We start from the raw sequence: 72,089 nt of genomic DNA on the forward strand, positions 1-72,089 counted from the left end.
GAATTAAAATCTAGATCGAGCAGATCTTTCATAGGTATGAAAACAAAAATCAAACAAGACAAATACAATAAGAGACTGAACACAGAATAGAATCAAATATGTGCTTATGATTCAATAAATTCACGCCTCAGCAAAGCTCGATGAAGAACTTCCATTGTATAGGCGAGCTAGGGTTTACAAAACCCAAAGAGAAAAATTATGAAAAGCATTAACTACAAAGACTGCATGCATGCAACTTATATACTAAACCCTAGAACAAAATATGCATAGTTGGACAGGCCCAATACCAGCAATCAAAACTGGGCCAAGGACCGAGCCCATGACGTAATCTAATAATCCCAACACGAAAGCATACACATAAACCTTCCTCGGGCCCTGACCACATCGGACCGAAATCTGAAAACATACAAACATTCCTCGGGCTTTCCCCATCATCAGAACGAAGTCCGAAATCATATAAAAATAAGCATATGCAAGAATCACGTAGACATCAAGCATACAAACATTCCTCGGGTATCGCCCGACAACGGACCTTAGCCCGGAACATACAACATACATAATTGGGACGGCATTGGTGCCTTCGACCCGTTCTTACAGAAGAAAACTCACCTCACAAGCTGACTGCAGAATCCCTCTGATAAACCACTAGCTGCTAGCTGGCAGATCCCCAAACTGCTGATTTCTTGACTTCCTGAGCTACTGATCATCATACAAATTATATAAGTTTGGGATTCTCATGACCTAACCATAAGTCCTCACTGGGTGTAACGCCCAATTCTGGTATGTTATTTAAATGCTTATCTTTTCGAGCTTTCAAGAGGGACTTGATGAGTAAGTAGCCCGACTCGTCGAGTAGGGACGGGTTCTCAAGCACCTGTAACTAGGCGACTCGACAAGTCCATACTCGGGACTCGGCGAGTCCGCCAGTCTGGAAGAAACCCTAGATCCACGGGTTTTGCACCCTATTTAAACCATGTTATGAGCCCTAAACTCGCCTCCTTCACCTTCAGAGCGTCATTTAACAAACCCTAACCATTCCTTGAGCATTGTGAGCATTTCTTGTATGAATCTTGAAGTTTTGAAGAGAAGAAGAAAGCTAGATCCAAAGGAGTAGAAGGAGATCCAAGATCTTGCACCCACTATAGCATTCATTGAGGTACTAATCGGATTCCTTCTGTTTCTATGATTGATTCTCCATTAGAAATCACACTTAGGCCATTTTATCCATTTCTTAGCTTGATTATAGTAGAGAGATCGCATTGGGTTGAATAGCCTTCGGATCTAGCCATGTTTCAGTTCCAAAAACTCATATCTAACACCTTTATGGAGCCATTTTGCATGAAAGCCCTAGATCTACTTCTTTAAGTGCCTTTAGAGCCTTTAAACCTTTATGGATGTCTATACACAAGTAAAGATAGAATCTTTACGTGTTAATCAAGCCTTAGGAACCCAGATCTATAAGTTGTATGCATTGGTTTTGAGCAGGATCAACTGTATAGAGGTTGCATGCAACCAACTCGGCGAGTCGTTCTTCAGACTCAACGAGTTGAGTCGCGAGTCCCTAATATTCTCCTTCATGAGTCATGCCGAATGGAACCAGTGAGTTATGGGTAGACACAGTAAGTCGGAGATCAGACTCATTCATGGAGAGACTTGGCGAGTCAGTGCCCTGACTCCGCGAGTCCAAGGCAATCTTTGTATCTCAAAAATAGACTCGGCGAGTTGTTCATAAAACTCGGCGAGTCACAGTCAGAGTTTTCATATGTTGAAGGAGAACCCGACGAGTTGTTAATACAACTCAGCGAGTCGGATGCAGATTCACTAAGTGTTAGTATCAAAGAGGAACGCGTCGAGTGTATGCCAAACTCGACGAGTAGTAGCGAGTAGAAATGAGAAATGAGTCTAGGAACTCGACGAGTTGGTCGCCCAACTCGACGAGTCAGGTCAACTGTATGTTGACTTTGACCAAGAGGTTGACTTTGACTAGGGGTAAAATAGTCATTTTACCCTCAGTATAGTTATCAGTATTTGATTGAGTGTACTTATGGAAATTGTAGCCGGTGAGATACCAGAGCAGCAGTAGACAATTTCCAGAGTAGTTCATTCAGCAACCAGACTACGAGGTGATTTTTCACTTCCAGTAGGAACGGGTCTACGGCCACAATGGCGGCCCGTTTATTTAGCATTCAGTTCCAGACTTCAGTCCGATGCAGTAGTTCAGGGTGCTTGACGTCTTTGTGACTCAAGCATGTTTATGTGTTATGTGTTTCGGACTTCATTCCGATGCAGTATGCAGTATATGTGTTATGCTAGTTGATTTATGTTTATTCTATGCTATGCTCAGTCAATTTCGGGCTTCGGTCCGATGCAGTCAGTTTCGGAATTCGGTCCAATGCAGTTAGTTTTGCACTTCGGTCTGATGCAGGGGACAAGGTCCCAATCAGTTCCGGACTATGGTCCGATGCAGTTCTGGACTTAGGTCCGATGTATTGGGCAAGGCCCTGGTCAGTTTCTCGACTACGGTCCGATGCAGTTTCCGAACTTCGGTCTGATGCAGTGGGCAAGGCCCAGTATGTGATTTATATGTTATTATATGGCATGTGGTAGTTTGTGGGAGATCACTAAGCTTTGTGCTTACAGTTTCAGTTTTGGTTTCAGGTACTTCCACAAGTAAAGGGAAGAGCTCGGGATGATGGCATCGCATACACCACTGCTTTAGTTTTTGTCCTGGGAGTCGATTCAACTTTTTGTAGATGTGATTTGACACAGTCTTGATACAGTTTTCTCATGATACTTTATTATGGTTTTGAGATATTGACGTATGGGTTTTTATTTTATGATATTGATATAATGATTTAGTCATGATTAAACAAAAAAAATTTGGGTCGTATTTTGGGATGTTACAAGTTGGTATCAGAGCCTTGGTTTGAGGGATTCGGGCACATTTACGGGTGTGACTTAACTCAAACTAAGAAAAATAGTAAAAATATTTTTGAAAGAAAAATGTTTTCAAAAGAACTTTTGAGGAAAAGACTCAAAAAGAAAAGAGTTTTGAAAACGAGAAAACGGTGTTGTGCATGCGATCATCCGAGCTCAAGTAAGTACTCCCAAATTACCCATACAAGATTATCTTATGATTATCTGTTTCAGTTTCAGTCGATCAGCATGCTAGAATAAGACTAAGGTTCTAGGAAGACGCCTTATATGCCTGCTATATGTGTTCAAGCTTTATGATAATTGCATGCAAGTATTGAGTAGACAGCAGTAGGATAGCCAGTTATGTTATGCCTGATAGTATGAGCTTAGCATTGTATGCTAGTGCAGTTTCTCGTTATGAGGATAGAATTGCTTGAGTAGTTTATTGTGTCTGAATGTTGCTTGCTTTGTGCTTTGTGGGACTCCGAATAATGGGAGTTAGCCATTAGGTGAATACGTTACACCACATGTGATCAAGGTTGAATAATCTCAAAGTGCTGCATTTGGCCCTACTATGCAGCTCTTGTTTGAGTCTAACCACTGTAGGGACGAGTCTTTTTCTCGAAGGATTATCCGAGCCTCGTCACATGTGATGGTATTCAGGTGACGACTAATTGGCATTACAAGGAGGCCTTCAGCAGCTTAGGACAGGTTTTGGTTGAGTCATAGATTTCCCTAGGGCAAGCCTAGAATGAGAGTAGCAGAGAACAATAATAGTGGTAGTGGCTTGGTGGAGTCGAGGCGGTCCTTGAGTAAGGTACGGATAGATGTGGAAGGTAGTAGGGGCCCATACTACTAGAAGCAGAGGATGCGTACTTGAATCGAGAAAGGATGAGACAAGACCGGAAAGCCTATAGTAGTAGTGATCCCTCGAGATATATCATTGTTTCTGACGTTTATCGTAATTTGTTTCAGAATGGTGGTTTTACGCCCTAGACCAGCAGGCAGCAGTTCAAGTACCGAGTAGGGATCAGGATCAGGCTCCGGGGCCGAATAGTTGGATGAGTAGACTAGAGAGTTCTTCACTTCAGAGGTTACTCGTATCATTCTTGAGCAGACTCCAGTGATCTTTGGTTCGATCAAGGAGGGTATACTAGATTTGATGGAGGAAAAGCTAGGCACATTTCGTGCTGAGATGGAGGTCATGATGGGATTGTGCACGCTTACTTTCAGGGAGTTACGGGCATGTGGAGCTCCAGATTATCACGGGGCACAGGACCCCATAATGAGTACGAGATGGTTGGCGCATGTGGTCAATGCATTCCGCACTAGCAGGTGTCCCGAGGGGGACAAGGTCAGATTACCGTCATGTCTCCTGAAGGACAGGGAATGAGATTGGTGGGAGGAGGTTGGACATGTCATTGGAGATGAAACATCTTTGGATGCTATAACCTGGGCTGACTTTACTGCCAGGTTCAAAGCTGAGTTCGCACCGGTTATTGAGGTGCAGCAGTTAGCCAGGGAGTTTTAGGACCTCACCCAGACTACAGATTTAGTGACGGAGATTACCGCCAAGTTCAGGGAAGGGGCGCTTCTCGTTCCTCAGTATGCAACTAATGAGGAAATGAAAAAAGCCCGTTATCATGAGATCCAACAGGGTGAAATCCGCTAGTTTCTGAGCCAGTCTAGCTGTAAAACGTTGGATGACATGATTGCTATGGCTCGGGAAAGATAGATTAACCTTGAGATGGAGAGAAAGAGGAAGCCGGAGGCGACTTCGGGTTCAGGGTGTTCGGATAAAAAGCCCAAGGTTTCAGATCACAGATCCAGGATTCAGCAGTGCCACGGTCGGTGTGGCAAGTGTGGGAGATTGCACGATGGGGCGTGCAAGGCAGGGAGTGTCGGCTGCTATAAGTGCGGTCGGACTGGGCACATGAGCAGAGATTGTACAGCTACTACTACCGCCACTGCAGCATCCGATTTGATTGGCTTCCATTGCAATCAGAGGGGACATAAGAAGTCCCAGTGTCCGAGTTTAGCTGCAGCAGGGAAGCTGTCAGCACCTACCCCTGCTACCTTAAGGATTACAGACGGCCGCCAGGGCCGAGCTGAGACGCCAGTGGCGAAGAGTAGGGTGTTTCAGCTGACAACAGAGGAGGCGCGAACGACTCCTGATGTGGTGAGCGGTATGTCTTTTTCCTTATCTTTTCATTTATTATTGATTGTTTCTTATGATTATACGTTTTGTATAGGCTCGTTCCTAGTGAACGGCATTTCAGCCACAGTATTGTTTGATTCGGGGGCTACCCGATCATTCATTTCACTTGCGATTAGCAAGATGTTTAGCAGATCTCCAGTGGAGCTGGATTGTCCACATGAGGTCGAGATCGCAGATGATATGACTGTTAGGGTTGCGAGAGTGCACAGAGAATGTTCCCTTCAATTATTCGAAGAGCAGTTTTCAGTGGACTTGGTCCCTATTCCCCTACGATGGAATAAGGTCATAGTAGGCATGGATTGGCTGAGCCCCAATGGGGCAATGATTGATTGTAAGCTACAGTTAGTGAGGGTTCGCACACCCAGTGGGGGAGAGTTAGTGATTCAGGGCGAGAGGCCAAAGTGCGGAGCCGTTCATTGTTTAGCAGCGAGAGCGAGGAGCTAATTCCAGCAGGGTTGCATCGGCTACAATTCCTATGTTCTAGATGCTCGGTAGAAGGGCAAGATGACAGTTGACGATGTTCCGGTAGTGCGAGACTAGCCGGATATATTTCCAGAGGATTTGTCGGGAGTACCCCCGGAGAGGCAGGTTGAGTTCAGGATTGACTTGATTCCTGGTGTGGCTCCAATAGCCAAGCCACTATATCGGTTAGCTCCCCCAGAGATGTAGGAGTTGTCTATGCAGCTGCAAGAACTGCTGGAAAAGGGTTTTATCAGGGCGAGCAGTTCGCCCTGCAGAGCATTGATTTTTTTCGTAAAGAAGAAGGACGGGTCGCACCGTATGTGTATAGATTACTGGGAGTTAAATAAGGTAACGATGAAGAACTGTTACCCACTCCTGAGGATAGATGACTTGTTTGATCAGCTTCAGGGAGCATCTTGGTTCTCCAAGGTTGATTTGCGCTTCGGGTATCATCAGATGCGGGTTATGGATGAGTATGTGCAGAAGACGGCTTTCAGGACCTGCTATGGTCATTATGAGTTTGTGGTGATGTCGTTTGGGCTCACCAACACTCCAGCCGCATTCATGGACCTCATGAACCGCGTGTGCAAGCCGATGTGGGATCGGTCTGTGATAGTATTCATAGACAACATCTTGTTTTATTCCAAGACGCATGAGCAGCATGAGGAGCACCTGAGGGAGGTGCTGGAGACCTTGAGGAAGGAGAGGCTTTTGGCAAAGTTCTCCAAGTGCGAGTTCTAGTTACGCAAGGTGCAATTCTTAGGAATCTCGTCAACCAGAATGGTATACTGGTAGATCGGGCTAAGATAGAGGTCGTGATGCAGTGGGAGGTCCCGAAGTCTCCATCTAAGATTCGAAGCTTCCTAAGTTTGGCAGGGTACTACAGGAGATTCATCCAGGATTTCTCCAAGATAGTTGTACCGCTCACCAGACTGACTAAGAAGTCGGTGGTGTTTTGCTTGGGGGCTGAGCAGCAGGCAGCATTCAAGACCCTCAGGAAAAGATTATGCGAGGCACCGATTCTTACCCTGCCAGAGGGAGTAGAGGATTTCGTAGTCTACTATGATGCTTTGATCACAGGTATGGGAGCAGTGTTGATACAGTGAGGTCGTGTGATACCTTACGCCTCTAGATAGTTGAAGCCTCACGAGACTAACTATCCTACACATGATTTAGAGCTGGAGGAAGTGGTGTTTGCTCTCAAGATTTGGAGGCATTACCTTTATGTGGTCCATTGTACCAAATACACGGATCATAAGAGTCTGAGGTACCTCATGGATCAGCCGAATCCTAACATGAGGAAGCGACGGTGGTTAGATGTGGTAAAGTATTATGACTGTGAGATACTTTATCATCCAGGGAAGGCCAACGTGGTGGCCGATGCCCTGAGATGCAAGGCGGTAGCAGCTTCGATAAGGGATATATGTCTGAGGATCACAGTGATTACTCCATTGTTGGAGCAGATCGGAGAGACATAGGTCGAGGGCCTCAAGTAGAAGAGGTAGAAGTGTGAGAGGATCGTGGGCCGCGTAGCTTCCTTTGACTATGACAGCCAAGGTCTATTCACCCTTCATGGGAGAGTTTGGGTACCATACTGGGGCGGTGTGCAGCAAGTATTGATGGAAGAGGCCGATAAGTCTCAATTTTCCATCCGTCCAGGGGCGATGAAGATGTATAGATATCTTCGGCCCTATTATTAGTGGCCCTACATGAAGAGGGATGTTGTATGGTATGTGGAGAGGTGCCTGACCTGAAGGAAGGTCAAGGCAGAGCACCAGAGGCCTCACGGTAAGATGCAGCTGTTAGACATTCCAGTGTGGAAATGGGAGGACATCACCATGGATTTCATCATTAAGCTTCCTAGGACCGCACATGGAGTGGATTCGATTTGGGTTATTGTGGATTGGATGATGAAGAGTGCTCATTTTATACCAATCTAGGAGAGTATATCGGCTGAGAAACTCGCTGCTATTTATGTGCAAGAGGTTGTGGCATGGCATGGAGTGCCTATTTCAGTGGTGTCAGACCGAGACGTCAGTTTTACTTCCAGATTGTGGAAGCAGTTTCACAACGAGATGGGTACTCGTCTCCATTTCAGCACCGCTTTCCACCCTCATACGGACGGGGCAGAACGAAAGGATGATTCAGACTCTCGAGGACATGCTTCGAGCATGTGTTCTAGACTTCGGTGGCAGTTGGAATACGTACCTTCAATTAGCGGATTTTTCGTGTGACAACAGTTACCATACAAGTAATGACCGCCCTCCTTTCGAGATGCTCTATGAGAGGAAATGCAGGACCCATATTTGTTGGGGCGCGGTCGGTCAGTGAGCCATCGGGAGCACCGAAGTGGTGCTCAAGACCACGGAGTTGATCCAGCAGGTTCTTAGTAGACTGCAGACTGCGCAAAGTCGACAGAAGAGTTACACCGATAGGAGACTTTCAAACTTGGAGTTTCAGGTAGGCGATATGGTCCTCCTGAAGGTGTCACCCTGGAAGGGTGTTATCAAGTTCTGTAAGAGGGGCAAGCTGGTCCTTAGGTTCATCGGTCCTTTTAGGGTTTTGGCCCGGGTGGGTTGGGTCGCTTATCGGTTGGATCTTCCAGCAGAGCTTGGCCAGATCCACAACACTTTCCATGTTTCCTAGTTGAGGAAGTGTTTGGTGGATGAGTCAGCAGTTGTACCCTTGAAGGATATTCAAGTTGACAACAGCCTGAATTATATTGAGAGACAGGTTGCGATCTTAGATCGAAAGACGAAGACCTTGAGGAAAAAGGTTGTTCAGTTGGTAAAGGTGCAGTGGCAGAACTGGAAGGGTTCTGAGTGGACGTGGGAGGCAGAGGAGGAGATGAGGGAGCACTACCCAGAGTTGTTTCCAGATGCAACAGCAACAAACTTCGAGGACGAAGTCTGAGAAAAGTGAGAAAGATTTGTAACGCCCAATTCTGGTATGTTATTTAAATGTTTATCTTTTCGAGTTTTCAAGAGGGACTCGACACGTCAGTATCCCGACTCCTCGAGTAAAGATGGGTTTTTGAGCACGTGTAAGTAGGCGACTCGACGAGTCCATACTCGGGACTCGGCGAGTCCGCCAGTCTTGAAGAAACCCTAGATCCACGGGTTTTGCACCGTATTTAAACCATGTTATGAGCCCCAAACTCGCCTCCTTCACCCTCAGAGCGTCATTTAGCAAACCTTAACCATTCCTTGAGCATTTTGAGCATTTCTTGTGTGAATCTTGATGTTTTGAAGAGAAGAAGAAAGCTAGATCCAAGGGAGTAGAAGGAGATCCAAGATCTTGCACCCACTACAGAGTTCATTAAGGTACTAATCGGATTCATTATGTTTCTATGATTGATTCTCCATTAGAAATCACATTTAGGCCATTTTATCCATTTCTTAGCTTGATTATAGTAGAGAGAGAGAGAGAGAGATCGCATTAGTTTGAATAGCCTTTGGATCTAGCCATGTTTCAGTTCAAAAAACTTACATCTAACACCTTTATGGAGCCATTTTGAATCAAATCCCTAGATCTACTCTTTGAAGTGCCTTTTGAGCCTTTAAACCTTTATGGATGTCTATGTACACATAAAGATAGAATCTTTACGTGCTAATCAAGACTTAGGAACCCAGATCTATAAGTTGTATGCATTGGTTTTGAGCCAAATCAACTGTATAAAAGTTGCATGCAACCGACTCGGCGAATCGTTCTTCGGACTCGGCGAGTCGAGTCGCGAGTCCCTAATATTCCCCTTCATGAGTCATGCTGAATGGAACCAGTGAGTTATGGGGGGACTCAGTGAGTCGGAGATCAGACTCATTCATGGATGGAATCGGCGAGTTATTGCCCTAACTCAGCGAGTCCAAGGAAATCTTCATATCTCAAGAACAGACTCGGCGAGTTGTACATACAACTCGGCGAGTCATAGTCAGAGTGTTCATATGTTGAAGGAGAACTCGACGAGTTGTTCATACAACTCGGCGAAGTGTTAGTATCAAAGAGAAACTCGTCGACTCTATGCCAAACTCGATGAGTAGTAGCGAGAAGAAATGAGAAATGAGAGTAGGGACTCGAAGAGTTGGTGGCCACACTCGAGGAGTCAGGTCAACTGTATGTTGACTTTGACCAAGAGGTTGACTTTGACTAGGGGTAAAATAGTCATTCTACCCTCAGTATAGTTATCAGTATTTGATTGAGTGTACTTATGCAAATTGTAGCCGGGGAGATACCGGAGCAGCAGTAGACAATTTCCAGAGTAGTTCATTCAGTAGCCAGACTACGAGGTGATTTTTCCCTTCCAGTAGGAACAGGTCTACGACCACAATGGCGGCCCGTTTAATTAGCAGTCATTTCCGGACTTCAGTTCGATGCAGTAGTTCAGGGTGGTTGACGTCTTTGTGATTCAAGCATGTTTATGTGTTATGTGTTCCGGACTTCAGTCCGACGCAGTATGCAGTATATGTGTTATGCTAGTTGATTTGTGTTTATGCTATGCTATGCTCAGTCAGTTCCGGGCTTCGATCCGATGCAGTCAGTTCCGAACTTCGGTCTGATGCAGTTAGTTCCAGACTTCGGTCCGATACAGGGGACAAGGTCCCAGTCAGTTCTGGACTATGGTCCAAGGCAGTTCCGGACTTTGGTCCGATGCAGTGGGCAAGGCCCCAGTCAGTTTCCAGACTCTGGTCTGATGCAGTTTTTGGACTTTGGTTCGATGCAGTGGACAAGGCCCAGTATATGCTTTACATGTTATTATATGGTATGTGGTAGGTATGTGGTAGTTTGGGGGAGCTCACTAAGCTTCGTGCTGACAGTTTCAGTTTTGGTTTCAGGTACTTCCACAAGTAAACGGAAAAGCTCGGGATGATGGCATCGCATACACCACCGCTTCAATTTTTGTCCTGGGAGTCGATTCAGCTTTTCGTAGATATGATTTGATACAGTCGTGATACAGTTTTCTCATGATACTTTGTTATGGTTTTCAGATATTGACGTATGGGTTTTTATTTTATGATATTGATATAATGATTTAGTCATAATTAAACAAAAAATTTTGGGTTGTATTTTAGGATGTTACACTAGGAGTAAAAGACCATTCTACCCCTTTCATACTCTTGTCCAAAATTGAACTCTACCCTAACCATGGCCCTAAAGATCAACACTTTCACAAGGCCTAATATGTGGCCCAATCCCTGCACATGGGCCTGAACCTAAGTCCCAAAAACATAATATAAAAGGCCCAATAATAAGTAGACTTCCCAAGCCCACTAGTGGCCCACTAATGGCCCAATATGCTAAATTGGGCCCAACCCCTCTAATGGGCCTTACCCTAAAGCCCAAACATATCCTAAGCCAATAATATCTACCTTTTGATGGCCCACTAAGGCCCAAAGAAACAAAGTCCAATGTGTGGCCCAATCCGAGGCCCAAAACACGTAAAGCCCACTTCTGTTGAGTACGCAGGGCGTACTCCTTTGTACGCTTAGCGTACAGCTGTATGGCTTGTACACTGCGCATACATGCATGTACACCTAACGTACTTCTTTGTAAAGCCACGTTTCCCATTAAGCACTTAATACTCTATTCCAAAGGCTATAATCACAGATCCAAGTCCTCTTTAACGTCTTAATCCATAAAGTCACTGACTTGGTGACTTTACATGACCCAAATAAGCCCAAACTCCAAAAACAGTATTCCATTTCCATGAAAGTGATCTTAACTCATGCATGAACCCATTAAGACATCTAAGATGGCAGCTTTCTGCCTTAGGGACTCATTTAGCACTGAGAGTGGCAACTCTAAGCCTAGGAATCAGATTTAAACCATAAAGCTCCATTCTTAGGACCAAAAAGGTCCAAAAACTCAACATAATAGATATAAGCATTCAAGAGGCAAGTTCAAGACTTTATACCTCAAGATGATCTGAAATGAAGCAACAATCTCAGATCTACAGCTTCTCCTTTGAAACACCACCTTGCTTTGCTCTTGACTTGCTTGGAAAATAGATCCACAACACCAAAATGCTCTCTAATGGCCTTCTAAGCTCCAAGAAAACTAAAAAAAAAGGATTAGGGTTTTGTGGTGGCGGTCTAATGGTGAGAGGGAGGCTGACATCTAGGGCATTATGTTCTATGTATATTGCTTAGCCCCAAAATTAGTGTTTAGGAACTTTGAGCGTACGTTGGGCGTACTTCGCGTACGTTCTAGGTCCATTTCTGACGAACTTTGTTTCCACGAAAAGGTGGCGGGAAGACCTACTCCCCTAGCCACACCCCCAAGCCTAAAACCTTCCGAATAAGACCCAAGACCCATAAAATATACAATCATCAAATTATGCCTATTCCCTTGGCCTCTAAGGCCACAACCAAGTACTTTCAAAACTGGGTGTTACGTTACATCACATATTCTTTTGAAGGAGCACTACCCAGAGTTTTTTCCAAATGCAGCAGCAACAGACTTCGAGGACGAAGTCTGAGACAAGTGGGGGAGAGTTGTAACGCCCAATTCGGGTACGTTATTTAAATTTTTATCTTTTCGAGTTTTCAAGAGGGACTCAACGAGTCAGTAGCCCGACTCATCGAGTAAGGATGGGTTTTCGAGCACGTGTAAGTAGGCAACTTAACAAGTCCATATTCTGGACTTGGCGAGTCCGCCAGTCTGGAAGAAACCCTAGATCCACGGGTTTTACACCCTATTTAAACCATGTTATGAGCCCAAACTCGCCTACTTCACCCTCATAGCGTCATTTTGCAAACCCTAACCCTTCCTTTAGCATTTTGAACATTTCTTGTGTGAATCTTGAAGTTTTGAAGAGAAGAAGAAAGCTAGATCCAAAGGAGTAGAAGAAGATCCAAGATCTTACACCCACTACAGAGTTCATTGATTTACTAATCAGATTCCTTCTGTTTCTATGATTGATTCTCCATTAGAAATCACATTTAGGCCATTTTATCCATTTCTTAGCTTGATTATAGTAGAGAGATCGCATTGGGTTGAATAGCCTTCGGATCTAGCCATGTTTCAATTCCAAAAACTTAGATCTAACACCTTTATGGAGCCATTTTGCATGAAATCCCTAGATCTACTCTTTTAAGTGCCTTTTGAGCCATTAAACCTTTATGGATGTCTATGCACACGTAAAGATAGAATCTTTACGTGTTAATCGAGACTTAGGAACCCAAATCTATAAGTTGTATGCATTGGTTTTGAGTAGAATCAACTGTATAGAAGTTGCATGCAACTGACTCGGCGAGTCGTTCTTCAGACTCGACGAGTTGAGTCGGTAGTCCCTAATATTCCCCTTCATGAGTCATGCCGAATGGAACCAGTGAGTTATGGGTAGACTCAGTGAGTCGGAGATCAGACTCATTCATGGAGGGACTCGGCCAGTCAGTACCCTGAGTCCGCGAGTCCAAGGCAATCTTCATATCTCAAAAATAGACTTGGCGAGTTGTTCAAACAACTCGGCGAGTCACAGTCTGAGTTTTCATATGTTGAAGGAGAACTCGACGAGTTGTTCATACAACTCGACGAGTCGGATGCAGATTGACTAAGTGTTAGTATCAAAGAGGAACTCATCGAGTGTATGCCAAACTCGACGAGTAGTAGTGAGCGGAAATGAGAAATGAGTGTAGGGACTCGACGATTTGGTGGCCCAACTCGACGAGTCAGGTCAACTGTATGTTGAATTTTTCCGAGAGGTTGACTTTGACCATGGGTAAAATAGTCATTTTACCCTCAGTATAGTTATCGATATTTGATTGTGTACTTATGGAAATCGTAGCCGAGGAGATACTGGAGTAGCAGTAGACAATTTCCAGAGCAGTTCATTCAACAGCCAGACTACGAGGTGGTTTTTCCCTTCCAGTAGGAACGGGTCTACAGCCATAACGGCGGCCGATTTAATTAGCAGTCAGTTCCGGACTTCAGTCCGATGCAGTAGTTCAGGGTGCTTGACGTCTTTGTGACTCAAGCATGTTTATGTGTTATGTGTTCCCGACTTCAGTCCGATGCAGTATGCAGTATATGTGTTATGCTAGTTGATTTTTGTTTATGTTATGCTATGCTCAGTCAGTTTTGGGCTTCGGTCTGATGCAGTCAGTTCCGGACTTCGGTCCAATGCAGTTATTTCCGGAATTCGGTCCGATGCAGGGGACAAGGTCTCAATCAGTTCTGTACTACGGTCCGATGCAGTTCTGGACTTTGCTCCGATGTAGTGGGCAAGGCCCTGGTCAGTTTCCGGACTCCGGTCCGATGCAGTTTCCGGACTTCGGTCCGATGCAGTGGGCAAGGCCCAGTATGTGCTTTATATGTTATCATATGGTATGTGTTATTTTGGGGGAGCTCACTAAGCTTCGTGCTTACATTTTTAGTTTTGGTTTTAGGTACTTCCACAAGTAAAGGGAAGAGCTCGGGATGATGGCATCGTATACACCACCGCTTCAATTTTTGTCATGGGAGTGGATTCAGCTTTTTGTAGATATGATTTGATACAGTCTTGATACAGTTTTCTCATGATACTTTATTATGGTTTTGAGATATTGACGTATGATTTTTTATTTTATGATATTGATATAATGATTTAGTCATGATTAAACAAAAATTTTTGGGTCGTATTTTGGGATGTTATGGTTTTGAGATATTGACGTATGATTTTTTATTTTATGATATTGATATAATGATTTAGTCATGATTAAACAAAAATTTTTGGGTCGTATTTTGGGTGACTGAACTCAAACTATGGGAAATAGTAAAAAGATTTTGAAAGAAAAATGTTTTCAAAAGAACTTTTGAGGAAAAGACTTAAAAAGAAAAGAGTTTTGAAAACGAGAAAAGGGTGTGGTGCATGCGACCAGTCGAGCTCAAGTAAGTACTCCCAAATTACCCATACAAGATTACGTTATGATTATCTGTTTCAATTTCAGTAGAACAGCATGCTTAAATAGGACTAAGGATCTAGGAAGACGCCTTATGTGCCTGATATATGTCTTCCAGCTTTATGAGAATTGAATGCTAGTATTGAGTAGACAACAGTAGGATAGCATGTTATGTTATGCCTGATAGTATGAGCTTAGCATTGTATGTTAGTATACTTTCTCGTTATGAGGATAGAATTGTTTGAGTAGTTTCCTGTGTCCGAATGCTGCTTGCTTTGTGCTTTGTGGGACTACGAATAATGGAAGTTAGCCATTAGGTGAATACGTCACATCGCATGTGATTAGGGTTGAATAATCTCAAAGTGCTAGATTTTGACCTACTGCGTAACTCTTGTTTGAGTCTAACTGTTGTAGGGACGATTCTTTTACTCGAAGGATTATCCGAGCCTCGTCACATGTGATGGTATTCAGGTGATGACTAATTGGCATTACAAGGAGGCCTTCAGCAGCTTAGGACAGGTATTGGTTGAGTCAGAGATTTCCCTAGGGCAAGCCTAGAATTAGAGTAGATGAGAACTGTAGCAGTGGTAGTGGCTTGGTGTAGTCGAGGTGGTCCTTGAGTATGGTACAGATAGATGTGAAAGGTAGTAAGGGCCCATACTACTAAAAGCATAGGATCTGTACTTGAATCGTGGAATGCTGAGACATGACCGAAAAGCCTGTAGTAGTAGTGATCCCTAGAGATATATCAGTGTTTCTGACGTTTATCGTAATGTGCTTCAGAATGGTGATTTTACGCCGTAGAGCAGCAGGCGGCAGTTCAGGTGTCGGGGAGGGATCAGGATCAGGCTCGGGGGCCGAACAGTGGGATGAGTATACTAGAGAGTTCTTCACTTCAGAGGTTACTCGTATCATTCTTGAGCAGACTCTAGTGATCTTTGGTTCGATCGAGGAGGGTATACTAGATTTGATGGAGGAAAAGCTAGGCACATTTCGTGCTGAGATGGCGGTCATGATGGGGTTGCGCATGCTTACTTTCAGGGAGTTCCGGGCATGTGGAGCTCCAGATTATCACGGGGTACAGGACCCCATAATGAGTACCAGATGGTTGGCGCATGTGGTCAATGAATTTCGCACTAGCAGGTGTCTCGAGTGGGAGAAGGTCAGATTAGCGCCATGTCTCCTGAAGGACAGGGAATGAGATTGGTGGGAGGAGGTTAGACATGTCATTGGACATGAAACAACTTTGGATGCTATGACCTGGGCTAACTTTACTGCCAGGTTCAAAGCTGAGTTCGTACTGGTTATTGAGGTGCAGCGGTTAGCCAGGGAGTTTCTGGATCTCACCCAGAATACAGAGACAGTGACGGAGATTATCGCCAAGTTCAGGGAGAGGGTGCTTCTCGTTCCTCAGTAGGCAGTTGATGAGGAAATGAAGAAGGCCCGATATCATGAGATGCAACAGAGTGACAACCACCAGTTTGTGAGCCAGTCCAGCTGTAAAACGCTGGATGACATGATTGCTAGGGCTCGGGAAAGAGAGATTAACCTTGAGATGGAGAGAAAGAGGAAGTCGGAGGCGACTTCGGGTTCAGGGTGTTCGGATAAAAAGCCCAAGGTTTCAGATCACAGATCCAGGAGTCAGTAGTGCCACGGTCGGTGTGGCAAGTGTGGGAGATTGCACGATGGGGCGTGCAAGGCAGGGAGTGCCGGCTGCTATAAGTGCGGTCGGATTGGGCACATGAGCAGAGATTGTACAGCTACTACTACCGCCACTGCAGCATCCGATCTGATTGGCTTCCATTGCAATCAGAGGGGACATAAGAAGTCCCAGTGTCTGAGTTTAGCTGCAGCAGGGAAGCTGTCAGCACTTGCCCCTGCTACCTTGAGGATTACAGACGGCCGCCAGGGCCGAGCTGAGACGCCAGTAGCGAAGAGTAGGGCGTTTGAGCTGACAGCAAAGGAGGCGCGAGCGACTCCTGATGTGGTGAGTGGTATGTCTTTTTCCTTATCTTTGCATTTATTATTGTTTATTTCTTATGATTATACGTTTTGTATAGGCTCGTTCCTAGTGAACGACATTTCAGCCACAATATTATTTGATTCCGGAGCTACGAGATCATTCATTTCACTTGCGCTTAGCAAGAGGTTTAGCAGAGCTCCAGTGGAGCTGGATTGTCCACTTCAGGTCGAAATCACAGATGATAGGACCATTAGGGTTGCGAGAGTGCACAGAGGAAATTCATTTCATTTATTCGAGGAGCATTTCTCGGTGGACTTGGTCCCTATTCCCCTGCGAGGGAATAAGGTCATAGTAGGCATGGATTGGTTGACCCCCAATGGGGCGATGATTGATTATGAGCTACAGTTAGTGAGGGTTCGCACACACAGTGGGGGAGAGTTAGTGATTCAGGGCACGAGATCACAGTGCAAAGTAGTTCTTTGTTTAGCAGCGAGAGCGAGGAGCTACTTCCAGCAGGGTTGCGTCGGCTACAATGCCTATGTTCTAGATGCTCGGTAGAAGGGCAAGATGACAGTTGACGATGTTCCGGTAGTTCGAGACTACCTGGATATATTTCCAGAGGATTTTCCGGGAGTACCTCCAAAGAGGCAGGTTGAGTTCAGGATTGACTTGATTCCTGGTGCGGCTCCAATAGTCAAGCCACTATATTGGTTAGCTCCCCCAGAGATGCAGGAGTTGTCTATGCAGCTGCAATAGCTGTTAGACAAGGGTTTTATCAGGGCGAGCAGTTCGCCCTGCGGAGCACCAATTTTTTTCATATAGAAGAAGGACGGGTCGCACCGTATGTGTATAGATTACTGGGAGTTAAATAAGGTAACTGTGAAGAACTGTTACCCACTCCCGAGGATAGATGACTTGTTTGATCAGATTCAGGGAGCATCTTGGTTCTCCAAGGTTGATTTGCACTCCGGGTATCATCGGATGCGGTTTAGGGATGAGGATGTGCAGAAGACGGCTTTCATGACCTGCTATGGTCATTATGAGTTTGTGGTGATGTCGCTTGGGCTCACCAACACTCCAGCCGCGTTCATGGACCCTATGAACCGCGTGTGCAGGCCGATGTGGGATCGGTCTGTGATAGTATTCATAGACAGCATCTTGGTTTATTCCAAGATGCAGGAGAAACATGAGGAGCACCTGAGGGAGGTGCTGGAGACCTTGAGGAAGGAGAGGCTTTTGGAAAAGTTCTCCAAGTGCAAGTTCTAGTTACGCAAGGTGCAATTTCTTAGGCATCTCGTCAACCAGAATGGTATACTGGTAGATCGGGCTAAGATAGAGGTTATGATGCAGTGGGAGGTCCCAAAGTCTCCATCTGAGATTCGGAGCTTCCTAGGTTTGGCAGGGTACTACAGGAGATTCATCCAGGATTTCTCCAAGATAGTTGTACCGCTCACCCGACTGACTAAGAAGTCGGTGGTGTTTCGTTGGGGGGCTAAGCAGCAGGCAGCATTCGAGACCCTTAGGCAGAGATTGTGCGAGGCACCGATTCTTACCCTGCCAGAGGGAGTAGAGGATTTTGTAGTCTACTGTGATGCTTCGATCACAGGTATGGGAGCAGTGTTGATGCAGCGAGGCCATGTGATAGCTTACACTTGTAGATAGTTGAAGCCTTATAAGGCTAACTATCCTACGCATGATTTAGAGTTGGGGGCAGTGGTGTTTGCTCTCAAGATTTGGAGGCATTATCTTTATGGGGTCTGTTGTACCATCTACACGGATCATAAGAGTCTGAGGTACTTCAAGGATCAACCAAATCTTAAAATGAGGAAGCGGTGGTGGTTAGATGTGGTAAAGGAATATGACTGTGAGATCCTTTATTATCCAGGGAAGGCCAACATGGTGGATGACGCCCTGAGCCGCAAGGCGGAAGCAGCTCCGATCAAGGATATATGTCTAAGTATGACAGTGATTACTACATTGCTGGAGCATATCAGAGAGGCATGGGTCGAGGGCCTCAAGGAGGGGAGGCAGAAGTGTGGCACGGAATGGAGTGCTTGTTTCAGTGGTGTCAGATCGAGACGTCCGTTTTACTTCTAGATTCTGGAAGCGGTTTCACGACGAGATGGGTACTCGTCTCCATTTCAGCACCGCTTTCCACCCTCAGATGGATGGGGCAGAGTGAAAGGATGATTCAGACTCTCGAGGACATGCTTCGATCATGTGTTCTAGAATTCGGTGGCAGTTGGGATACGTACCTTCCATTAGCAGAGTTTTCATATAACAACAGTTACAATACGAGTATTGACCGCCCTCCTTTCGAGATGCTCTATGGGAGGAAGTGTAGGACCCATATTTGTTGGGACGAGGTCGGTCAGCGATCCATCGGGAGCACCGAAGTGGTGCTCAATACCATGGAGTTGATCCAGCAGGTTCTTAGTAGACTGCAGACTACGCAAAGTCGACAGAAGAGTTACGCCGATAGGAGGCTTTCATACTTGGAGTTTCAGACTTTGAGTTTTAGGTAGGCTTTCAGACTGGAAGGGTGTTATCAGGTTTCGTAAGATGGGCAAGCTGTTCCCCATGTTCATCGGTCCTTTTAGGGTTTTGGCCCAGGTGGGTCGGGTCGCTTATCGGTTGGATCTTCCAGCAAAGCTTAGCCAGATCCACAACACTTTCCATGTTTCCCAGTTGAGGAAGTGTTTGGTGGACGAGTTAGCAGTTGTACCCTTGGAGGATATTCAGGTTGACAACAGCCTGAATTATATTGAGAGACAGGTTGCGATCTTAGATCGAAAGACGAAGACCATGAGGACAAAGGTGGTTCAGTTGGTAAAGGTGTAGTAGCAGCACCGGAAGGGGTCTGAGTGGACGTGGGTGGTAGAGGAGGAGATGAGGGAGCACTACCGAGAGTTGTTTCTAGATGCAATAGCAACAGACTTCAAGGAAGAAGTCTGAGAAAAGTAGGGGAGAGTTGTAACGCCCAATTCTAGTATGTTATTTAAATGTTTATCTTTTCGAGTTTTCAAGAGGGACTCGACAAGTCAGCATCCCGGCTCGTCAAGTAGGGATGGGTTTTCGAGCACGTGTAAGTAGGCGATTCGACGATTCCATACTTGCGACTCGATGAGTCCGCCAATCTTGAAGAAACCTTGGATCCATGGGTTTTGCACCCTATTTAAACCATGTTATGATCCCCAAACTCGCCTCCTTCACCCTCAGAGCGTCATTTAGCAAACCTTAACCATTCCTTGAGCATTTTGAGCATTTCTTGTGTGAATCTTGAAGTTTTGAAGAGAAGAAGAAAGCTAGATCCAAAGGAGTAGAAGGAGATCCAAGATCCTGCACTCATTACAGAGTTCATTGAGGTACTAATCGGATTCCTTCTGTTTCTATGATTGATTCTCCATTAGAAATCACATTTAGGCCATTTTATCCATGTCTTAGCTTGATTATAGTAGAGAGAGATCGCATTGGGTTGAATAGCCTTTGGATCTAGCCATGTTTCAGTTCAAAAAACTTAGATCTAACACCTTTATGGAGCCATTTTGCATCAAATCCCAAGATCTTCTCTTTGAAGTGACTTTTGAGCCTTTAAACCTTTATGGATGTCTATGTACACGTAAAGATAGAATCTTTACGTGTTAATCAAGACTTAGGAACCCAGATCTATAAGTTGTATGTATTTGTTTTGAGCAGAATCAACTGTATAGAAGTTGCATGCAACCGACTCGGCGAATCGTTCTTCGGACTCGGCGAGTCGAGTCGCGAGTCCCTAATATTCCCCTTCATGAGTCATGCCGAATGGAACCAGTGAGTTATGGGTGGACTCAGTGAGTCGGAGATCAGACTCATTCATGGAGGGACTCGGCCAGTCAGTACCCTAACTCGGCGAGTCCAAGGCAATCTTCATATCTCGAGAACAGACTCGGAGAGTTGTACATACAACTCGGCGAGTCATAGTCAGAGTGTTCATATGTTAAAGGAGAACTCAACGAGTTGTTCATACAACTCGGCGAGTCGGATGCAGATTGACTAAGTGTTAGTATCAAAGAGAAACTTGTCGAGTCTATGCCACACTCGCGAGTAGTAGCGAGCAGAAATGAGAAATGAGAGTAGGGACTCGAAGAGTTGGTGGCCCAACTCGACGAGTCAGGTCAACTGTATGTTGACTTTGACCAAGGGGTTCACTTTGACCCGGGGTAAAATAGTCATTTTACCCTAAGTACAGTTATCAGTATTTGATTGAGTGTACTTATGGAAATTGTAGCCGGGGAGATACCGGAGCAGCAGTAGACAATTTCCAGAGCAGTTCATTCAGCAGCCAGACTACGAGGTGATTTTGCCCTTCCAGTAGGAACGAGTCTACGGCCACAATGGAGACCCATTTAATTAGCAGTCATTTCCGGATTTCAGTTCGATGCAGTAGTTCAGGGTGCTTGACGTCTTTGTGATTCAAGCATGTTTATGTGTTATGTGTTCCGGACTTCAGTCCGATGCAGTATGCAGTATATGTGTTATGCTAGTTGATTTGTGTTTATGCTATGCTATGCTCAGTCACTTCCGGGCTTCATTCCGATGCAGTCAGTTCCGGACATCAGTCTGATGCAGTTAGTTCCGGACTTCGGTCCGATACAGGGGACAAGGTCCCAGTCAGTTCCGGACTATGGTCCGAGGAAGTTCCAGACTTTGGTCCGATGCAGTGGGCAAGGCCCTGGTCAGTTTCCGGACTCTGGTCTGATGCAGTTTGTGGACTTTGGTTCGATGTAGTGGGCAAGGCCCATTATATGCTTTATATGTTATTATATGGTATGTGGTAGGTATGTGGTAGTTTTGGGGAGCTCACTAAGCTTCGTGCTTACAGTTTCAATTTTGGTTTCAGGTACTTCCACAAGTAAAGGGAAAAGCTCGAGATGATGGCATCGCATACACCACCGCTTCAGTTTTTGTCCTGGGAGTCGATTCAGCTTTTCGTAGATATGATTTGATACAATCTTGATACAGTTTTCTCATGATGCTTTATTATGGTTTTGAGATATCAACGTATGGGTTTTTATTTTATGATATTGATATAATGATTTAGTCATGATTAAACAAAAATTTTTGGGTCGTATTTTGGGATGTTACACTGGGAGTAAAAGACCATTCTACCCCTTTCATACTCTTATCCCAAATTGAACTCTACCCTAACCTTGGCCCAAAAGATCAACACTTTCACAAGGCCTCATATGTGGCCCAATCCCTTCACATGGGCCTCAACCTAAGTCCAAAAAACATAATATGAAAGGCCCAATAATAAGTAGACTTCCTAAGCCCACTAGTGGCCCACTAATGGCCCAATTTGCTAAATTGGGCCCAACCCCTCTAATGGGCCTTACCCTAAAGCCCAAACATATCCTAAGTCAAGAATATCTACCTTTTGATGGCCCACTAAGGTCCAAAGAAACAAAGTCCAATGTGTGGCCCAATCCGAGGCCCAAAACACGTAAAGCCCACTTATGTTGAGTACGCGGGGCGTAGTCCTTTGTACGCTAAGCGTACAGCTGTATGGCTTGTACACTACGCATACATGCATGTACACCTAACGTACTTCTTTGTAAAGCCACTTTTCCCATTAAGCACTTAATACTCTATTCCAAAGGCTATAATCACAGATCCAAGTCCTCTTTAACATCTTAATCCATAAAGTCACTGACTTGGTGACTTTACATGACCTAAATAATCCCAAACTCCAAAAACAGTATTCCATTTCCATGAAAGTGATCTTAACTCATCCATGAACCCATTAAGACATCTAAGATGGCAGCTTTCTGCCTTAGGGACTCATTTAGCACTGAGAGTGGGAACTCTAAGCCTAGGTATCGGATTTGAACCATAAAGCTCCATTCTTAGGACCAAAAAGGTCCAAAAACTCAACATAATAGATCTAAGAATTCAAGAGGCAAGTTCAAGACTTTATACCTCAAGATGATCTGAAATGAAGCAACAATCTCAGATCTACAGCTTCTCCTTTGAAACACCACCTTGCTTTGCTCTTGACTTGCTTGGAAAATAGATCCACAACACCAAAATACTCTCTAATGGTCTTCTAAGCTCCAAGAAAACTCAAAAAAAGGATTAGGGTTTCGTGGTGGCGATCTAAGGGTGAGAGGGAGGCTTATATCTAGGGCATTATGTTCTATATATATTGCTTAGCCTCAAAATTAGTGTTTAGGAACTTTGAGCCTACGTTGGGCATACTTAGCGTACGTTCTACGTCCATTTCTAATGAACTTTATATCCACGAAAATGTGGTGGGAAGACCTACTCCCCTAGCCACACCGTAAGCCTAAAACCTTCTAAATAAGACCCAAGACCCATAAAATATAGAATCATCAAATTACGCCTATTCCCTTGGCCTCGAAGGCCACAACCAAGAACTTTCAAAATCGGGTGTTTCGTTACATCACCTATTCTTTTGCATGGATTCTTTACAAGGTTTTTTTTTTTTGAAACGAGAGTTTTTCATCAAGTCCATTTTGAAGGGTTCTACGGTAGTTTCCATGAATATCTTGGGGATACTTAGATCTTCCCTGCCAAACATGTTCATGAAGTCTCTGGGAGATTCCTTAGGATCTTAAACCACCCGATAGAGATCACTAGTGATCTTCACGAATGTTTTTCTATAAGAGAATTTGTTAATAAATATTTTAACTAAATTGCATCTGCTCTTCATACTATGTTGGATTTTCAATTGTAATCTTTGAGTTACATATTCATTCTTTATTGGAGACTCCTTCTTCTTCTTAGCAGACAAAATACATAAAATAAACAGTCACCTACCTTCTAAATAATAGACATTTAGCCTAATCAGCATCCACAAACCCCATTAAATTAAAAATAGTTAGATTTAACAACAAAGATTCCTCTACCTAGACTACCCTTAAGATATATAATTAGTCTAAATGCAATATTTAAATGAGATTTATGTGGTTTGTGCATAAATTGAGACAAAATCTAAACAAAGTATGAAATATCATGTCTAGTTATTGTAAGATAAATCAATTTTCCAACTAATTTCGAAAATTTAATAATATTTTCTGGACAAGGATCTTTATCATCATTAGATTCTCTACTAAGAACAATAGTAGCTTCTAAAAGAGTTAAAGAAGGCTTGCAACCAAGCATTCCAAACTCATGAAGAAGTTCAAAACAATACTTCCTTTGATTTAGACAAACACCTTTATCAATACTAAGAACCTCAATTCCCAAAAAATAACTATGTTTTCCTAAACTTTTATTAAAAACTTTGTATTAAGAGACAACTTAACATTTTAAAGTTCTTCTTCATTATCTCCAGCAAGGACTATATCATCTACATAAACAAGCAAAACAACAATTGAATTATTTCTATTTCTAACAAAAAAAAATGAGTAATCATTTACACTTTGACAGAAACCATAACTAAAAAGAGCAGTACACAATTTTTGTTCCATTTTCTAGGAGCCTATAAACTATATAATGACTTTACTAATTTCCAAAATCTAATATCAACTTTAGTGTGGTACCCTTAAGGAAGATACATATACATCCTTAAACATATCACTATATAAAAATGAATTATTGATATCAAGTTGATACAAAAGGCCAAGAATTATTAATAGACTAGGAAATAAAAATTCGAACTGTAACAAATTTTGAAACTAGAGAAAATGTTTCCTGATAGTTAACACCCTCTCTCTGACTATTCCCTTTAGCAGCAAGGCGAGACTAGTATCTCTCAACTTCCCCATTAGGTTTATGATAAAGGGCTTCCATTTCCTCATTCATTGCATTTACCCAGTTAGGATCATAAAAGGCTCCATCAAATATTTTGGGTTCAACAGTTTTATTTAAATTTGAAACAAAACACTTATTTTCGTTACTATGAAAAAAAAACTAATTCACACTTCTTTTAATACCATATTTATGTTTTCCTTCTACAATATAATCAGTAAATTTAATAGCCATTTGTGATTCACGTCTAGACCTAGAGGATCCAAGAGATTGATTAAAAGTAGGTAAGGTATTATTTTGACTATTTTCCTCAGAAAAAGTTTGACCAAATGAAGCTGGCATAGGTCTACCAGTTAGGGAAACATTTTCCTCACCAATCTGGTTGCTAACCCGACTAGTATGAATCTCATCCAGGTTTTGTATTGCACTAGTTTCATCTAACTGATGACTAACACTCAAGCTATCTAAATCAATAGTATCATATATATATATATATATATATATATATATATATATATATATATATATATATGTATGTATGTTCAATGTTATTTGTATCATCATATGAAAAAAGGTCCTAGAAATCAAAAGTAGATGAAGATTTATCAACATAAATGCATTTCATCTTATAAGGTAACATAGATTCATAAAACTTCACATCCTTGGAAATAAAAATAAGTTTTGAATCAAGACTTAGCAATTTATAAATTGTTGTTTAGAAGAATAACCAAGTAAAACACACTTTTCATCTATTTCTGGAAACTTATCAGTATTATTAAGTGTAGTGGCAAAGCAAAGACTTCGAAATACTGTTAAAAATCAATTTTAGGAATATTTGTAAACAGAATTTCATAGGGAGATTGACCATTTAAAATGGATGTAGGCATTCAATTTCTCAAAAATACAGAAGTAAGAACGGCTTCTCCGAGTACTTAACAACTTAACAAGGATACCATATTAAAACAACAAAGATCTTGATACATTTAGAATATGTGTGTGTTTATACTCCACAACATTTATATATATATATATATATATATATATATATATATATATATATATATATATATATATATATATATATAAAGCACAAGAGCTTATGGAAACATAATTTTTCTTTAGCTTTAGACTTTGGCCACACATGTTTTAAAGGTTGGCAATTTTGGTCGCTCCCAGCACACGTGTTTTCCACGACCGCCTACTACATCCAATCAAATGCATCCATCGATTATATTTATTATTGATCGGCTTCAAAGGTTTTCTATTAGTTTCCTTCTTCCAAACCGCCTTCCAGTTCCATCCACCACCACCTTTTTCCTCTAAATCGTCATCCACCGATTATATTTTGTTTTAATATAGAAGATTGTGCTTTGTAATTCTATGAAACACATCTCATTTTAACTTTACCCCATTTCAAACCATATAATATGACCACTAGGTGTGAGACCCATATATTACATGAGTTTAATTAAAAAAAAAAAACGAATATAAAATTTTAACAATTTGAAAAGTTTGAATTTATAAGAAAAATGAAAAAAAAAATGAATTATTAAAAGTAATGAGACTTTAATGTATTGAATACATTACATATATAAACTCTTTCTAATAAATATTTTACATATATATTATCTTACACATTAAATGTGGAATTTTAATTTAATAAAATAAAAAATACAATAAAATAATAAGTGGGAAAAAAAATTTTAAAATTCTAGAAATGTTATGTGTCCAAATGAATAAGAAAAAGACATGTGAAAAAAAAAAAAAAAAAAAAAAAGCTTCATTTATTATAGGAGATGTATTACTTTCATGTATGTGCTGCAAGAATCCTATTCCCTTTGTAGTGGTTTTCTTTTCGCACTTGATGCCCTTTATTTTAGGTATTTATCTATCTTCCTTATCCCTTTTACATTTCTCCGATTTTGCTTTTTCAGGGCTTTGCCACCAAGTATTTGTATATATGTTTACAATTAATGGTTCCTCTAATTCTAGAGTTCTGGATCATCATGTTTTATTGATAATCACAACATAACCTTTGTTGTAAATTTTCAGTAAACAGTTGGTCTATTAAACTGATTTTTAAATATGTAGTAAACATGAGGTTTTTCTGATCATATCATATGTGATAAAGTGTTGAAGAAGGGAGAGGAAGAAAGAAAAGTCAGGAAGGTAGTGGTGATCATGTGATTGACGGGAAGTATAAGCCTAGGAGGAAAATTGGTAATGGATCTTTTTGACAACTTTATATGAGTACATTATTTATTTTCTCATATCGTAGCACATTTGTTGTTCTTATGTTATACTTTTTTGTTGCATTCTTCAATGGTTTCCTTTTCATCCAATGAGTAATTGTTCAAAGAGGAGAAGTTACAGTGAAAATGGTAGGTATGTATATGGGGTTTTACATTTATATATAGTAGAATACACAATAGTTGGTGTTCCCCACCTTAAATGGATTGGAGTTGAAGAAGAATACAATGCTATTATTGTTATCAGTGACTTTTATATAATTCCATTTTATATTCTAATTATTGTTCCTACATTTTTATGTCAACAAACCCACTATACAACCTTATTCATGTTTCACAGCCGGTGTTCCGCACCTTAAATGGATCGGAGTAATGAGGTCCATGTTGCTATTAAATCAATATGACAATGAAGTTTTGCATGCTCGAATGGTACCAATATATATATATATATATATATATATATATATATATATATATATATATATATATATATATATATATATATATTGACTTTTTTACCCTTTGTAGAATGGAATTCTATCTTGCTTGATTGGTGATATTTATATTTGAAGCAAAACCATGTTAATTTTATTATAGATTGTTTTCTCTTGTGATATTGACAATTTATATGTCATTAAACAAACTAATACAACAAAAAAAATCCTTAAAATATCTATTATAACACAACCCCAAAAAGTTAAAAGAAAAAAAAAAGAAAAGAAAAAGAATACCGGGTCATAGGACTTTTTTATTGTTTTTATCAAAATACCGAAATCAAGGATAATATCAACAAATGTAATTTGATATAATCCTCAATTTTTAGCATTACAAGATAAATAACAAAATTTACCAAAATAGATTCTCAAAAACAAACTAATTTCTTTATTTGGTATTGCAAAATTGAAGGCTATACCGAAATATTAGTGAATGAGAATTAAAATAAGAGAAATTAAATTGGATCAAAATCTAAAGATAAAGAACCTTAACTACTGGATATAATAGTTAATTAGGAAATTGGTGGCTTTTTGTGATATTACATATACAATTTGGTTATATTATTATTATATAAGGAATTGTTATTTATTTATTTATAAATAATAGCTGTATCCTCGGCAGTGGCAAATGAAATTGTGGCCTTCTGAATAAGGTCCCCAGCACATCATGCTGCTCCTCTCAACCTTGTGTTTTACTTGCCCCAAAAATACGTGGTTGTTGTTTCACTTTCAATGATTATTTTTATTCAAATTGGATGATAAAATATCTCCTAAACAAGATAACAAGACAAAATGAAATCTTTTTTGGCTCAAAGTAGAAGAAAAGAGTTGTTCTTATCGTATCTTCTTTTAAAATAATTGCCACTAGGCTCACAGTAAATTGACAATTGATGTGATCATCAATTACTGTTTTAAAAATAATTCATACCTTTCTTTATTAGTTAAATGGACGTCTTAATTTAAACTAAACTGTAAATTTGGTCCTTGTGTTTGGAAAAAATTAGGGATATTGTCCCGAAATCTTTTCAATTTGTATTATTAGTCCAAAAGCTAATTTTTTTTAATTGTAAACTGTTTTTCCTTTTCAATTTCTTTTTTACATTATTTAAGTATTTTCTTAATATTCCGTTTGTAATTTCATTTTTACATTATTTAAGTATTTTCTTAATATTCCTTCTTTCTAATGTGTATTTGGTCTGTGTTTCAGTCCAAGATTACATCCCATAAAAACTTTAATCAAAATCACTCCATTCTAGATTACAAATCGAGCAAGATCAAACATAAAATAATCAAGCAAGATCAAGATCAAAATAATCAAGCAAGATGAAGACTAGAAACCTTCAATGAGATCCATTACTGTCATCCATGTCGATGTTTCTAGCCTTAAAATCAACACTTGTCACCTCTAAAATCAACATCTTCCAGGACGAACAAAACCTAAAAATCAATTCGCATTGTTATGATTCTTAAACTTATGTTCTTAATCCATTCAATTTTGGGTTCGCGTTCTGAAATTTGTGTTATTAATTCGTGTTCAAAATATTATCAATTGAATAGCTATATAAATGATCTCAACCTGTTTCAAAATAAAGGTGTAAACTTGTTTCAAAAGAAAAAAAAAAGACTCAAACACCTTGTTTTCGTTACACCAAGTTCAAAAATCATTACAATAATCACATGAGAGATGGCATGTGTTTTAATTCTTGTTCAATGGTCAATTTTGGATAAATTTTTTACAAATTACCGTTCATGATTTAAATAATTAAATGATTTAGAGCAAGTCGCTTGTTTTGGTGTTCCATTTTGGGGAAATGAAACCCTATGTTGTTCTAATAGTGGGGTGGGCCCATGCCTTATAGTTTTAATTATTAAAGTACTAAAGTGATATAGAAAAGGAACTAAAAGAGCAAAACAAACATTTTAAGTTTTTGAGGGGTAAATTCCAAAAAAAAAAAAATGATTGTCTAAGTTAAAAAGATTTTAGAACATATTCATAGTTTATTGCAAACTATATGACCCAATTTTTACATTCTAGAAAAAAAAATTAAAAAATTACTTAAGTATTTACTGAATATTAAAAATATAAATCAATAGTAATAATATTTATACATGATAATATATATATATATATATATATATATATATATATATATATATATATATATATATTAATATAGCTTACTGAAAAATATCATAGGTCAACAATTTCAATATTTCAATATAAATGGTATTTTGGTCAAAATACCTCATTTAAACGATTGACAATTGTCATGATAAACGATTTAACATACAATGGCCGATAATAATAGGCTACTATATTCATATTGATTTTTTTTTACATGAAAACCACGGTAACCGAACATACATACATATGGAACATAGTTATTGACCCGTATAAATTGTAACCCTATATTTGTAGCTAAGAAAAACCTTTTCAAATCATGAGAAGCTAGGTATGTATTGGAGTACATTGCCAAAAAGAGAATACTTTATTATAACGGAAATCGATTTTAAGAAAATAATAATAACTAAGTGAGAAAATACTTCGCAAAACCTTTGTGGGTGCTCCGAGTATGGCCCAAGTCTTTTAAAAAATTGATTTTATAATCTTTTATAACTGTAATTTTATAATAAATCTTTTAAAATATAACTTTATTTATTAATGATAAGAAACGACCCTACCTCTAAATATCTCTTGTCCTAAAGTCATGTTTGATGGATGATTTTGCTGCCAATCACATAGAATACGGGGTCAAGGAGAGATGATATGCATAATAGTGCTGATTCGTCATTATTTATTGGTTTCTAGTCATCCGTCTTCTTTTACAGTAAGGTTGCGTTTAGTTACGGAAAAATAGTTTTTATTTTTCGTTTTTTGTTGTTCCTTTTCGATTTTCGTTCTTCGTTTTCATTTTTCATTGAAAAATTTAGAAAACGTGTTTAGTTAAACTTATTCATTTTTCATTTTCAGTTTTAGAAAATTAGAAAACGTGTTTAGATGTGTATTTTTCTATCGGTTTTCATTTTTAAAAAACGGTAGCGGTGGTAAGGTGTGGGTGGGGGCGGTGACGGTAGTAGGTCGGCGGCGGTGGTGGTGATGACAGACGGCAACGGTGGTGGTGGTGCTAGTGACGGGTTAGTGGTGGTGGTGGTGATGGTAGGTCGGTGATTGTCGTGATGGTGTTGAGTGGTTGGGGTGCGAGTGTGTGTTTGTGTGTGTTTGTGGGGGTATGTATGTATGTGTGTGTGTTTGTTGGTGGGTATGTATGTGTGTGTGGGTTGGTGTGTGTGTGTGTATGGGTGGGTATGTATGTGTGTGTGTTTATGGGTTGGTATGTGTGTGTGTGCAGGTGGGTGTGTGTGGGTGTGTGTGTGTGTGTTTGTGGGTGGGTGTGGGGATGGGTATGTATGTGTATGTGTGTGTGTTTGTGGGTGGGTGTGTGTGTGTGGAAGGGGGGGGAGGTTGGTGTGTGTGTGTGTGTGTGCGGGTGGGTGGGTCTGTGTATGTGTTTGTGGGTAGGTGTGTGTGTGTGGGGGGGTGGGTATGTATGTGTATGTGTGTGGGTTGGTGTGTGTGTGTGTGTGTGCGAGTGTGTGTGTGTGTGTGCGGGTTAGGGTGTGTGTGTGTGGGTATGTATGTATGTGTGTGTGTTTGTGTGGTTGGGTATGTATGTGTGTGTGTGGGTTGGTGTGTGTATGTGTGAGTGGGTATGTATGTGTTTGTGTGTGTTTGCGGGTTAGTGTGTGTGTGTGTGTGGATGGGTGTGTGTGTGTGTGTGTAGGGGGGGTAGGTAGAGGTGGATGGGGTAGAGTGGGTGTGTGTTTATAGAAAATTTTTGGAATTAGAAAAATGTGAAAAACAATGATTATCAGTTTTCCAAAATTTTTCAACTTCTTTATAATTTTAGAAAACGGAAAATTTTCATTTTCCGAGAAAAAATTTAGAAAAATAGACGAACTAAACGCGTTTTCAAAATTCTTATTTTTCTTGGAAAAATTTTCCGGAAAACGGCTCATTTTTCCACAACTAAATGCACCCTAAGGTTTTCCGATTTTGTTTTCTCCTAAAAAAACATTTAAAGGAAAAACAATATTTTAAAAACTAATTTTCTGGCTTGAATCGGTAATCTTTTTGACCGTAAGGTTAACTGATTTCTATAATTTTCTTCTTTTGTTATTCTTCTCTCTCTCTCTCTCTCTCTCTCTCTCTTTATATATATATATATATATATATATATATATATATATATATATATATATATATATATATATATATATATATATATATATATATTGTAACACCTCAATTTTCATATATAGATTATATAACAAAATAATCGTTCTAACGTCACCCAAGATCAATTTTAAATTTACTTATAGACTAAACTACAACGGAAAGAAGATAAAATAAAATAAAGTCTTCAATTAAACAACTTCGGGTGTTATGTCTTTACGAAATTACTTTGTTGCCTTCTTAATTTATCATCCTCCTTATCCTTTTGTTTGCCACTAGCTAAACAGTTTCTTGGGTTACGCACATTTAAAGTTTCTAAATGGATAAACCTAAGGCCTAGTGATTATACATGTTTATCACTTAAAAAACATATAGTTTTATTATATATCTTCAATAAATCATATAACAAAACACACACACACACACACACACACACACACACACACACACACACACATATATATATATATATATATATATATATATATATATATATATATATGGGAAAAGTGAATATACCCTTAAGGGTATATAAACTTAGGTACCAAACTCATCATACTACATCCTTTGTATCATATATATAAACTGTAATTGTCTAATATTGTTATAATTCAACTTCTAACTTGATTTAGTTCCAATATTTTTATAAATTTCATATTTATCTTTCTATTACATAATTTCATTTTGAACTATAATATATATAGCCTATAAGGTGTTCGGCAAAAAAATGTGATTTAAAAGGAATATAATAGTGAAATTTTAAAAATCTTGAAAGTAAATCAAGTTAGGGATTAATGTTTAAGAAAAATATAATGAATATATCAAACAAAACGATGTATTATGGTGAGTTTGGGTACCTAAGCTTATATACCCTTAAGGGTATATTCACTTTTCCCTATATATATATATATATATATATATATATATATATATATATATATATATATATATATATATATATATATATATATATATATATATATATATATATATGTAACACCGAAAATTTCAAACCAATTTTTTTAATTTTTATAAAAACATAATTCCATTAATATTCATAAAAAACAACCATCATAATTGTTCAACAAAACAGTACAAAATCCCAAGATCAAAATGTCAAGCTCCAAACGTGTGTGTGTACGGATCAAGCCGGCGCCTTCCCGCGGTCGTCACTAGTACCTAAAATAAACAACATCAACACTATAAGCACAAGGCTTAGTGAGTTCCCCAAAATACCACATATATCACATATTAGCCACTCTAGGCTATAACTTTGTGGGTCCGTGCACCCAAACTCTGTGAACCCTCAGGTTCTAACTCTGATAAGCATGCACCACATAAATCACATAGAAATCATGCAGTACAACACATAACATACATAGCATACAAATACTCTATCACATAGCTCTGGTTACCAACTCAAGGTAAAGTATAGTGAGAAAACTCACCTCGCGTGTCTCGGTAAATCGCAAACCTGAAATCGCTAATCACTCGATCTGCCGAGCTGTAGTCCCCCTATAGCACAATACATCTCTAATTAACACTTCCCCAACTAGGGTTGACCACACTATAGCAAGTCAATCTAGGTCAACGCTGGTCAACGGTCAACGGTCAACTTTGACCGGACTCGGCGAGTGCACTATAGCGACTCGGCGAGTCTGAGCGCATGCACCAATTTCCCTGGAACCCTCCCCTGACACGTCGAGCATCTCCCTCAACTCGACGAGTTCCACCCGGCACGAGTTGTGGGGCCACCACGACTCAACTCGCCGAGTCTCAAGAACAACTCGGTGAGTCCAGTTTGACTCGGTCCACCTGTCCATCCTGTCTCCCCCCCTTGACTCACTGAGTTCACCCTTCCCAACTCGGCGAGGCCACTCGCTGTGTGGTCGGGCAACATTCATGCTACTCGTCGAGTCTGTTCTTCGGACTCGGCGAGTCCGTGCCATGCACTGACTCAATCTTGCTCTAAAGGTCAGATCCAGTCCATTAATCCATAGATCCAGTCCCTCCAAGCTCATTTAGCACGTAAAGTCAGAATCTTGATGCACATACAACCTCTATATGACCATATATGATGTTTTTGACTCAAATACTACAACACAAGGTCAAAGACTCCATTATCACCCATAAAGCTTGATGAGTGAGGCCCTCTGGACCTCTATGGATCCAGATCCATGCTCTCAACTCAAAGAGGGAACCAATGGGCACCAAATCACCCCATAAATGACCACATTAAGCCCTAAATTGCATCAAGTTTCACTAAACAGAAAATGGTCTGAAATAATACCTCTAGAGTGATGATCTAAGCTCCAAATCCACGAAATAGCAACCTCCTTTGCTTCCTTTTGCCTAGGGTCTCCTTCTTCTTGCTAAACAACACACACAAGATCAAGAATGGCTCTCTTCTCTTCACAAATCGCTCAAGAACTCTAGGGACACTCACTGAGGGTTGGGTGAGCACAAATGACGGCCATAAGGCCCTTTAAATAGGCCTCAAACCCGGAGATTTAGGGTTTCATTACACAGCGCAGACTCGCCGAGTCCAGGCGCGCACCAATGTTCAATCCCGCGTCCCTAGTCGGCGAGTCTGAGCTCCAACTCGCCGAGTCCCTCTCACAATATAACAAATTTTAGATTACAAGATACCTGGTAAAAATCCGGATGTTACAATATATATACTAGTAGGATACCCGCGCAATGTGGCGTGCGGGATAATTTCTTTCGACGATAAATGTTTTTCCCAGCTTGCTGTTTCAGAATAAAAAAACATGGGATGAAAATACAAGAGCCGGTGATTAGATTCTTTTCAACATCCAACGAATAATTTATTTTAACAAGTGGCAAATAATTTCTATTCGACAACTAATTTACTTTATAAAAATGTTTGTCAGTCAACTAAAATCTCTCTAATTGTGGTCATATTTGTTATGATTGTGGTCATTTTTGTTATTAACTTGAATGGCTAAATACAAGCCCAACGTTTTTATTGAAATTTTAATAATTAGCATTACAATAAATATGTATGTTGGGTGTTTTGTTTTGTTAATGTTCCATATGACCTCATATTCAAAAAAAAAAAAAAAAATAATGCATAATTCACATTATTATTGTTTCAGTTTTGCCTTTGTTGGATGTCTTTATAGAATCGACATCATATTTTCCCTAAATAAAAATTAACAATATAAATCACTTTTTTTATTTATTACAAATATAGTTTATTGATCGTGATTTGTCCTTTTGGCATCTAGTTTCAATTTTAGTTTGTTCGATGACATGTAGAAATAAGTTCGTTTTCATTTTAATATCAAACTAGAAAGGTGACCCCCGCTACGCGGGGGTCAGAAGGAGTCGATGTTGTTTTCAAAATGATGTGTATACAAAATTTATTTGTTTAAGTTTATGTTGTTATGTTTTTTCAGCAGATAAATATATGAAGAGAGGAGTTAACATGACATTAGATTACAAAATGGTAAGAACTTATGGTTACATGCCATTGGATTACAAAAAAATACTGGTCATTACATGGCATTCGATTACAAAATAGTAGGAGTGATATTGGATGCTGGCTATGGCATATGATTTTCGTAGATCATGGTGTTGGGTGGGAAAACTGCAATTTTTCCAAATAAACACAACATAAATCTTTATCAATACACCACCCGAGACTTGGCAACTTTCGTGAAGATGAAACGTCCATGCGCATTATCATTGTTGGAGTGTTTTCAGATGAAGAAGATTCATCTTGTGTGCCCCCTAAAGGTTGTGGAAGTTTCAGAGTTTTGGCCCATGTAGTTCTCCCAGGAGAAGACAACTTTGATGGTGAATCTTGTGCATAATCATTTGTAGGTTCGACTGCTAAGCAAAAGTATGAATTCTTTCTTTTGCAATTTTGAATAATTATTCTATTGTTCTATAACTAACCCGTCGATTTCCCCTAATACCCTCCATGGTAAATGTCTTTCCTGTCTCTGTTTCACCATAGTATCCATCGAAAAGTAAAGCCACTAATGGTGAAGCATTGTCTGTCTGATGATGAATCAAAACTATAAAAAAAAATAGTATTTATAGAAAGTTAGAAGCTTTATATGTTTGTTTAAAAAAAGAAAAAGAAAAAGAAAAAGTTTGCACACCTTTTATATCCCCGAATTGATTATGAAGCTTTCTTCCCTTGAGTTGTTCTTTGTTGTATTTGACTTTAAGATGCTCACACTGTGCAACTAAAAGTAATGATAGAAAATGTTAAAACTTACAATATGGTGAAAATTTAACCATGGATTTACTAATTTACCCACCCATTGCTTGAACTACAGAAACCATGTTATTGAGATCAAGAAGGAACTGACTCAGCACAATGATGTGCTTGAAGAGAGAGCTGAGAGTGGTATGGTTTCAATACCTACTTCCTTGACCGCAACCACCCAAACTTTCTTGTCATGTTCATATCTACCGGATATGCCCCTCAATTCTTCAGATTGTTTCTCCATTTTTTGGTCTAAAAATAAACATAATTAAGAATTTGTAACATCTTTAACAAAATTAATATTTGCAAACAGGATAACAAAACAATAACACTAATTTCATAAGGAAAAAAGTCACAAACATGCATACACAAAAACTCATTTAAAACTATAGCGTTTTTTTGTTTGCATTAAGTAGAAAAAACAATAATAATAGAGAGACTAACCTGGAGTTGGTGCTCACATCTTTTAAGTTTGTCACTATATTCTCACATATTAAGAAAATATTTATGAAGCTGCAAGAAAAAAAAAGAAATTTTACAACATGAATACAAAAAAAGAAAAATAAATTAATGGAAGTACCTTGATCAATTGTTCCTTTCGATTTGAAGTGAGCTTTTTAGCAATTGCAAGTGCATCCTTCAATGAAAAACTTATGAAGGGTAGGATTGTAATTTGGTGTAAAAGAAGAGATTGATCATACAATTCACCAAGTACAAACACAATCTTGACCAGATTTTTCGTTGAGGATTCTTGTCAAGTAGATGGTGTTAAAAACTTAAAAAGAACAAAGAAGAAAATGAATAACAGTTACAAACATTAAAACTGTGAAATTCAAATACAAATGGTGGAATCAACCTACTCCTACACTCTTCCCTATCTTCCCTCGCCTTTCGTCTCCCCCCAAACCATCTTACCTGATGACAATTGTGTTCGTTCACAAACACGGTTCAAAACATTCCATAATTCAATGTCCAGAAACATAGGGGCGGAAAAGTAAATTTAGTTGGGACTTCTAATAGCTACAATAGATACCTCATTCATTTAAAATGGTTAATCGAACAATTATAATCAACTAATGAATTAGGTAAACTAGCCTGGAATTAATATCTTAATTGGATCAGGCATTTCATCGAACGCCTTATAGGCATGTTTCTCATCAAAAAGTAGTAACCTTGTTGACTCTTTCCACTTCCCAAAACTATACTCAACATCTCCAAGTAACCCATTCAAATCCTCCTACCTTTGCAGTTGTAAAATTGATCTACAAACAAAATTAACCCAAAAAAGAAAACACATAATTGAACCTCTAATTTGTAAATTAAAAAAGTTACCTTTGTCCTCGTTGCGTTGTTGCGACAGAGTGGAAAGTGCAGAGGACAAAGGTAGAAGGGAAGTAGAAGATGTGTCAGGATAAGAAGCGGAGGCGACGAAAGGGATCAACATTCTAGGTCCTTATGATATCGGTTGTAACGTTTGTTTTTGTAGTAATATTAATGTAAATGGGAACTGCATAATCTGGTATTTGTAACATCCGGATTCCCAGTTATACTATTCTAGTATTTTTATTTTTGGAATTTGTGAAGGAACTCGGCGAGTTGATGCTTAGACTCGCCGAGTAGGGTCGCGGAAATTCATCCGGGTTCGCGACTGGACTTGGTGAGTCCATTAGTCGACTCGGCGAGTCCACACTGTTTAATGAAACCCTAATCCCCTGGGGTTGGAGCCTATTTAAGGGCACTCATAGTCCCCCATTGCGGCTACCAGTCCCTTGAGAGAACCCTAAGTGAGCTAAATCGTTTGGGAGGAAGGAGAAGTTATATTTGATCTTTTTATCTTTGGTTTAGCAAGAAGAAGGTGATCAAGAGCAAGAGGAGACTAAAGGAGGTGTGATTCTAGTGGTTTCAGAGTCTATAGACTTCAACTTGAGGTATTTATTCGGACCTTCTTCAGTTTTGGTATTGGTTCTTAGAGTTAGGGTTTTCTAACCTCTTTTGAGGATGGTTATGTGGAGCAATTGGTCCCTTCTCGAGTGTATGCTTTGGATCTAGACTCAAAGAGGTCCAGAGACCTTAACCCTTGGAGCTTTATGAGTTATCTTGGGAGTCATGAGCTTAGAATGTCATTTTTGGGGCTAAATCACCAAATGAGACCATCTAGATGATATATGAGTGTCAAGGTCTGGACTTTACGTGATTATTATGCTTGGGAAGGCCAGATCTATGGATTAGAGGAACAGATCTAACCTCAAGAGGTCAATGGAGTTTGTGCATGGCATGTACTCGCCAAGTTGTTCTTGAGACTCAGCGAGTTGAGTCGGGGTGGCCCCGCGATTCATACCTGGGGACTCGTCGAGTAAAGGGAGGGACTCAACACGTTAAACGGGACTAAAGAGTTAGTGGAAACATATAGACTCGCCGAGTTGCCCAAGTGCACTCGACGAGTTGGGTCAAAGTTTGACCGTTGACTTTGGTTGACTTTTAGGGTTTGGTCAACAATGAGGGACTTTGAGCCAAAAGAGGGGTAAAATGGTCTTTTACCCTTCTGAGGGTGCCTAGAGAGGGTTGAGTCTAGTTCTGAGAGTTATATTTATGAGAGTATTACTTTATGTGTTTTAGGCGGAGGCTAGATCGTATATCTACCGAGTCAGTGATTTACCGGGACATCCGAGGTGAGTCTTTTCACTATACTTTACCTTGAGTGGTAATTAGAGATATATGACAGAGTTATTGTATGCTATTATGTGATGTGTTGTACTGCATTATTTCTATATGGTTTATATCATGTGTATATCAGAGTATATCAGAGTTAGAACCGAAAGGTTCACAGAGTTAGGACCAGAGGGTCCACAGAGTTAGGGCCCATGGTCCCACAGAGTTATAGCCTCGAATGGCTAGTGTGTGTTATGTATGGTATTTTGGGGAACTCACTAAGCTTTATGCTTATGGTGTTATGTGTTATGTGTTTCAGGTACCAGTGATGATCGCGGGAAGGCGTCGGCATGATTCGTACACACGCATGGATTTTTATGTATTTTGATCTTGGGAAATATTTTGTGAAACAAAGTTATGATACAATGGCATTTTGTTGATAAATGTGTTTGGAAAATGTGTTTAAAAATGTGAAAATTTTGTTTTAAATTTTACGGTGTTACAATATTTGTTTCACTTGGGCATTTTCACAAACAAATTGCATGCATTAGAAACAAATAAGAATAAAGAAGCAAAGAAAATGAGAAATACCTGGTAACAGAATCCAAACACGCGAAATCAAAACCTGAAAACCGGTTTTTGCTGGGGTTGGTGTTGTCATTGCTTTTAATTAAAAAAAAAAATAGCATCAACCCAAAAGTTTGAAAGACCATCTACAATAAAAAACGAAATAAACATAAGAAATTGCAGAAATCTAAAGACTTTAAGGTACAAAGTTTGTGGTTTGTCGACTTTCTCTTGAAAAGCTATAAGAACTTATATTCGTATATGATACGTTTTCCTGTGGTGTTGCTTAAAAGGGCGTGGAAATAGAGATTGTGAGGTTGGATGTAAACCCAAATCGTAAACTCTAGACACAAATTCGCCTAATGGTATCTGTTAGATTTAAAAATTGAAAGAAGTAGGAAGGCAGCAAGCAAGATTGAAATTAGTGTTGAGGAATCTGTTAAATTAATAACAAAGAACCTTTTGATAAAAAAAGAAGAAGCAGGAGATACACTACTAGAAACCAACCCTTTAATGACGCGCAAACAATGACACGCGGTGATCTACGATACGCAAAAGTGTGTGCTCTAAAAATAATGTCATCTCTTCTAAAATTTGAAGGATAGAGGGCACGCTTTTATGCGTGCCCTGAAATTAACGTCCAACAAAAAAAATTAAAAAACACGGAGGTCACTTATTTAAAAATGGGCGTCGTCTAGAAATGTCGCTTTATATTTTTTTTAATGAAAGACGCATTCTCTTCTTTTTTAGAAGGGGGAAACGAAAATCGCAATATCAGCTGGGGGAAACGAAAATCCAAAAGTTTAAAAGGCCGCCATCGTTATCCTCTACAATTTTCCATTGTTCTTTTCTATCTCTCTCACTCTAATACCCAAAAAAAACCCTAATATCATCACCAATCCTCTTTTCTCCCACAATAAAATCGCAATATCACCAAATCTCTGATCCCATCTTTTGAATAGATCAAACCCGCAGGGGTTCTCGATTCCTCTACCTTTCAATTTCATTTGTCGGTTGCTTCAAATCGAATCTTTCTTTCTCTCTCACAGGGGTTTCTTTGTGCGTTCCCTTCACCTCCGTTGATATCGTTTTGCAAGGCCATGATAATCAGCATCATCGGTAAGTGGAAGTTATGAAGGAATCTCTGTTGGATACAAAAGGCGTTCGAGAGAAAGGGAGGACATCAATCAAGGCTTACTTACTTCTACCCACTGGAACCACCATATCTCCTACTCGATGTTGAAATTGTCAGAAAAGCCCTAATTCAGTATTATACTCTCAAGTCTCAATAGGAATGCAAATCTTGATTCTCGTTCGTTTCTAATTCTCATTTGTTCTAAGCATCTTTCCGTATTGATGAAATATTATAGAAGCCCAAAAGCGGATACTTGAATTTCTGGAAACATGGGCCCAAACACGAATGTTACGCTCAAAGGCCGAAGCACGGCAATCCTATATGGAATTGGAAAGCATAACTGTTTTCTGTTAAAAAATGCATCGTAATTGCAATCAGGAAACCCTCTAACATCATTTGCTCGAACAAGATTCTGTTCTTCTCTTCAGGTACCCCTATGCTCTTGCTTGATTTTCGTTCTATCCTTTCTAGTTCTTTTAGGGTTTAGATGCTCATACTCTTCTCATAAAGCATCGCTTTCGGGTTTGTATTTTGTAATCATTACTTAATGCTTCTACAATTTTCAATGTTCATGTGGTAGTCCTATGGGCAGTAGCAATCATCCGGTTTGTATTTGGGTGGCATTGAGGGATCCAACATTAGCTGTTAGGGAAAGGGCAGTAGAGGCATTGCGTGCTTTCCTTCGTGTTATTGAAAAAAGAGAGACACGTTGGCGTGTGCAATGGTTAGTATCTTAGTGTATTCACAAAGACTTCAAATCTTTTCAAATCCTATAATGCTATGTGACTATGTAAGTATTTTATGATCTATATATGTTGATGTTAACAGGTATTATCGTATGTTTGAGGCTACACAAGATGGATTAGGGAAGAATGCTTTTGTACATAGCATACACGGTTCTCTTCTTGCAGTTGGTGAACTTTTGAGGTTGGTTTGTTTGATGTTCAGTGAAAAAGATGGATTAAGTTGTTAATTTACCGAATTGCCCTTTTGTTATATGTTTTTAATTTTCTGAAATGTTGACAGGTGTTTAATAATAGTCCAGATGAAACTGCTTATTTCCAGATGATGTTAAATAGAGAAAGCATAACAAATGCAACTGTGATGATTCAGCCTTAATTTCATATTCATTTAACTCTCTTCCTTCTCCTGCATTGCTTGATGTGGCATCAATTTCAGCTGATAGAATCTTGTTGTTGGATTCTTATTTTAGTTTAGTTGTTTTTCATGGCATGACAATTGCTCAATGGAGAAACAATGGCAGTGGCTCCTGCATTGCTTGATGTAGTTGTTTTTTAATATTTTGTTGGCATTTGTTCAGTTGTTACAAACTCCACATGATGATGCAGATTGGTGGTGTGTGATCAACATGGCCTTCCTTGGTTTCTAAATGTAAATAACTCTATAATTATAATTTACTCTATAATTAATTAATATTTTATGAACGAGACTAAATGGCTACTAACCGTTTGAACGAGACTAAATGGCCATTTTACCCTTGCATTCCAAATAAAAAATTTTACAATATTCATTAAGTATAGAGTAAATTACATTCTTGGTTTCTGAATGTAGCTAATTTTTTTTCAATTTTCGTTACTTATGAGGTTTTTGAGAAACAGCTTTCACTGGTTTCATTTTACAGGTCCTAAAATTGCTTAATGGGATAAAAGGCATGAAGTCACGTCTAATATCGAAAGCCGAGTATGTCTTCTCCTTTGATCTTACTGGAATATTATTTCCTTTAGGTTCTAGAAATGGGATTAGTATCAACATTGTATTTAAATTAAACATCTCTTCAATTATGTATTTTCTCTATTTTGTTTTGCAGATACATGTTGTCAGGTCGGAAGAGAATGATGTGGGATATTGGTTCTCTTTCCAACATGGTGGCTGCTTCTGTATCTCAACAAAATGAACTGATTCAATGCATTGAAAAATTCTATCACACTTTCATCAACATTAATGATAAGGTTCCACTACTTTTATCAAATTAAGTTACTTGTTTTTTGTTTTGTTTAGTTTTGTTTATCTTTTTTGATTATGTATATGTTTTTATGATTTAGGCTATTGCTGAATTAAAGAAAAAAGTTTCTGCATCAAAGAATTTGTATATATCTCATATTGAATCCCTGGAAAATGTTGTAAGATTGCACAAGGCAAGTGCTAACGGAAGTTTAGAAGATATTTCAGCCATGGCTTCTTCCAATTCTTGTTCTGTTGAAGAAGTTAGTTAATAAACTATAATTTAAGTAAAACTTGCTTTTTATATTCTTTTAAATAACTTTTTGGGGTTTTTTTTTCCAGAGATTTAATGACAGAATCCACCATACAACAAAGATATCTGAATTTATAAATCGTATATTTGATAAACTAATGGAAGAATCCATGGAGCTAGGTGCTCATGCTAATAAAGTCAATGAGATACAAACAAAGAGTATCAATGAATTTCAAAAGGCATACAAGGTACATTCATAACATTTCTAAATTCAAATATAAAATAAGAAATAGCATCCAATATTTCAAACTTGAAAAAAATATATTTTTCATTTTTCTTCAAGAGCAATCAAAATCTGAAGCATAGAAGCTTATTGTTGATGTCACAAGTTTAGTCTCTAGTCATATCTGTCGCCAAAAAGAGATGGTATTTTTTATTGGTTTACTCCTTTTTTTTAAATCATTTTGTTCTAAGGCGATTGATTAATGGTTGATTGTGAAACAGGTGGATGCACGGTTAGCTGGAATCAGAGAAACTTGTGGTGGAAGTAAGACATTTTTAGATGGACATGCTCAATAAACTATTCAGTCAACATGCTCAATTGATCTTTTTCTTTAATCATTTATTGGTTTCCTACAGGAAAGAGGGATTCTTAAAGAAAGTTAACATGCTCAATAAACTATTCAGTCATGGAAAAATGAACACTGCCAAGTGTAGATCAAGTTATTACCTCACCTACTTCTAGTTCAAAGGGCACAAATCCTAACAATGTAAACCAATACTATTTTGGCCCTGCAAATGTCTATCATACTAATTCTTCAAGCAATGATTCTCTCAGGGAACTTAGAAAATTATTCATGGTACATAGTTATGTTGGGAAATTATTCAGAAAAATTATTCTGGCCTTGTGTTCTTTTGCTTATAATGGATTTGTTTTTTTCTACTATTATATCTGTTTTTAACTGCTATTATACTTTTGTTCGTTGTTTTTAGTGGGTGGTTTCTTGGGTCTATCTGATGGAGTTTCTCAGGCTGAAATTGAGATATGGGCTCTTAGGGATTTGAAGATGATGAACTGGGGTGAAGTTGCAATCGATAACTGACAGTGGTAGATACTTGGTGAAAAGGAACATAAATTGGCAAATGAATGGGCTTTTGAAGGTGAAAATATCATTCATGGAAATCCATCTAGGATAGACAATACAGTTAGCACTATGGGTATGTTACTTATGTTTGAGTTTATTATATTTGTGTTTGTGATACATTTCTTTTGTTTTTTCCTGATTATATATCTACAAATTATGGTATAGGAAACTTAATAAAGTTAGAATCTGGTGCTTAACCTCCATTAAATCCAATATGCTAATGAAAATGCCAAACAAAGACACAAGAGTTGGTAGAAACACAAAGGCATTAATCACGAGTGTTGCAGATAGAAGAGACAGAAATCCAGACACAATGGCATATGTTGATTACATCAGCATTGAACTCGCATCCACAATCCATTTTTACTGATTATATATCTACAAATGATGGGCAAATCACATCTCTCTCAATGATTCAATAATTGTTGATGTTTTCCAAGTGAGTTTACTTAAAAAAAAAAAAAAACTTATAATGACAATGCTTAAGTATTTATTTTTATATTTTGAAAGGGGCAATACAAGTTGACTTTGATTTGTCCTACATGTGAGAAGATATTACACCCAAATTCAATCAAAATTTACTTATGCGTTTGATCCATTCATGTATCTGTCATTACCAATTCAATCAGAATCAACAGTGAGTATTTATAGTTGCATAGAAGTTAGGAATCACATTAGTTAATACTAGTTGATGAATGTTGTTCAATGGTTTATATAAATCTAATGTTATGCTTATGTATTGCTTGTTGTATTTATGCATTGATTTGCACTTTGTAGCCAAGAATCTTATTCTTGCTGAAATCAAGTTTGTGACATTCAATCATGTACATTATCACGCTCAATCTTATCTCATCAGGGTTCATACAGGTAAGCTTTTAATTAATCCGTCTACATTTGTACATTTCTATTTCTATATTTTGTTTTGTTTTACTCACCTAATTTATACCTTATAACATCACCTGATCACACCTGGCACTCAAATCCATACAAGGCAAGTTCACTGAAGGTAAGTTCACATTCTTTATAAATCAAAGTTTTCTCTTATTTTAATGCACAATTAGATTTCAAGAAACAAGTAAACATGTGGTATCATCTATAGATTTGAATATTATTCCAATTTATTAAAATTATAAATCCTATAATTAGATCCCTCAAAGTTGTTGGTCAAATGTTAGCTCCCTCAAAGTTGAGGGACCTGTTTTGCATAATTTGATAAAAAAAATATAATTTGAAAGATTAAAATTATCGAATATAGGAGGAAATTAATGAGTTATATCACCAATAATGAACTTAATATGCAGTTAAATACATATAGTTGTCAAGTGTTAACAGTGTGTTTGAATGATGAAGGATATGAAATGAAATGAATAATTAGATTTCTTGAACCTCATTATTCTAGAAAGAATCATTCTTGAAACTTCATAGTAAGAAAAAATCCAACATGGCATGCTTGAAGCCTAGTGATTGTTAATTATATATTCCTTAAACTGTTAATCAATTTTTATACAGGCATGGGCTGTATTGAAGTTTGGATTCTTGGAAAAGTGTATGTTACTACATGTGTATTAAATTTTAATATTTTATAACAAAGATTGATGATGCTTGAAGCCTTTCTGAATACTAATGTGTTGATGATGAAAACAGGTATCATGTGGAAACAGAAGCATAACAATAAGAAGTAAAAACAAGAAGGTGTTCCTTAATAACAATGTAGTATTAGGTTATATAGTTTGGAAAACCTCTTTCCATGGAACGATTATTTGTATGACATTAAATTTATGCAATGGATTCTATTTTTTGTATATTATATTTTAATTTTTATTATGAAACATTAAATACAAATTTAATTTGAAAATAAGTAGATCTATAAATAATATTTTTTTAAACATTTAAAATTATGATACGTAAAAATATGTGTCATCTTCATTTATGACATGGCCTTTCTTGACAGGGGCCTTGTTGATACGCATTGCGTGTCATGAACACGCGCGTCGTAAGGTTACGACACGCGAATACGTGTCGTCTTCCTTTATGATAGGGCCTTCCTTGATACACATTGCGTGCCGTAAACATGCATCGTAATTGCGTGTCGTAAATGAGCGTCGTAAATACGCGTCGTCTACAGATGACGCGCAAAAGCGCGTCGTCTTTCTTTATGACAGAGCCTTCCTTGACGCGCATTTGCGCGTCCTCTGAGCCTTTTATGACGTGCAATGAGCATCGTACAAGGCTGTTTTTCTAGTAGTGATAGAAAATGGAATCCAAACAATCTCCTGTATCGCATTATTGTGGAAGAAGAAAGAAGTTTACCTTTTTACAGAGTAGATTGGAAGGAGAAACGACATTCGATGGACCAACTGTGTCAAGAAGACCTTTTACCACATCGTTGTGTCCAACTCTAGCAGAGACCATTAGAGGTGTGAAATCATCTTGCTAACAGTAAGAAACGACAACAGGTGAACCGATTAGGGTTTTCACTTCTTATTCGAGAGCGTAAATGAACCACCATGGTTTTCCTCAAAGGCTCTTATTATTGGGCTTAGAGGTGGTGTAAACTGCATTACCAAACGTCGAGTCTAAAAGATTACAGACAGAGGTATATTAGAAGTTTCGTCGACTGACCTGCCCTACATCGGCTCCAAATCGGCATGCCCACATGGCCGATTCGGTGAAGAAATCAATAGAAAGAAGGGATGAAGAGGTGGGATGAATCGATCGGTCGAAGACCTGGAAGAAGCAGAGAAGAACACGTCACTAAAGGTACTAGTTTCTATACTTACACGGTTGATAAAGCGATGGAAAAGATGAGTACATGGAGGTTTGCTAGGTTACTTCGATGCTAATGGAAATCGAAGTACAAGGAGAAGAAGCAGTCGGTAGGAGGAGGGGCGAGGAAAGCTGTCTGGAGGTTTTCAGATCATATGGATTTGTTCTGTCAATAGAATTGACTCTGTGATCGAAGGTAGATTATTTGAGGCGGAGAAAGCGATAAACTGGTACGGCAATGGCGGAGGGAACAGAGAGCATAAGAAGCTTCAACGTCTTCATCTGAGGCGGTGAGTTTGCCCACAAATTGTTATGATATTAGATCGAGAGAAGGCGGTGGAAACAACTGTGTAAGCATCCGATTGGATAGAAAAGGCGGTGGAATCAAATGAAAGATATTTGAGACGGTGTCAAGTCCAGGGACCAAAACAGATAACTTTGGGGACAGTTTATTGTTAAAAGTTTTCATAACTTTTATATATATATATATATATATATATATATATATATATATATATATATATATATATATATATATATATATATATATATATATATATATATATATATATAGGTTCATGTGAGACGACCTAATTTTGTGAGACCGTGAGACGCATTTTTTTTAGTTAATTCAAGTTACGAAAATAATGTTTAAAAAAGGAATTTTTTTGATTTTTCAATTTATTTTGCATTTTAAAATTATTTTTAGAATATATACAGTATAATATTCTATTTAGAATATTTCACGTATTTTTAAAAAAAATATGATTTTTTTTAGGTAATTCAAGTTCCAAAAATAATATTTAAAAAAAAGAATTTTTAGATTTTTCCATTTATTTTGCATTTTAAAATTATTTTTTAAAATATGTTAGTGTAGTATTCTATTTAGAATATTTCACATATTTTTCAAAAAAAAAGGGATTTTTTTTATTTATTTTTAGTTAATTCAAGTTCCGAAAATAATATTTAAAAAAAGAATTTTTGGATTTTTCCATTTATTTTGCATTTTAAAATTATTTTTAGATTTGATCTCACGGTCTCACAAAATTAGAATGGTCTCAAATGAATATATAGATCCGGTAAGAAATTTTTTTTGATAGGAATGTAAGAAGTTTTTTTTCTACATATTTTTTTGACGAACAAAATAAATGAATCACTAGATGATTCATTTGTAAGATGATTCACAAGAAAAAATTTCCAAAAAAATATTTTTATGATTCATTTTTAAGTAAATTAAGAAAAAATTCATTTTTATGATAATTTTAGTGAATAACAACAAAATCATTGTATAAATGAATCATCGAGATGTTTTTTTAAGAATTTTTTCTTATGAATCATCTAATGATTCATTTTGTTTGTTCGCGAAAAAAATATGTGAAATTTTTTTTTTACCTTCTTACCAAATATATATATATATATATATATATATATATATATATATATATATATATATATATATATTAATAACTAATTATTCGTTAAGCCAATTATTAGCCAAAAAAATCATTGACACATTCGTTTAAATATTATAGTTATCGCTAAACTCACCATGTAATCTTTTTGTTTTTCATCTACCTCTTTTCAGTTGCCACAATCCAATGGAAGTCAATTCTCATAAAGAATATTAAAACCCGATTATTTGATTATGTATTTGAACATGTACAATATTACTTTTTAACATGCACTATATAACTTCTAGTTTTGTATAGCTCAAATGTACTCTTATGTATTTAAAATATTTATATTAATAATAGAATTTGTCCCATGTTACCTGTTTTTATTCATATAGTGTAACATAAAATATTATCCATATTTACTAATATTATTTTCATAGCATAACAAAATTTCCTTTTATTTTTCAAATCTAATTTGCTTTTATAAATGACAAACAATAATTAAAATGATTAGTAGCCCACAAAATAAATTAGCCATTAAGAAATGAGTACATATAAGCCAACATGCTTCTTAAATTTTTATTGTGCCCAATTCCTTCATCTTTTCGTGTGTTTATCCCATCGGCAAAATTCAAACTAAAACTCCATCACCTTCTTTTCTTCTTGGGATAATGACTTGAAAGGGTAACGAATTTTCGACTTTTGTCACATTTAATCACTAAACTTTTTTTCGTTATCTATTTGTCATTTAACTATTGAAACTGTTCACATTTTACCCTTATGACCGGTTGTTGCCGGTCATAAGGGTAAAATGTGAACAGTTTCAATAGTTCAATGGCAAATAGATAACGAAAAAAAGTTTAGTGACTAAATGTGAGAAAAGTCAAAAGTTTGTTTCCCTCTAAAAAGTTCAATGACTAAATGTGAACAAACTTCTTCTTGTATTATATTTTAGCAAATTATTTATTTTTGTTAAATTGTAGCAATATTTGTTGATGAAGAAATCTATGAAATATATATATATATAAAAAAAAAAAACCCTAAAAATATATTTAAAAAGAACAAAAAACCGAAACTGAAATACAAAACCAATGGTTTGACATTTTCCAAAATAAAAAATCAAAATTTCCAATCTGATTTTGGTTTTACAAAAAAAATGAACCATTCTCACTGATGTGAATTATGACCATTAGTTTGGCATGCGAAATTTGTGACATCCCATGAATATGTAGTTACAACATCGTCTGAACTTGTAATTCATATTAAGGGGTTAGAGTATCATCGCATGAATACGTAGTTACAACATCGCCTGAACTCGTAATTCATCACCTACAGGTTATGGACCTGCTGGTGTTTCCACTGTGTTGTCTAGAATAGTCCGTGGTCGCCATCTATACTCTGGTAGATGACTACATCGCCACATTGTTGGTTAAGGTTATGGTATCTCCTTTCATCCTACATCACATATTCATCATCATCTATATACCTAATTATCATCACATATCTCTCATCATTTTATTTCATCACACACCAACTATTTCATCTACCCATGTTTCATCCGCAACATATTTGTAGATATAAAATAAATATACCGTTTAAATCTTTTAAAACATGTATAAAATCTTTCATCCAGCATAGACAGCAAGTATTCAAATAATATGCATACATAGTACGTAATTTATATAAAGGGATAATGACTTGAAAGGGTAACGAACTTTCGACTTTTGTCACATTTAGTCACTAAACTTTTTTTTGTTATCTATTTGCCATTAAACTATTGAAACTGTTCACATTTCACCGTTATGACTGGCTGTTACCGGTCATAAGGGTAAAATGTGAACAGTTTCAATATTTTAGTGACAAATAGATAACGAAAAAAAGTTTAGTGACTAAATGTGAACAAAATCGAAAGTTTGTTTCCCTCTAAAAGTTCAATGACTAAATGTGAACAAACTTCCTATTGTATTATGTTTTAGCAAAATTATTTATTTTTGTTTAACTGTAGCAACATTTGTTGATGAAGAAATCTATGAAATAAAAAAACAAAATGTAACATCCGGATTTCCAGGTATCATAATTTAAGTATTTTTCTTTTGAGTTAAGAAGAGAGACTTGGCGAGTTGACGCCTCAACTCGTCGAGTAAGGTCGCGACTGATGACTCGGATTAATGAATGGACTCGACAAGTCGGTGAGGCGACTCGATGAGTCTGCGATGTTGGCAGAAACCCTAAATCTTTGGGCCCAAGCCATATTTAGAGGCACTTATGGCCTTCAATTGCCACTACCTTTCCCATAAGTGAGAACCCTAGCGAGCTTGAGTGTGTAGAGTGAGAGGAAGAGCTATCTTGAGTTTTTTGGTGTGATAGATCTGGACCCTTCTAGGTTCAGAGAGCCGAGAATATGAAGCTTTAGTAGAGTAAACCTTGGGGTTCGAAGTTAGGAAGCATTTATGGGATTTTTATGGTAGATATAGTTACTTTCATCTTACACAAAGATATGAAGTATTTTATATAAATTACGTGCTATGTGTGCATATTATTTGAATACTTGCTGTCTATGCTGGATGAACGATTTTATACATGTTTTAAAATATTTAAACGGTATATTTATTTTATATCTACAAATATGTTGCGGATGAAACATGGGTAGATGAAATAGTTGGTGTGTGATGAAATAAAATGATGAGAGATATGTGATGATAATTAGGTATATAGATGATGATGAATATGTGATGTAGGATGAAAGGAGATACCATAACCTTAACCAACAATGTGGCGATGTAGTCATCTACCAGAGTATAGATGGCGACCACGGACTATTCTAGACAACACAGTGGAAACACCAGCAGACCCATAACCTGTAGGTGATGAATTACGAGTTCAGGCGATGTTGTAACTACGTATTCATGCGATGATACTCTAACCCCTTAATATGAATTACACGTTTAGACGATGTTGTAACTACATATTCATGGGATGTCACAAATTTCGCATGCCAAACCAATGGTCATAATTCACATCAGTGAGAATGGTTCATTTTTTTGTAAAACCAAAATCAGATTGGAAATTTTGATTTTTTATTTTGGAAAATGTCAAACCATTGGTTTTGTATTTCGGTTTCGGTTTTTTGTTCTTTTTAAATATATTTTTAGGGTCTTTATATATATATATATATATATATATATATATATATATATATATATATATATATATATATATATATATATATATATATATATATATATATATATATATTATAGATTTCTTCATCAACAAATGTTGCTACAATTTAACAAAAATAAATAATTTGCTAAAACATAATACAAGAGGAAGTTTGTTCACATTTAGTCATTGAACTTTTTAGAGGGAAACAAACTTTTGACTTTTGTCACATTTAGTCACTAAACTTTTTTTCATTATCTATTTGCCATTGAACTATTGAAACTGTTCACATTTTACCCTTATGACCGGCAACAACCGGTCATAAGGGTAAAATGTGAACAGTTTCAATAGTTCAATGGCAAATAGATAACGAAAAAAATTTTAGTGACTAAATGTGACAAAAGTCGAAAATTCGTTACCCTTTCAAGTCATTATCCTTTTATATAAAATACTTCATATCTATGTGTAAGATGAAAGTAACTATATCTACCATAAAAATCCCATAAATGCTTCCTAACTTCGAACCCCAAGGTTTACTCTACTAAAGCTTCATATTCTCGGCTCTCTGAACCTAGAAGGGTCCAGATCTATCACACCAAAAAGCTCAAGATAGCTCTTCCTCTCACTCTACACACTCAAGCTCGCTAGGGTTCTCACTTATGGGAAAGGTAGTGGCAATTGAAGGCCATAAGTGCCTCTAAATATGGCTCGGGCCCAAAGATTTAGGGTTTCTGCCAACATCGCAGACTCATCGAGTCGCCTCACCGACTTGTCGAGTCCATTCATTAATCCGAGTCATCAGTCGCAACCTTACTCGACGAGTTGAGGCGTCAACTCGCCGAGTCTCTCTTCTTAACTCAAAAGAAAAATACTTAAATTATGATACCTGGAAATCCGGATGTTGCATTTTGTTTTTTTTATTTCATAGATTTCTTCATCAACAAATGTTGCTACAATTAAACAAAAATAAATAATTTTGCTAAAACATAATACAATAGGAAGTTTGTTCACATTTAGTCATTGAACTTTTAGAGGGAAACAAACTTTCGATTTTGTTCACATTTAGTCACTAAACTTTTTTTCGTTATCTATTTGCCACTAAACTATTGAAACTGTTCACATTTTACCCTACTGGTCATAAGGCTAAAATGTGAACAGTTTCAATAGTTTAGTGGCAAATAGATAACGAAAAAAAGTTTAGTGACTAAATGTGACAAAAGTCGAAAGTTCGTTACCCTTTAAAGTCATTATCCCTTTCTTCTTGGTTACTTGTCTTGCAGTTGTCGGTTAGGCTGGTTAAGAAAATTATGATATGGTGCGATGAAGGACAATTTTATCATAAAAATAGACTTACTTTTACACCATTGATCACACAAACATTTACTTAGTCACTAAAAATTGAAATAGGAAGGCGCTTTACAATTGTTGATATTTGTTGACAATTCTCCCAATAGCTTTTTTTTTTTCAAGTGATATAAACATCGATTTAAAGATTCTTGTTAGCAGAATTTTGACTTAAAAAGTTCCAAGTATTTAACCATTAAAATGGAATTTTTGGGTTTTAAAATAACATATTCTTGCCTTCAAAACCTCAGCTTTTAATGCCTTTTAAAAAGTTATTTTCAGTCTTTTGTAATCCAATTTTTAGTTTTCGAGACAAACCAAACCTAATCACGTTTTTCCTGCTATTGATTGTTTTCGTTATATCTTGTGAATATGTTTTTAAGACATAGAAAAATGTATGATGTTTTCTGAAAATATTTTTAAGACACTTGTTTAAACATATTTTCTAGGTATGCTTCTCACTTACACACGTTTCTGAAACAAATCACAAAATACATAGGGAAAATGACTTATATGGGTAAGTATGTTTCGGAATCGTTAAAAAAATATCATTTAAGTTTGGTATATCCAAAAAACATCATCCAAGTAAAGCATTTTTACAAAAAATACCAACAAAGTACATTCTTTGTTCAAAATTTGACATTTGGTAACCGATAATTACCGGTAAAAAATAAGTAAAGGAAAAAAACAATAGGAATATGACTCAAAGAGATAATTATATTTCAAAATTGTTCAAAAAACACCATCAAAGTTTGGTATGTTCAAAAAACACCATCCAAGTAAACTTTTTGTACAAAAAACACCAACAAACTATATGTTTTGTTCAAATATTACCCACCGGTAACTGGTTCTTACAGGTTAAATGATAACTTGACTTAACTATTATGACATGACATAATAATGATTGACAAAACAATAAATGATATATTCCTCCTTCAAAAACCGATTTAGGGTTTTTTTTATCATGAACGAATGACTTATTCTTCTCCTATGATTGCTTGTCTTCTTCTAAAGTGATGATCTCGAACTTATGTACAAAACCCTAATTCTTAACTTAAGGCAAAAAAGGCTTATTTACCTCTACCTCAATGGACATCCCTCCCCCCTAAGGCCCAAATCCATAAAAGCCTAAAAAGGCATCCAAGCCCAACTACAAAGGCATCTAAGGCCTAATATGGCCCAAGAACCCCCCAACATGGCCTTAAGCCCAAAAAATGACCTGCTACAATTAGGTGGGCCTAAGGCCTGACTAAAAAAAGTCTGTGCATAGTCCCATCATATGTTGAAACCTCTGCGATCCGGATGTCGAGCCAGTACGCCCGACGTACTCCTAGCGTACGCCTAACGTATTCGGCTAGGGTCAAGAACCGCCAATCTTCCGAAAACCATAATTTCTTCATTCTAAGTGTGATTTCGTCATTCTTTATATCTAGGAGAGCTAATTTAGGCAACAGACAACCATACCGAGGGTTATGGCCTTCAGATTGTAATTCTTAGTGTTACCTTAATGCTAAATCAGATTTCATCATTCTAGGGTTTGACCGAGGGTAGGGACCGAGTGTCCGATTTGTGTTTGAGCCCAAAGGCATATCAGTAAGTATCAGTTCGAGCCTTTATGAAGTTTGGGTTTATGTTAGAAAAGTTTTATGGCAAGGCAGAGTTGATAGTATTGTAGAGCTTCTCGTTTCCTTCACGTGGATATAAAGAACGAAATTGGACTTAGAATAAAGAAGTTATGGCCTTTAGAAGATTGGCGGTTCTTGAGCCTAATCAAGTACGATGGGCGTACATAGGAGTACGTCGGGCGTACTTGCATAAAATCTAGATTGCAGAGGCTTCAACATCTGTTGGGCGTACGAATAAACTTGTTTAAGTTAGGCATCGGGCCCACCTGATTGTAGCAGGTCATTTTTTGGGCTTAAGGCCATGTTGGGGGTTCTTAGGCCATATTAGGCCTTACATGCCTTGTAGTTGGACTTCGATGCCTTTTTGGGCTTTTATGGATTTGGACCTTAGGGGGAGGGAGGCCCATTGAGGCAGGGGTAACGGAGCCATTTTTGCCTTAAGTTAAGAGTTAGGGGTTTGGACTTGAGTTCGAGATCATCACTTTAGAAGAAGAAGAGCAATCATAGGAGAAGAAGAAGTCATTCGTTCATAAATAAACCCTAAACCGGTTTTTAAAGGATGAATATATCATTTATTGTTTTGTTAATCATTATTATGCCATGTCATAATAGTTAAGCCAAGTTATCGTTTAACTTGTAAGAACCAATTATCGGTGGGTAATATTTGAACAAAACATATAGTTTATTGGTGTTTTTTATATAAAAAGTTTACTTGGATGATGTTTTTTGAGCATACCAAACTTGGATGGTATTTTTTGAATGATTTTGAAACATAGTTACCTATTTGAGTCATTTCTTAATGTTTTTTTTTTTTCCTGTACTTATATTTTACTGATAATTGCCAGTTACCAAATGTCAAATTTGAACAAAAAAAGTACTTTGTTGGTGTTTTTTTTTTTGTACAAATGCTTTACCTGGATGGTGTTTTTTAGACACACCAAACTTAAATAGTATTTTTTTGAACGATTTTGAAACATAGTTACCCATATAAGTTATTTTTCCCAATACATACATAACATCATATGGAAATCTCGCATATGAATTTTAGATGGAAACCATGTACATAAATAATAAAACACTTGATAACATCATCAATATACAACACCATACCCCTTTTGAAAAAAACATATATATAACACCATACTTTCAATGGGATTTTCAAATAAACTGTAACTTCTTTTTCAAAACAAAATAAAATAACTAAATCACATATACTTTCAATTAAAATTTATCAAGAAAAAAAAGATTTTTTTTCACTTTCAAAGGAAACTTCGGGTTTCAAATGAAAAGTTAAGCACGGTTTCATAAAAACTAAAAATGGAAAAAACCTTGAAGCTATATCGTTCTCTGAAGAACATTTGGAAGAAAATATAATAGTTTGAACAAATATATCCTTCTGTTGCATATGGGATTTGCTCTCTTATGGAAATCACATAAAAATATATCCTTCTCTTGCATATAGGATTTGGATTGCCAAGGTTGAAGGAAAAAAGAAAATGCTCAAACATTTGCAAATATAAAAACATTCAGAAACTAAAATGCATTTGGCATGCTAAAATACAACAGAAATGCAAATCTTTACAGGCATCACCTGAAACTCAAACATCACCTTCACTTTTTTTCTTCTAGAAATCAACAACAAAACACGATACTATTCTTCATTCTACGGACTTTAAAATAATTAATCATCAAAACCTGAAATATAAACAAAATCCAGAAAACTTAAAATCAAAGAAAACCAAATAAATCACCAGATTACGACATTAAATCAAACAAATATAACAACAACAACTATGTTTCAAGATGATAAAATAATGTTGAAAACTATAGAAAAATCTGAAAACCCTTTTTTAAACAGATCCAAATTCCATTTTTCATTCGAAGTTGAAGACCTTCTTACTACAACAGACCCGAAAACCATGAAGACTGGTATTACTATTTTTTTTAAACGAAATACTTCATCGGTTGCACACACATACATGGTTAAAAGCACACAGTTAATAACACACATGCTATCAAAATATAACTTTGACAACATCCCCTGCCTCCAGCATCTAATATTTGACATCAGCCTTTGACTTTTCAACTTTGTCATAACCTCAATATTTATATTTTTTAAATCTTTACCATTATCTTCATTCCAGCTTAATCTGTTAGCAATTCAAATATACACTAGAATAAAATCACAAAATCAGTATTTCTTATGTGTGAAATCGAACCTGTAATGATTGTGATAGAACCAAAAAAACATAATTAAAAATAACATAGGCTGAAATGGTTCGTTCAACAAAAAAAGATGCAATAAACAAAAATATAACCTCTTAAAACTCTAGAACACCAAGAAAAATCGGAGGTTCGTTCATCATGTTCCAGAACTTTCGACCTGAAAAAAAAACATGGTGCGTTCAACAATCTTGAGAAGAAAACCAAAAATCAACAACTAAAAAAACCCAACCTTTCTCTACTTCAAGATTATTTGAAATCGAAACCAACATAAACTCGGTTAGCACACATGACATAAGGAAAGAGATTTTGACTACCGATTCGCAGATGGGATTCCATATTCGTTAGTCGATGGGTGTAACGACGGACATGAGGAATGGCGAGGTTTTTGAGCGAGATTTAGGTGGCGTCTTTAAATGTTGCCGGTGATGTAGAGTATAGTGGTGATGGTTACCGGTGGCGGTGTTGTAGAATTATGTGGCTTCAATGGCTTCTGAGAAGAGGAAGAGTTTTAGGGTAAATGTGTAGAACGGGGGAATGATGAGAAGAAATGAAAGATTAGGAAGAGGTGTAAATTAGGACAACAACGTGTTTCTCTGTATTCGTTTCTATGTCTGTTTGAGAACTCTTTATTCTAATTGGTTGAGAGTATTTCACAAGGATTACGGATAGAAAAATGATCACCGGTGATTTTTAGATCCAATGATCCGAAATCCAAAACTGGTTTCGTTGTTTTTTAAATCAAATGTCTTAAATTTCGAAGCGCACACAATTATAAACTCTTTATAAGATAGTATATATATATATATATATATATATATATATATATATATATATATATATATATATATATATATATATATATATATATATATATATATATATATATATATATATATATATATATATATATATATATATATATATATATATATATATATATATATATATCTTGAATTTAACTTCCATAAATTCAAATATTAAAAATACACATAAAAAAGTTATAGATCAATCTAAATACAATAAAATAACATTTAATCATAAGTTTTACATCAATATATATATATATATATATATATATATATATATCATACCGAAACAAAATAACTATTTTAAATAGGAATGGCAAAAGAAACCGAACCCGATGGTAAAAACTGAAAACCAACATATTAGGTTCGCGTTTGGGGTCGGTTAATCGGGGCTGGGATTGGGTTTGGTATGCTTTTAGAAAATTTTCGCGGGTTTGGTTACAGGGATGGTAAACAAAATACCCGTCCCGATTATCCGAAACCAAAACCCGTTACCTGAAACCGTTCACACGACTATATATATATATATATATATATATATATATATATATATATATATATATATATATATATATATATATATAGAGTCAAGATCAAATAAGAAGGAAATTTTTGGTAGGAAGGTAAGAAGTTTTCTTTCTACATATTTTTTTCGCGAACAAACAAAATGAATCATTAGATGATTCATTTGTAAGATGATTCACAAGAAAAAATTATCAAAAAAACATCTCGATGATTCATTTATACAATAATTTTGTTGTTATTCACTAAGATGTTTTTTTGGGAATTTTTTCTTGTGAATCATCTTACAAATGAATCATCTAGTGATTCATTTATTTTGTTCGTCAAAAAAATATGTAGAAAAAAAACTTCTTACCTTCTTACCAAAAAAAATTTCTTACCGGATCTATAACCTATATATATATATATATATATATATATATATATATATATATATATATATATATATATATATATATATATATATATAGGATATAGATCCGGTAAGAAATTTTTTTTGGTAGGAAGGTAAGAAGTTTTTTTTTCTAAATATTTTTTTGACGAACAAAATAAATGAATCACTAGATCATTCATTTCTAAGATGATTCACAAGAAAAAATTCTCAAAAAAACATCTTTATGATTCATTTTTAAGTAAATTAAGAAAAAATTCATTTTTATGATAATTTTAGTGAATAACAACAAAATCATTGTATAAATGAATCATAAAGATGTTTTTTTAAGAATTTTTTCTTGTGAATCATCTTAGAAATGAATCATCTAGTGATTCATTTATTTTGTTCGTCAAAAAAATATGTAGAAAAAAAACTTCTTACCTTCCTACCAAAAGTTTCCTTCTTATTTGATCTTGACTCTATATATATATATATATATATATATATATATATATATATATATATATATATATATATATATATATATATATATATATATATATATCCTTGAGTTATCTTCTTTGTTGTGAATGATTTACAATAGTTTCCTGAGATAGCTTCTTGTTTACTTGTAGTGCTAGTGTTTTGATATTTTTTTATTTATAGTACTTAGAGTAATAGTGATATTATGGATTATGAATGCTAGTGTCTTTACTGTTTTATTTTCCACTAGTAACCACTTACGTATCAGAACAAATATGTTTGCTCTTAATGGTTTGTAAATTATCAAAAATATTTTGTTATGAATTTATGCTTTCATCACTAAGCCTAATGATTTTATATTCTTATTAAATCAAAATTATTCTTAATTTGAATGTTAAACGGGAATCCCGTTGGGATACCCGCAGACCCGATAGTGTTTGGTAAACGGGTACGCGTTGGTAATCGGATCGGTGATGGGATCGATTTTCATATTTAGGGATGGGGGTGAGATTACCAAAACCCGTCCCAAACCCGCCCCTTTGCCATCCCTTATTTTAGATGACTAGAAATGCATTAAAAAACTTCATAACAATTATCTTATGGCTTTATATAGAAAAATCTAATTAAATATGAAAAGACAACCAAGGTTATTGTAACGTCCACGTCTCTCGTTATACCTTAATAAAATATGTAACTGACATTAGTCACCCATTGTAACCTTTTTATGAATAATTAAAAGAGAATTGTTTGAATGTATGTGATTTATGTATATAATATTTATAAAATAACTTTATATATATATATATATATATATATATATATATATATATATATATATAATACCGAAACAAAATAACATTTTTAGATGACTAGAAATGCATTAAAAACTTCATAACAATTATCTTATGGCTTTATATAAAAAAATCTAATTAAATATGAAAAGACCACCAATGTGATTGTAAGGTCTATGTTTCTCGTTATACCTTAATAAAATATGTAATTGACATCGATCACCCATTGTAACCTTTTTATGAATAATTATAAGAGAATTATTTGAGTGTATGTGATTTATGTGTGTATAATATTTATAAAATAACCTTTATATATATATATATATATATATATATATATATATATATATATATATATATACCGAAACAAAATAACGTTTTTAGATGACTGGAAATGCATTAAAAAACTTCATAACAATTATCTTATGGCTTTATATAGAAAAATCTAAGTAAATATGAAAAGACCACCAAGGTTATTGTAATGTCCGCATTTCTCGTTATACCTTAATAAAATATGTAATTGACATCGGTCACCATTGTAACCTTTTTTTATGAATAATTAAAAGATAATTATTTGAGTGTATCCGATTTATGTGTATATAATATTTATAAAATAACTTAATAATTAGAGCTAAAATAAGCATCAAAAATAAAAATTATTTAGGTGAATAATTTAAAAGGGAGTTGTACTAGTCGTGATAGTGATTCCATACATGTAAAAAACGCTCAAATCTGACTTTGTATGGAGAAGTTGTAATCCTTTGATGTTTTGTGTTTAATCCAATAAGGGAAAGTGTCGTAAATTATGGGTTTTGAGCAAAACATACATTTCTAAGTATACATGCAACCCTAAATGATTGGATCTATGTTTTCTCTAATTGAATATGCAAACTTGAACATAAAAGAAGAAACCCTAGTATGCTCCTTTGATTTTCGAAATCCACAGAAAATTAGTGTAACGCCTAAAAATATGGTCCCAAAAGTTTATTATTTACTGATAAATAATTAGTAATTATTTTCATAACATCCAATTATTCGAATAAAAACCAATGTATCAATTGTCATAAATCAAAGTAAAACATCATAGCAAATCTCAATGGTGTGTGCAATGTGATCATCCTGAACTCTTCCCTTTACAAACGAAAGTACCTAAAACAGAAACTGAAAACCGTAACTACAAAGCCTAGTAAGTTCTCCCAGAATACCGTATACCAATCATAAACCAAACATATAGTGTGCCCCGCCTGGCTTCGGACCTCGTCCGATATCGGGCCCCGCCCGGCATCGTGCTGAGCCCTGTAAAACAGGCCCATCCTAACATACAATAACATATATCAAAATAAACACATAAAAATGAAATAATTATAGAGATACATAACATACATATATACATCAGGCCCCGCCCAACATCGGGCCTTAGCCGGGAAAACATATAAACCCAAATACATGCAAGAGTCACAAAGACAACTAGGTTACTATCAACATAATATAAATATGGGCTGACCTTGGTGCCTTCAATCCACTAAACCCGGAAAGGAAACTCACCTTGAATGTTGAATGATAACTAGATAAATCATGGCCCCGAAAATCTACTCTACTCAATCCCTAAACATCAACAATCCCTTAGATACCATTTCATATTTCAAAACCCTTTAAAGGGCAAGCTTGAACAAAGTCAAAGTCAAAGTCAAAGTTCCGAGTTGACTCAACTCACCGAGGTCCCTGCTAAATCAAACGTGTCACTAAAAGTCGATCCAACTCGCCGAGTTCACCCATGAACTCGCCAAGTTTCCCATTTAGTCAGAAGAATCGGGTCAAATCGATGCAACTCGCTGAGTTCACTTGTGAACTCGCCGAGTTCTTCAGGAAGCACACCTGTTAATATATTAAGTTATGATTCTTGAAACTAAAAGGTTCACCACTCAAATTTTAACAGAAATAACGTCTAGAAGGGTAAAGCTTGCGAATTTACCCTTAAGAAACATCATAATGGGTTTAGAACCCAAAACCTAAGCTTAAAAGGTTAAGGCTTAAACAATAAAGACTTATTCATCAAGACAAGCCCGAAAAATACAGATCTGGTCCTTAAAGGCTACAAAGACACGTAAAGTTTCCAACTTTACTCTCATGCATGGCCAGGAAAAAGAAGCTATAATAAGGACTTAATGGATGCATAGAGCTCTTAAGACCATAAAGTTGGCACCTTCATGCCAAAAGAGCTCATGAAGATTATGGATCTGAAAGAATAACCCCTTAGGGGCGACCTACACTCCATTACTCACTCAAACTTGGATAAATCATGCAAAATAGCCCCAAAAGGAGATCTAAAGGAATATTAAGCAAGGTTAGGACTTTAAACCCAAAATCTGTTGAAAATGGAGCAAGGAATCGAGATCAGAATTCTCCTTGATTTACCACCTTGCACCAAGCTCTCTTCCTTAATGAGCTTCAAACACACCAAAAAGCACTCACAATAGGCTCACAATACTCAAGGAGGCTCTAAGGTTTCGAGATTAGGCTAAGGCATTATGGAGGCTGGAAATGAGGCCAACACTCGTGACTTAAAGTGTTTAAATAGGGTGCAAAACCCTGAAATTAGGGTTTCTTCCCTTGCCGCCAACTCGTCGAGTTAAGGCATCCAACTCGCTGAGTACGTTCATAAAATTACGCGGCCAAAACAACTTTAACACGTCGAGTTGGGGATGCAAACTCGATGAGTTCTCCAAGAAAAATGCAATATCTTGAAATAAAATCATACCAGAAACAAGGCGTTACAATTAGGGTTTAGTTACATACCTTTAAGATACTTATTGTAAATAATATTCAATCCTTGCTTGAAGACCTTTGGTAGCAAGTGCCATAAGTGTCGCACCTCTAATGGCTCACAAAAAAACTCAAGAAACCAAGTATTACTATATATATATATACATATACATACATAGAGAGAGAGAGAGAGAAAGAGAGAGAAGGGGAGGAGAATTTTGGCTCTAACCCTTTTCTAAGAGTGCATAGCCAAAATTCATTATGGTGGAGGGTTTATATAGCTGTTAGGAAGGTATTGGATAAGCCAGGTGTATGCAAGATAACCCTAATCCATTAACTTCCTCCCTAAGGCATCCATGTCACCCTTAGAGCCTAAGGAAACCCTAGGAACACCCTAGAATTCGTTCACCCTTTAGGAAGGTTCTAGAATGCCCAATGCTCAACTATCAAACATTGCTACCTTTAGTCCCTACAATTTCAATTAATTCCTTTAATCCCAAAATTTATTTCAAATTAATTTTAGATTAAATATTAATTAAACCTTATGATTTCTAATTAATATATTATTTCCATACTACATTAATAAATATTTTGTTTTGATTTCTAATTAATTTTTTAACCAAGTAATAAATTAACAAATCATTCTTCTCCGTCTAACAGTTATCATATTCAATTGCTAGGTTTGAAGGTAACCCAAAAGGACTATGCTACTATCAATTCAAGTTTATACCAATTATAGTTATGAGCTTAGACAACTAATGAAACATCTCATCAATAGGGTCCAAATTTTTTTTTACTTTTAAAATCAATATCAAACATAAACCTCATCACCATAGTATATAAACCATAAATCATGTATCGTATATCACAAAACACCATGTAAAATAATGTAATCAAACATATGATAAAAACATTAGAGTAATCTCCCAGACCAAAGGTTGTGGTGTGTGCCATATAATCAACTCGATCCCTTCGCTTTGCTAGCTGAAGCACCTGAAACGAAAAATGAAAATCGTAAGCCCGAAGCTTGGTGAGCTCCCCCAAACTACCACACACCGTACACATAACATATATCAATCACATAACTCTGGGACTACTCCCAATTGCATCGAGATGAATCCCGACATCGGCTTACCCATCATTGGACTCCTGGCCGGCATCGGGCTCACCCCGACATCCGACCGAATCAGGCTTCGGGCTCACCCTGAAACTTACATAGCATAGCATATAACATCACATGTAACATAAACACATAATCTGGATCGGGCTTGCCCCGACATCGGACCGAAGCCCGGAACATACCACATACAACCTATAAGCTAGCATACGTCGGGCTTACCCCGACATTGGGCCCAAGCCCAGAACACATAACACACAAAAAATAACATGCATGAATCACAAAGACATCAGACATACATATCTACTTCTCGGGACCGCCCTAACATCAGACCAATGTCTGAAAACATATAAACTGCATCAGCTATCCCCGACATCGGGTTTACCCCGACATACGATACTACTTAAACGGGCCGAAATTGGGGCCTTAGACTCGTTCCTACTAAAGGAAAACTCACCTTGTGTGACTGACTGTTATAACTCTGAGTGACGAATCTCTGTCTGCTGCTCTGATGATTCTCCAACTATAAATTCCATAAGCACACTTAGTCAAAATCTGATAACTATTCTTAGGGTAAAATGACCATTTTACACCTGGCCAAAATCATCATCCTGGTCAAAGTCAACCTCTAGTTAACTTGACTTGGTGAGTTGGTCCGCTAACTCGTCGAGTCCATATCCTTTAAATATGATCTAATCCCCGACTCTACTTGTCGAGTCTAGCAAGAACTCGACGAGTTCTCCTTCAACCATAACATTAGGACTATCTTCAACTGACTCACTGAGTTCATCTTCATCATATGAATGTGTCCAGTCTATGACTCGCCGAGTTATATGAACAACTTGTCGAGTCCGTCTTCATGGGTTGGGAGATTTCCTTGGACTTGTCGAGTCTGCTCATAGACTCGCCGATTCCCATGATTTCTAGGTCTATAATCATGTACGTCTTGATTAGTCCCCCTTCTAGGCTCAAACAAATTCCTTAGAAACATAAAAGGTTGGGGAACCAATACCCAACAAGTCGCCTAAATTCCATGTCCATAAAATCAATTTTTGTTGAGCTCATCTCATCCAAAGGATAGATTTGACCTCCTAAGGCCGATATAACACGTAAAGTCATGAACTTTACATCCATGCATGGGTCTTTTAGCTCAAAGACCCAAAAATGAGGTCTACAAGATGTATGGGGCTCTCATGGCCATAAAGATGGAACCTTTATTCCATGAGAACCCTCCAAGGTTCCAGATCTGAAGCCCTTACTCTACGTTACACTCTAAAACTCAAAACAGATTAGAAATGCCCCAAAGATCACAACAATCAAGCTAGGAAGGAGACCTAAATGAATAACAGCCAAGGTATGAGCTTTATACCTTTAAGAAGATATCATTGAGCCCTTATCTATGGATCTCTAACATTCCTTCTCAAACTCCAAGCTTTTGCTTCGTTCTTCAAGTTTAAGATCACAAAAATGGCATGAACTTGCTCAATATTACACAAGACTAAGTAGGATTTTGAGAGTGAGCTGTGGAGGTGATGAGGGCTAGGGTGGAGACCCATAATGATGCTTAAATAGAGCGCAAAACCTAAAGGTTAGGGATTGCCCATGACTGGCCTACTCGTCAAGTCAAGACTTCGACTTGCCGAGTAGATCACTTAAGGCCCGCGTCTAAATCTGGCATCTACTCGACGAATTAGGGCTTCTACTCATCGAGTAGCTTTTATAGAACGAACTTTTCACAACTCAAAAGCGTATCGGGAATGGGGCATTACAACTCTCCCCCACTTGTCTTAGACTTCGTCCTTGAAGTTTATTGAATCTGAAAAAACTTTGGGTAGTGCTCCCTCATCTCCTCTTCTGGCTCCCACGTCCACTCTGAACCCTTACGGTGCTGCCACTACACCTTCACTAGCTCAACCCGTTTTTTCCTCAGCTCCTTCACCTTGCGATCTAAAACTGCCACTGGTTTCTCTATGTAATTCAGGCTGCCATCAACCTGAATATCCTCCATGGGGTACCACTTCTGCATCTTCCACCAAGTACTTTTTGCAACTGGGAAACATGGAATGTGCCGTGAATCTGACTGAGCTCTACTGGGAGGTCTAACCGGTAGGCAACATGACCCACCTGGGCCAAAACCCTAAACGGACCAATGAATATGGGGCCCAACTTTCCCCACTTCCGAAACCTAATGAAATCTGTAACACCGTGATTTTCAAGACAAAATTTTCATTTAAATAATCAATTTAATATTAAAACACTGGTTTAAAATCTTATTCATATTTGAATTACAAAACATAGTTCCATTTTCATTTGAATAGAAAACCAGGATCCTCCAAAATACAACTCTTTCTTCGGTGTGTACAATCGAACCGTTGCCATTCCGCGTTACTGGAAGAACCTGAAACAACATAACATAAACACTCTAAGCATGAAGCTTAGTGAGTTCCCCAAAATACAACTTACGCACATACGCCTTTCCAGGCCCTGACCTTCCGGTCCGCTGCACAATGCCTTCCGGCCCATGAGATAATCGCCTTCCGGCCCATAACGTGTTGCCTTCCGGCCCATAGCACATTGCCTTCCGGCCCATAACATATTGCCTTCCGGCCCATATAAACAGACACAGCACATATAACCATTAACCTTACACTTATAACATATATAACACATAACATATATATCACATAGCATATCCGACGCTTCGGTCATGTAACGTATTGCCTTCCGGCCCATAGCATATCGCCTTCCGGCCCGTAAACATACACAAACACATAATACCTTTGACCTATCACATATAGCACATATACCATAATCTACATCCAACCTTCCAATCACATAACGTTTTGCCTTCCGGCCCATATAATCATACATAGAACGCATAACACATATCACGTCCGACCTTCCGGTCACACAGTCAAACCCTTCCGGGTACAGTATAGTGAGAAGACTCACCTCGCGGACACTGAAAGATAGCAACTCCTGAAATCCCTTGCACTTGATCCTCCGAGCTACAAGCTCCCGGTAACATCATATATCTCTTATTAATACTTCTATCTTCCACGTTAACTGACCCTAAGAAATCACACCGGTCAACTCTGGTCAACAGTCCACTGTCAACTCGACTGGACTCGGCGAGTTCCCTGGCGACTCGGCGAGTCTGGTCGTCCTTCATTCCTCTAAGATTCCCCTTCTACTCGTTGAGTATCCTCTTTGACTCGACGAGTTACTCCTGGAAGAATCGCGGGGCCACCCCGACTCCACTCGCCGAGTCTGAAGAACAACTCGGCGAGTCCCAGTGAATCTTCAAGCTACTCGCCGAGTCTGATCATCCGACTCGGCGAGTCCACGCCATGCAGTCGATCAAACTGCTTCCTGAGATACATATTTTCCCGAATATACAAACATGGGACCTTCTGGACCTCTAAGGGTCCTAATACAGGGTTATAAACGTTGGATAACAACACAACAATCCATCTAATCTCTAAATGGGTTTCACAAACCCTAAATCCATGCACACATTCACATAACAGAAAATAATCCGAAAGGTTACCTGAATCATGCACTCTCAGTGTCCCCAAGCCTCAAAACGTGATTCCCTTGCTGTCCCATTAGCCAAAACCTTCTCCTTCTTGGACAATAACTTCCTCAAATCACCAATGATCTTCAATCCTTGTTCTGGATGCCCACAACCGATTTAGGATCCTTCTCAGTCGGCCAAAAGGCGAACAATGACGGCATAAGATCCCTTATATACGTCCCAAACTGAACGGCTAGGGTTTTCCGCCGAACAACATCGACTCGCCGAGTCCATACTGGACTCGTCGAGTCCAGTCGCGAACCCGCGACCAGATCTGCGATCCTACTCGGCGAGTCAGGCTCCAACTCGCCGAGTCCCCCCTTTAAGACACCCTAAAATGTGATTTAACAATACTTTGAGATTTCGGGCTGTTACAATTCTCCCCCACTAGAATCAGATTTCGCCCTCGAAGTCTCACTCTGAAAATAGTTCCGGATGTTGCTCCCGTATCTCACGTTCCGGCTTCCCTAGTCACTACCGATCTCTTCCGAGGCTGCCACTGAACCAATACCAGAGGTACCCCCTTGTTCCTCAGAACCTTGATCTTCCGATGCCTGACGGCCACTGGTCTCCCAGCGTAACACATGCTCGCATCCACCTAATTATTCTCTAGTGGAACCACCGCTGACTCATCGGCTCTACACCTTTCCAATTCCGACACATAAAAAGTGTCATGGATCCATCCCAACTCCGTTGGCAGCTCCAAACGGTAGGCCACCCTTCCTACCTTCGCACCTTCACGAAAAGGTCCAACATATCGGGACCCCAACTTGCCCCTCTTCCTGAATCGAATCACCCCGTCAGAAGTACGAAGTCGCCGACCTGAAACACATGCTCGTAACGGCGTCTGTCTGCATAACTTTCCCGTCAACTCAAGACGATCCCTAACCTCTGTTTAACCTGCTGAATCTGCTCTGTCGACTAAATCACGATCTCTGAACTGCTCATCACTCTCGGTAACCGGGAATTACCCAAGGTGCACTCTGCTCCAAATCTCAACGATCACTCGACCCACAAGGGTTAGGAAACCATGAATCACCGGATCCCTGATACCAAAGCCCACTCTATCCATTTCGGAACGACTGCAAGACCCATGCTCACTCTCAGAGCAACTCTCACGAGTTCTCTTCTTGCAAACACCTACCCTGGCTGCATTAGCCCCAACATACCTTTCCCTTCCCTCACTTAGTGAAATCCGCTTGACAACCTTGCCACTACTCCCTGTATCACACATGCACTGGATCTGCTCGCAAGGACTCTCGGGTCCATGCATTACCTTTCCTCAACGAACGAGGTTCCGACATCACCTTCCATGCAACAACTCAAAGGGCGGCATACTAATGCACTAATGATGGCTGTTGATACGGGACAACTCAACCAAGGACCAATACATACCGCGGCTTCCTCCACAATCTGGTGCACATGCCCGAAGCATATTTTCGAGCGTCTGGATCGTTTACTCTCTCTAAAGTGTCCTCACATGTCATCATGATAAGCTCATTTCCCACATTCCTCTTCAAGACTGAGTACCAGATTAGCTTTTGGCTCCACATCTGAGCCCCCAACGGTCACCCATATCATGATCCAAATATCCCACTAACTTTCTCCTCGTGACCACTATCCTGACCCAGTGACACGCAAGTCACAAAATCCTCTTTTCTTCATGCGAGAAAATATAATCCCACCGAGGGTCGTCCCGACTCAAATCTCTGGTTCCTGCTGCGCATAATCCTTGCGTATCTCCCTGCATCTCCCGACAGAGACGGAGACCTCCGTCTCGCCCCCAACTCAACGTCCAAGCCCCAAAGACTCAATACCAAGGCTACCCAAACTCAAAACTCTTCCATCTCATACACTGCTCGAAAGAATTTCTCTTGCCATCTAGTGAGGACTGCGACTCCATGCAGTATCACAACAACTTCTGATTAGTGAGTACTGCGACTAGAATATCCACCACGGACTATGGAGACAATCAACATAACAAACGCCCATCTTGCGAAATTCCACCCTCTCAAATAATTTCCCTGAATGCCCATACTCGAAGACTCCCACTAAATCCGCAGATACTTGATATGCCACACGTCGATTCAATTCAGGATTCTCGAATAACTCCAAAATAAGGTTATCATACCAGAATATCCCAGAATACTACCACCACCACTGATCTCCTGCCCCAAACATCATGTAGACACAAAATACATTCCTCCTGAACCCCATAATTAAATCTATATTTTCCCCGTCTTACAACCTTGGTGCATCTAATTTCTCGATTGGAATGCGAGATAACGCTGACGTATGGAATACGCTGATAATTCTCCAGATCCCTTTTTCCCGACACACAAAATCCAAACAAGGATACGCATACCGACTCCGGAAGTTGGCTGCCCAATCATTCTCTATCTTCTTGCAACAACACTAATCACATGTCATGAATACGTTCGTTCTCCTCTTCAAGTACTTCCCGCATTAACTCACTCTGACCCCTTTACTCGATCATCGACACCTCTGGTCTCATGATTTCTTACTGCATATCTCTATACTCCACTTATAACTACTCTTGACAATTCTTTGTTTTCTACGTACTGCACCCGGTTCTCCCCCACTTAGGGTTTGAACCATAACTGATTAGCATACAATCAACCCACGACTATCTTTCACCAGCGAAATCGTACCTGCTCCAGGAAAGTGCTATGCAACGCCTGATAGTCCCTCCCCTTATGAAGTCAATCAACCCTCTATACTCTGAACCTCTGGTTAACTCTCCAAGAACTTCTCATCACGACTGCCTCTAATCGTTCCAAATCCCATACCAATCTAATACTAAGCACCTGCACTGCTCGATAACATCTCTGGCTCGTAGACTGCACCGCAAAATCATCGTTCCTCTTACCTCAACTCATCAACCCATATCCAACGCCGGATTTGTCCCAAGGACAGGGACTCACTCTCAACATAGACGAAAACTCTCTGCACTGCAAAACTCGACTGAACTCTTCACTGCTACCACTATAACACAACCTATTATTCTCAATTAGGTGTGGTGTGGTTCTCGACTACCTCAGTCCCAACTGACTGTCTGCTCACGGTAAATCACTGCCTCGCGGCACACCCGCTACCTGATGCTCTGAGGGAAGTCATTATCGATAACTACCTGCAGGGTGTACTCCCAAATCCAAAACTGAAACACCAGACCTCTCGTGTCTTGCACACGAACATAAATGGCACTACCCACCTAGAAGGTGACCTCTCCTCTATCGACTGATTTCTCGACTCAGACCGAAATTTCCTCTCCCTTTAACTCCCTACCACAATACTCTGATAGGTACTCGCCTTTCCCCTCAAGGAACGCCTCCCCATCCTCAATCATGGTCTACTGGCCTAAAACCCATAGCGTCCGATCTCTACCTCATCGATCATAACCGGATAACAAGATAGTCACCAGCATCATCCACTACGAACCATGGTACTCATCCCATGACATCCCTTCTCAATTTGCTTCGGTGTACGGTACCTGAACCATAGCATCACTCCTCAATCTGCTCCAATGTATAGCACTCGGACCACAACATCTATCTCAATCTGTTCCGATGTATGGTGCCCGGACCATAACATCACTCCGCAATCTGCTCCGATGTATGGTACTCGAACCATAACTTCACTCCTCGTTCCGTTCCTTAGGACCTTCAGAATGCTCCCTGTATCAAGTATGGGTCCTCTGCTTTCAGTAGTACGGGCCCATACTACCTGCCACATCTACCCATACTTTCTACACGGACCATCCCAGAGTTCCTAAGTAGCTGATCAACCTGCTCTTTCACCCATCTCATCGCACATGCTCGCTCCCCAGCGAAATCCTCTACTCTACCAGCACACTCATCTGGCTAGGTTTACTCCCTAGTCCCTTCCGCTGTCCTCCCACTTCTTTGCTATCAGCTGCTGAAGAGCTCCAAATGATGCCAGCCATCTACCTCCTGAATATCGTCATACTCACTTAGTAGCTGTCTCCCATCATCGAGAGTTCCACAAAGCACAAAGCAAGCAGCATTCGAGCATCGAAGAATACATAGGACTCTCTATCTGTGATAGCTCCACCCTCTCGGCTCATCCTCGGAAGTACCACCGAACTCTGCAGCTCTACCCCTCGTGCGTTCTAACTAGATACCCTCACTTATCACATACACACAAAAGCATAACGCACATATAACGACAAACCCTAGGCTAAGGCATCACAAATCAGGCCACTCTAGTCCTAAGATATGAAATACCTAGCCTGTCTCTAGCATGCAATAATATCTCATAAGGTGCATTATAGATATTTCATAACACAAAAGTAAGGGTATTTTGGAAAATCACCGTTTGGCTCTGGCTGATTGTACACACTGCTCTTACTTGCTTTCTCTTTGAACTCTTATTCACTTTTAGAAAACTATTTATTTGAAAACTTTTTCTTACTTCCTCAGTTTGAGTCCAGATTTACCCGTAGGCGCGTCCGAATCCCTCAAACCAAGGCTCTGATACCAATTGTAACACCGTGATTTTCAAGACAAAATTTTCATTTAAATAATCAATTTAATATTAAAACACTGGTTTAAAATCTTATTCATATTTGAATTACAAAACATAGTTCCATTTTCATTTGAATAGAAAACCAGGATCCTCCAAAATACAACTCTTTCTTTGGTGTGTACAATCGAACCGTTACCATTCCGCGTTACTGGAAGAACCTGAAACAACATAACATAAACACTGTAAGCACGAAGCTTAGTGAGTTCCCCAAAATACACCTTACGCACATACGCCTTTCCAGGCCTTGACCTTCCGGTCCGCTGCACAATGCCTTCCGGCCCATGAGATAATCGCCTTCCGGCCCATAACGTGTTGCCTTCCGGCCCATAGCACATTGCCTTCCGGCCCATAACATATTGCCTTCCGGCCCATATAAACAGACACAACACATATAACCATTAAACTTACACTTATAACATATATAACACATAACATATATATCACATAGCATATCCGACCCTTCGGTCATGTAACGTATTGCCTTCCGGCCCATAGCATATCGCCTTCCGGCCCGTAAACATACACAAACACATAATACCTTTGACCTATCACATATAGCACATATACCATAATCTACATCCAACCTTCCAATCACATAACGTTTTGCCTTCCGGCCCATATAATCATACATAGAACGCATAACACATATCACGTCCGACCTTCCGGTCACACAGTCAAACCCTTCCGGGTACAGTATAGTGAGAAGACTCACCTCGCGGACACTGGAAGATAGCAACTCCTGAAATCCCTTGCACTTGATCCTCCGAGCTACAAGCTCCCTGTAACATCATATATCTCTTATTAATACTTCTATCTTCCACGTTAACTGACCCTAAGAAATCACACCGGTCAACTCTGGTCAACAGTCCACTGTCAACTCGACTGGACTCGGCGAGTTCCCTGGCAACTTGGCGAGTCTGGTCGTCCTTCATTCCTCTAAGATTCCCCTTCTACTCGTCGAGTATCCTCTTTGACTCGACGAGTTACTCCTGGAAGAATCGCGGGGCCACCCCGACTCCACTCGCCGAGTCTGAAGAACAACTCGGCGAGTCCCAGTGAATCTTCAAGCTACTCGCCGAGTCTGATCATCCGACTCGGCGAGTCCACGCCATGCAGTCGATCAAACTGCTTCCTGAGATACATATTTTCCCGAATATACAAACATGGGACCTTCTGGACCTCTAAGGGTCCTAATACAGGGTTATAAACGTTGGATAACAACACAACAATCCATCTAATCTCTAAATGGGTTTCACAAACCCTAAATCCATGCACACATTCACATAACAGAAAATAATCCGAAAGGTTACCTGAATCATGCACTCTCAGTGTCCCCAAGCCTCAAAACGTGATTCCCTTGCTGTCCCATTAGCCAAAACCTTCTCCTTCTTGGATAATAACTTCCTCAAATCACCAATGATCTTCAATCCTTGTTCTGGATGCCCACAACCGATTTAGG

General features: G+C 38.1%; 1 protein-coding gene and 3 long non-coding RNA genes across 4 annotated transcripts; 3 read left to right on the forward strand and 1 right to left on the reverse strand.

Moving 5' to 3' along the window:
- Positions 1-39,497: 39,497 nt before the first annotated feature.
- LOC145018615 (serine/threonine-protein kinase TOR-like) lies at positions 39,498-41,716 on the forward strand. Its single transcript, XM_078976488.1, has 6 exons — positions 39,498-40,183; positions 40,336-40,479; positions 40,584-40,682; positions 40,782-41,147; positions 41,398-41,456; positions 41,584-41,716. Exons 2-4 carry the CDS (start codon positions 40,340-40,342, stop codon positions 40,822-40,824), a joined length of 282 nt encoding a protein of 93 aa, XP_078832614.1. The 5' UTR covers positions 39,498-40,183; positions 40,336-40,339; the 3' UTR covers positions 40,825-41,147; positions 41,398-41,456; positions 41,584-41,716.
- Positions 41,717-42,312: 596 nt separating this feature from the next.
- On the forward strand, positions 42,313-43,623 carry LOC145018429 (uncharacterized). Its single transcript, XR_013667005.1, has 5 exons — positions 42,313-42,396; positions 42,475-42,517; positions 42,610-42,830; positions 42,964-43,188; positions 43,281-43,623. It is a non-coding gene; the product is annotated as an uncharacterized LOC145018429 (long non-coding RNA).
- Positions 43,624-43,898: 275 nt separating this feature from the next.
- LOC145014406 (uncharacterized) lies at positions 43,899-44,654 on the forward strand. Its single transcript, XR_013665524.1, has 3 exons — positions 43,899-43,982; positions 44,107-44,121; positions 44,625-44,654. It is a non-coding gene; the product is annotated as an uncharacterized LOC145014406 (long non-coding RNA).
- Positions 44,655-54,835: 10,181 nt separating this feature from the next.
- Positions 54,836-56,388, reverse strand: LOC145018580 (uncharacterized). The gene is made up of 3 exons (XR_013667080.1): positions 55,862-56,388; positions 55,725-55,789; positions 54,836-55,101 (listed from the first exon to the last, which is right to left on the reverse strand). It is a non-coding gene; the product is annotated as an uncharacterized LOC145018580 (long non-coding RNA).
- Positions 56,389-72,089: the final 15,701 nt, after the last annotated feature.

Source organism: Lactuca saligna, chromosome 9 (genome assembly GCF_052625555.1).
Source record: "Lactuca saligna cultivar CGN05327 chromosome 9, ASM5262555v1, whole genome shotgun sequence".
NCBI lineage: Eukaryota > Viridiplantae > Streptophyta > Magnoliopsida > Asterales > Asteraceae > Lactuca > Lactuca saligna.

Bases quoted from the DNA above. Each gene is read 5' to 3' on its own strand.
- LOC145018615 (XM_078976488.1), top strand. From the start codon at position 40,340: ATGGGCAGTAGCAATCATCCGGTTTGTATTTGGGTGGCATTGAGGGAT. The intron at 40,480-40,583 runs GTTAGTATCTTA...TGATGTTAACAG, and splicing joins ACACGTTGGCGTGTGCAATG to GTATTATCGTATGTTTGAGG. The intron at 40,683-40,781 runs GTTGGTTTGTTT...AAATGTTGACAG, and splicing joins GCAGTTGGTGAACTTTTGAG to GTGTTTAATAATAGTCCAGA.